The sequence below is a fragment of the Gossypium hirsutum genome, chromosome D08 (assembly GCF_007990345.1).
Source record: "Gossypium hirsutum isolate 1008001.06 chromosome D08, Gossypium_hirsutum_v2.1, whole genome shotgun sequence".
Taxonomy (NCBI): Eukaryota; Viridiplantae; Streptophyta; class Magnoliopsida; order Malvales; family Malvaceae; genus Gossypium; species Gossypium hirsutum.
Genome location: NC_053444.1, coordinates 66,444,043 through 66,504,990, shown reverse-complemented (window position 1 = coordinate 66,504,990; position 60,948 = coordinate 66,444,043). Strand labels below are relative to the sequence as shown.

General features: G+C 34.3%; 3 protein-coding genes across 9 annotated transcripts; 1 reads left to right on the top strand and 2 right to left on the bottom strand.

Annotated features, from left to right (window-relative positions):
- Positions 1 to 1,114: 1,114 nt before the first annotated feature.
- LOC107909065 (ADP-ribosylation factor) lies at positions 1,115 to 4,962 on the bottom strand. Its single transcript, XM_016836443.2, has 7 exons — positions 4,685 to 4,962; positions 3,222 to 3,312; positions 2,907 to 3,022; positions 2,740 to 2,799; positions 2,588 to 2,653; positions 1,470 to 1,675; positions 1,115 to 1,354 (listed from the first exon to the last, which is right to left on the bottom strand). The coding sequence occupies exons 1-6, from the start codon at positions 4,739 to 4,741 to the stop codon at positions 1,484 to 1,486; spliced, it is 582 nt and encodes a 193-aa protein (XP_016691932.1). The 5' UTR covers positions 4,742 to 4,962; the 3' UTR covers positions 1,115 to 1,354; positions 1,470 to 1,483.
- A 1,590-nt stretch (positions 4,963 to 6,552) lies between these two features.
- Positions 6,553 to 19,305, bottom strand: LOC121219979 (protein EXPORTIN 1A). Of its 4 annotated transcripts, XM_041098910.1 has the most exons (32): positions 18,815 to 19,303; positions 17,079 to 17,195; positions 16,751 to 16,843; positions 16,560 to 16,631; positions 16,145 to 16,252; positions 15,983 to 16,065; positions 15,432 to 15,570; positions 15,234 to 15,302; positions 15,063 to 15,140; positions 14,821 to 14,883; positions 14,690 to 14,734; positions 14,278 to 14,385; positions 14,061 to 14,159; positions 13,449 to 13,652; positions 12,874 to 12,933; positions 12,095 to 12,205; positions 11,863 to 11,960; positions 11,494 to 11,602; positions 10,991 to 11,056; positions 10,781 to 10,879; positions 10,594 to 10,674; positions 10,375 to 10,464; positions 9,896 to 9,981; positions 9,713 to 9,793; positions 9,446 to 9,628; positions 8,828 to 8,894; positions 8,096 to 8,206; positions 7,830 to 7,937; positions 7,604 to 7,741; positions 7,393 to 7,530; positions 7,220 to 7,324; positions 6,553 to 7,082 (listed from the first exon to the last, which is right to left on the bottom strand). In XM_041098910.1, the coding sequence occupies exons 1-32, from the start codon at positions 18,911 to 18,913 to the stop codon at positions 6,960 to 6,962; spliced, it is 3,231 nt and encodes a 1,076-aa protein (XP_040954844.1). In that variant the 5' UTR covers positions 18,914 to 19,303; the 3' UTR covers positions 6,553 to 6,959. The 4 variants fall into 4 exon arrangements, with proteins under 4 accessions (XP_040954844.1, XP_040954845.1, XP_040954847.1 ...); XM_041098911.1 differs by lacking the exon at positions 18,815 to 19,303 and having other exon boundaries at positions 16,145 to 16,226; positions 17,079 to 17,197; XM_041098913.1 differs by lacking the exons at positions 6,553 to 7,082; positions 7,220 to 7,324; positions 7,393 to 7,530; positions 7,604 to 7,741; positions 7,830 to 7,937 and adding an exon at positions 8,411 to 8,418 and having other exon boundaries at positions 8,095 to 8,206; positions 18,815 to 19,305.
- Positions 19,306 to 22,550: 3,245 nt separating this feature from the next.
- LOC107909063 (protein EXPORTIN 1A) lies at positions 22,551 to 35,421 on the top strand. Of its 4 annotated transcripts, XM_016836441.2 has the most exons (32): positions 22,551 to 23,049; positions 24,343 to 24,459; positions 24,692 to 24,784; positions 24,895 to 24,966; positions 25,807 to 25,914; positions 25,993 to 26,075; positions 26,763 to 26,901; positions 27,033 to 27,101; positions 27,207 to 27,284; positions 27,508 to 27,570; positions 27,664 to 27,708; positions 27,938 to 28,045; positions 28,165 to 28,263; positions 28,796 to 28,999; positions 29,410 to 29,469; positions 30,103 to 30,213; positions 30,353 to 30,450; positions 30,683 to 30,791; positions 31,081 to 31,146; positions 31,266 to 31,364; positions 31,465 to 31,545; positions 31,677 to 31,766; positions 32,171 to 32,256; positions 32,363 to 32,443; positions 32,526 to 32,708; positions 32,992 to 33,058; positions 33,668 to 33,778; positions 33,997 to 34,104; positions 34,192 to 34,329; positions 34,399 to 34,536; positions 34,616 to 34,720; positions 34,862 to 35,421. In XM_016836441.2, the coding sequence occupies exons 1-32, from the start codon at positions 22,951 to 22,953 to the stop codon at positions 34,982 to 34,984; spliced, it is 3,231 nt and encodes a 1,076-aa protein (XP_016691930.2). In that variant the 5' UTR covers positions 22,551 to 22,950; the 3' UTR covers positions 34,985 to 35,421. The 4 variants fall into 4 exon arrangements, 2 of the variants coding, with proteins under 2 accessions (XP_016691930.2, XP_040954843.1); XR_005917059.1 differs by lacking the exon at positions 34,862 to 35,421 and having other exon boundaries at positions 22,581 to 23,049; positions 34,268 to 34,329; positions 34,616 to 34,721; XM_041098909.1 differs by lacking the exon at positions 33,668 to 33,778 and having other exon boundaries at positions 22,581 to 23,049.
- The last annotated feature ends 25,527 nt before the right edge of the window (positions 35,422 to 60,948 follow it).

The window sequence follows — 60,948 nt, the reverse complement described above, 5'->3', positions numbered from 1 at the left end:
GGCAATTTGGATTTCGACAACCGATTCCCGTAGCACTTGAGGTGCTTGATGATGAGCACAAAATTGACTTACGACGACCGGATACACATTGGCCGCTCTTCCACTCGAAATATATTGAAATATGGGAAAATCGGTACGATAATATACCTACTCGTGTACTGATTATCGTTCCGGAGTCAGCGTGCGATCCGAATTACATGCCATGGTTTAGGATCCATGGCAAGCCATATTTGCTCTCGGAAGAGGAGAGGCGTCGGCAAATCTATGCCAAAAGGGAACGACGGGGCCCTTTAAATCCAAGGACAAGGGGTGGCGAGGCGGGCCTATCAACAGCGCCCACGCAATCATCGGCTCCAACGGAGCAAGCGACGATGCCTACACCACACCCCCTCCAGATTATGATAAGTGCGTATTCTAACCCTTATATGTATCATTTTTCCACTCCTATGCCAAATTGGAATGTATGGCCTGGTGCATCTCATTTCCCGATGACTCCGACTCAACCGACGATATATACGCCATCATTGCAGGAGGGACTGCACGAGGCACCGTTAGGGAGCTCAACTCATTTCCAATGCCCAGCACCATGGGTGATGCAAACACCTACGGGATCTTTATTCTATCAAGGTGGGTCATCTTCCCAACGCCCACAATCAAAAGCTGATCCTGAACAACCACAACTCTAGCCGAAAGCTGAACCAAGAAAGAATTAGTGTGTAACCGTCGACCACCCCCATGTGGCACTAACTTCGACCGATACATGCATTGATTTATTTTTGTACAAATTATTTTTATATTATTTCATTTAATAAATAGTTCTTTTGAATATTTTTATACAAATTACTTTTATATTATTTCATTTAATAAAATAGAAGTTCTTTTAAATTATCAGTAAAAAAAATCCAACTAGCAAGAATAAAAAATGAGAGTAACACAATTTGAATCCATGTTATACGAGTATCTGACTAGAACTTTAATCATCCCCATTCAAATCAATACTCACACTAACATTATTAATTTGCAGTCTGACAGTGACACAAAGCAACCACATAGCAAAATGGTGATTCAAAATTTTACTTGCACAAGTATAATTATATTGTAAAATAATTGTAAATATTCCTAGACAGAGTAACAATTTCCATTGAACATTGTAGAGTAACCAGCTTTGTTAATATACACAATGGAGGAATTCACTCTTGTCTAACTTTCATCAGCTTTACACTAACAAAACAAATATTACAACATCTGGGTTTTAATTTCCCATTGGTAACACATGGCTTTTACAAGCAAGTCATTTATGGCTTTTACAAACATCTGGCTTTCACTGCCCCTCATGATGATGATGATGTAGTACCTGAAGAGATTAAATCAAGTCATTTATGGCACCGATATTATTTTTCTCATTGACAAGCTCTGATTTAATGCCATGCCATACATATAAAGCAAGGGAAGGGGTTCCAAGTTCCAACCTGTGTGATAATGATTAGATCGATGATGCACCCAGCGACGAATATCCGGCAGCTCTCATCTCCTTGAGAGTTTCTGATAGCCAGTCTAGTCCTTCATACAGGCCATCTCCTCGAAGCGCGCAAGTACCTTGTATGTGCCATTTCCGATTCTTTATATCGAATAGACCTAGTCCCTCCGATACCTCCATTGGGGTCATGGCACCTTTCTGGAAGGAGGAACACAAGATCAGATAAGTGGAAAAGGCATACTTCATCGATAAAGCTTCGGTTTATGCACAATGAAGCTAAAAGGCAGTAATAGTTTATTCGTTTCAACCAGAAAGCTCAAAACATGAAACTTTTAACCAGAACCTGATAACTAAGTTACTCTGGTTCTTTTTCTTCTACTTTATATATAATATTAATTACATGAATTAGATGTATATTTGGACATAAGCATGGGATATAGCACCTCCTAAGGACCTACCAATAAAAGGAAAAAACTTAATAAACTTTTTTGGGATACGTATCCGTATTCAACACTCACACCAAAATCTGAGTAACAGTCTAACAGCAACATGCCAACATCTGTGTTATAAATTCATCCGCCAAAAGCAACATTTAGTAATGATTAGTTCAGGGAAGCAAAGCACCCATACTGCACCTTCATATGCTTTATCCATTATTATGCCTCGCATGATTGATTTAAGGGAATTACAGTTTTCATACAATGATGAAAATGAGGCCTTCTTCAAGAAGCAGAACAAGGCGAAACATGTCTATCTAAGGGCCTTGGAGCTAAGGATTACATTCTATTCAGACAAATTCTTAATGTTTGGCGCACTGCTAATGAGGCATCGCATTATGTTACTCGAAAACCAATAACACGAAACAAAACAATGAAATGAATGAAGTCATCGAAAATGCAGCTATAGACGACAGTTCTCACTGACCACAAGAAAATGGAGGATCTATGCAAACAACAGCAGAACCTATTTTTCGAAACTAAAATATCCTTGACATTGGTACTTCCAGCAACTAAAAAAATGCATGTGTTCTCAGTAGTTCAAGCAAATACTGCATGCATTTTGCTATATACAGAAAAAAAGACGGGTCTCAAACAGCTAACTGAATCATACCAAGTCCTGCTTGTTGGCGAACACCAAGATGATAGCATTGCTCATAAATGGATCATTGATTATGGCCTGGAAAAAAAATTATTAAGAACTGAAAAGAGACTATGTTAAAACCTAAATGGCTAACAAGTTTGTGCTTGTTCTAAATTTACAACCTGAAATTCCTGTTTAGCTTGGCGAATCCTCTCTCGGTCCAAGGAATCAACAACGTAGATCTGCAGAGACAAATATAGTAGAGAGAGAGAGGATTTTCATTACCGGTCCATCTGTGTCGTTAAAGGGAGAAAACTTATTTTTTTCCTTTGAGAGAGTTAATTATTACCAGTCCATCCGTGTTGTTGAAGTAGTGCCTCCAGAGTGGCCTTAGTTTCTCTTGTCCACCAACATCCCAAACCGTGAACATCACATTCTTATATTGAACTTTCTCGACATTGAAACCTGGACAAGACAACACACAAGAACTCAGTCGTTATATCAACTTGTCCATCCAACTCAACTGATATACACACTGAAATAGATTTCACACGACCACTTTGTTCGAATAGCAGCTCCTCCGTGGACAAATGAAACAGAAAACCATCAAAATATGGGAGCCTCAATCATGTAAATCAACCATATCTAAAACCAACTTGCCTACCGATAGTGGGAACAGTTGATAAAACTTCTCCAATGTGTAGCTTATATAATATAGTTGTTTTGCCAGCTGCGTCGAGGCCTAGCATCACAACCTATATCAGCTCAAGAGAAAGTACATGTAAGGACGGAGAATATAAAGCGGAAAAAAAAGAAAACAATTGCGATATAAAAAGACATGAGAAATAAGCTAATCCGTAAGTCAGATAGGAGAAAACACTATGCTAATTTAACAACAATTCTAGATTCATATGGAAAACGGACTGCTAATATAAAATGTTCTGCTTATGCATTATCTATCGTACATGCTTATTAGAAACAGAACCTGTATCAAAGTTGTACACAAAGGTACATATATTTTGAGCCTTGCCTAGGGAGAAGACAACAATGGAGTGTTACTTTTATCCGATGTTTTCGGAACCAGACCGATGGCCGAACCAGTTAAGCCACTGGTTCCCAGTCCGACCACTAGCCCAGTTTCAGTTAAATAAAGGTTAAAATATGTCATAAGTCCTTATACTCTTCACAATTTAGAAATTTAGTCCCTCTATTTTTCAGATTTCAAAATTCAGGTCCTACAGTAAAGCTGTTAAATTTTGCAATGAACCTGAATTTAATAAAATATTTTTAACATTGTTAACAACTAGACTTGAATTTTGTAATTTGAAAAGGGACTAAATTCCTAGAAATAAAACTACAAGGACTAAATTCCAATTTTCAAAGAGCTTCGGGACATATGGCATATTTTAACCTTAAATAAATTATTAAAAAAATCATTAAAAATTTCAAAAAATTTATAAAACCTGGTTCAACCGCTAGCTCAACCGATTTTTCCAGTCTAACTGGATTTTTTTTTCCAGTTTGAGTTATTTATTCGGATCATTTTTTGCAATGATCATGTTCGGGTTTGACTTTTTATGATCAAATCGAATCAGGTTTATCTGCAGGTTGATCAGGTCAGATTTTAGGGTTGGGAGTCAAAATTTCCAGGTCCATTCCAGCTAAAACAAGCTATAATAAATAGTTACAATACAATATATTTGGGATTATCTTCCTTTCTATCAACAACATTATAAATGTAAATACTTGCAGAATTCAACTAAAATTTATGATCTTCCTTTCTATCAGCAACACTATAAATGTAAATACTGGCAGAATTCAACTAAAATTTATGATCTTCCTTTCTATCAGCAACACTATAAATGTAAATACTGGCAGAATTCAACTAAAATTTATGATCTTCCTTTCTATCAAGATCATTATAAATGTAAATACTTGCAGAATTCAAATAAAATTTATGATCTTCCTTTCAAACTACAATTAACAGTAACAAATTTCTTCAGTTCTACATTAACTATAAACCGGAAAATTCTGATTTTTTTTAAACGAACAATTACCAAAAGAATCAGTTCAAAAAAAAACTAAAACAAAGAAAAAGAATTAAACAGATAAAAAAAGAAGAAGTACCCTCATCTGTGTGTTACCGAAAAAGGTATCGAAGAGCTTGCGAAAAGCTTGACCCATGCTTCTTTTAAGCTTCGATTTTTTTTTTCTACCTTCAAAAAACAATTTTTTTTTCTTTTACTTCTGTTTTTGATTTTTTGTTTCTCTCTGTGATGAGAAAACTTGGAAATTTAGATTGATCAAAGAGAGAAATTTATAGAAGGAAAAAAAAAATTTGGCTGCTGTCTTTTTTTTTTTTCCCGAAGATCAGATTTTTAAATACAGAAATATAAGGGAAGTTTCTTTTTTAAGAGAGAAAAGGTCGCGTTTATTTGCCGAATGGGTTCTATGGGCCGGGGTACCCCCGGAGCCGTTCGGGCCAAACCGGATTATGAAATCCTGGTTTTGGCAGTTGCACTACTCTAATATTGTTTAAAATGGTAAATTACATCAAAGTTCATTAAACTATTAGTAAGCTTATATTTTGGTCACTCAACTTTAAAAAGTTACAAAATGACCTCTGAATTTTTCGAAAGTTTTCATTTAAATTATTTGACTGTTAAAATCATTATTGTATAGCCTTCTCTTATCACACCATCCGTGCTAACCAATAGCTCTCATTCTCATTCTCCTCTTTTACAGTTAAGTTATTTTTATTAAAGAGGTTTGAACATCATGAATCTACAAAACAAATTTTAATTTTGTGGAGTTGAGTGATTGAAATGTAAACTTATTAATAGTTCAGTGACAATAAGTGTAGCTTACTCTTTAAAAATTTCAAACATAATAAGTGAAAAAAAAACTTAAATACTAAAACAAATTTGGTAAAATAATTAAAAATCAATCAAACTCTTAATTAGAAATGGTAATCAATTGAACATTCAAAAGTTAAATCACTGAAATATAATTTCTGTTGAAGCCTCTAAAAGTGTGATTGGATAAAGAAATTTAAAATGTTAATATTTTAGAATTCATTGATACAAAATGTTAGCATTTGCAATTATTTTGTTGGATGAATAATTATTTTAAGAATATTTATAAAAGAAAAAATAAATAGTATAAAAATATTCAATATAAATATTATTAGATTTGTATAAATTTATACATATTTTTAATAAATTAAAATTAAAGTATATATCATATTTACGAGGAATTTTGATAAACCACATCTTTCTTGGTGAAAATTGAAAAGAAATTTGAGTTACTTAAATCCCTTCTTGAAATTTTGAAATTTTTCATTATTTTTAATCAAGTAAATTCATTTTTAGATACACTCTAAGGACGTGACAGGTGACATGAATAATAATGTTTAATTGAAAGTTTAATTGATTTTTTTAATTATTTAAACTTTAAAATTATTAAAATATTATTAGCAACAGATTATGAGTTCAAGTACACTAAAACAGTATTTAAGGGTTGAGAGGAGATATTAATATTAAAACAATTCATTAACCCCTATTCAGTGTAATAAGGACTAGAAATCTCATTTTTTCACATCCTTCTTTTCCACCCTACACAGTGAACCAAGAAATCTCTTTCCCAAAATACAAAGTTGCTATGTTTTTTTTCTTCCTTTCAATATGATGCTCACTCTCTTACTTAGTTCGACTTGAAATTTCTTTAATTTTATAATTTTTTATTGCTTTGATGATGATTTATTGTGATTTTTGAAGAAAAAAACTGTCCGAATCAAGCTCATGCCTTTGGAAGCAAATCTTCTCTTCCTTTAACTCTACACCGAACTAGCTTTGCTCAATTTCTTAAATTTGGGTCTGCCAATTTATCTATAAAATTGAATCTGAAATTATTTCCCTGTTTTATAAAACATGTATAAGGTTTTTTTTAAAAGAACATACAAAGCCTTCTGTTAACTCAACACTGAAACCACGTAATGATGGAATTCAACTTAAATCAACTCAAAAAAGAAAAAAGATAATATTCTGCACAACTTTCAGAGGTTAGTGTTTCCCTTTTAACCTTGTATGAAACTAACATTACTTCAAAACCAGTCATCTAAACGGTACAAATATCAAGCTGTAGCTAAGGAACTTCTATAATACGACTCAGGATCGGATATAGAGAGATATATAGATCCCTACCTAAATGTTCTACACTTTTCTAGTTGACATACATGCAGCATCTCTAGCAACCGCACTTCGTGACTCACCATTTTTGATAAAGGAGAGATGAGTAACAATGGGCAACAAATGGTGCATTTGTTTATATTCCGGGATACGGGCACAACCTTAACTCCCATGTCAAAACTTAAGAACTTGGCTAAGGCAAAATTAGGCCACGTCTAAGAGTCCAACATCTCGTCTTGTATTTCGTTTGGGGCTATGAGACCTGGGATTGAAAGCATCCGTTGCCGCTCTTTTTCCCTCTGTACAGCAGCCTCTTCCGCATAGAGATCTTTATTGTCCTGCAGAAAATACAGCTAAAACAATCAGCTCGTTCATTGAAGCAAACCACAGAAAACTCCACCATTGATAGCATAGATCTGTCTACGAGCTTGTAAGCTAAGAAGGGTTGTTCATTTTCCTATTTCTAAGCTTTTACCTGAGCTGAAAATTCTTTTGATTGCACAAGAAAATCCCGTATGTGATTCTTAAATGTTGGCAAATCATTTCTCGAGTCAAATAGTCCATTCACTAATTGAGTGACCTGAAATCCACATAGATCAGATTATATCAACTCGATAGATAAAAGAATTATCTGAACCAATTATTTACCTCGGCTGCAGTCATGTTGGGGAATGATGTAGTAAGAAGTTTTATTGTGTATTCACGAACAAACATTTCATTATTTGGATACTGAAGTGGAACCGTAGCAGCATCCCACAAGGGCTCAGTCAATAAACCATTCTCAACCTGAGAACAATTTGTTAAGTAAGATAAAACTGATCCAAAGTTGGAGAAATCGAGGCAAAGTAAGATACTTAACCAGGCAGAACAGCTGCTGTAAAATCAAGACATGCAACTTGAAGCCAGGTTTGTGAAATGTGTCTGTCAAGACGGCAAATATTTCTTGCTCAATTGTCAAAAAGTATGTTCGATAGAACTGGTTACAAAATTCAGAAGCCTGCCAAGTTACCAAAACCGAAAACTCAACATCTGGCTCATAAATCAACACGGTAATCAAATATGCAAAAAGAGCAACATTGTCAAACCTGAAAGTTTCTCAGCATCTCCAATAGAAGATTTAAACCAGTTTCTGCAATATTCCTCTCTGTATGCCGAAATGCCCAAATGATTGAATCCATAACCAGCTTTAGTTGCTGATGCAAATGCATGAAAAACAAAAACCAGTAATTAACAATTAACATGAAACTCTTTCAAAAGCTTAGACCGAAAAAGAAATTTAAAGAATTATTTCAAGCTTTTAATTATAGGACAGCTATAATTTGATCACCAAAAAGAAGAAATCATTACTAACCTGACTTGACAACTGAATAAGTGCAGGGAAACAATGAGTAGCGATGGCACGAAGCAATGAAAAGAACTTGAGGCGATGTTCCGGGTAATCTTCAAAATTTTTGGTTATCATCTGCAGGCCATGGCAACAATAAATAATAGGCAAAGCAGCTTAAGAAAAACCTGTGTTATTCTGATTCTTCATTTTCCCAAAAGCATCCATTTCCCACACTATTCAGACATGGGAACGAGGATACAATCTTCCAAATGTAGAAGAGAACTTGAAAAGAAAATTAAGCATACCCATTTCGGACACATACGGGTATCCGACACTCACCCCGAGTCCTAGTAACACATGAACAAACTATAACATTTCAGCTTCAACGGATCATCAGCATCAGACTTTCAGCAAAAATATTATCAAATAATGCCTTTATGGCATGTTAAATGTCAGCGCCTAATTCACATGGTAAGAATCCAGAATTTATCATATCTCAAGGAAATGTGAAAACAATCAAGAAAAATTCCACCATTAGTTATAACAGACCATAACTTCTGTGGGACCTTCAGTTTGCTTAGTGGCATGCATGCAGCAATTCAGCACTCATTCTTGACATGCTTGCTCCAGTAATTTCTCATGACTTAATACACAGTATCAGAATTCCTTTTAGGGCGCTTTTCCATTTAGTACCACATCCTAAGCTCTTCCTCCTTTCAGTAACATGCATAAAATAAATATATAAATAAAACTCACCTCCAGCGTGCACTGGAAAACAGCTTCAAATATACGGGGAACATCATCTATCATTGCAGCTTTGTACCTTCATGCATAAATAACAGGACCAAAATTACAAGAAATGCAAAGATTTGATACTAAAAATGACAACCACCAACGATGCTAACAAGAAACGGAAATACTATATGCCAGTACCAGTGTGATAAACAGAAGGTCAATGTTGCTATGTTTTGCATAGATACAATGTTGCACTTAGCCTTAAAACAATTAAATATGCAATGGCTTGAAGAGTTGTAGACAAAGGTCAGAGCATATGGGAATGAAGCACCAATTTAAAACAAATAAATAAAATAAAACTATTTGGACTAACAAGGAAAAGATAGCTGCTTCAGAGGCAACAGTCTTAGCAAAATTAATGTGCAAAGATAAAAAGTGCTTCCCATACCTCTTTTCATCTGGGCCTTATAATTAAATAAGAAAAACAGACATAAATAAGCATTAATCAACAAATACCAAATACATCCTAACCTTTACATCTGAAGGATCAAGAAGTGCTCCATTTATTCAAGAAGTTTCTGATTAGTGTTAAAAATCACATTATTGAAAATGGAATACTGTATTAAATGGTTATCATACTTGTTTATTATTGTAGCAAAAAGTGATAAAACTTCAGACTCTCTAGCATCTGGCATATTCCTAGCATAATCACCAAGAACTGGATCCATCATTGGGGGCACAAATTGTTTCCCAATTTGCGGTTGATCTTCTGCCTTGTCTAAAAATGTCTCAATGAGCTTAAGAGTCTCCCTCTTAACAGATCTGCCTCATAAAGCATAATAAATAAATGAGAGACTATTGGATGAAACAAACAAAGAAAAGGATGTCTGTAAAAATTGATCTCACCGTAGAAGTTTCACATAGGATGTTTTTGAAGCAAAGGGTACACCTTCTGCAATACTGCTTGATATAAGCTCACTGTACATTCTGTCCAATTTATTGCAGAACCATAAACTACTCATGTTAGCAAAAAAGACAGTTTACAGAATTTCCATGCTCAATTTTGCAATTTGAACAAATGAAATTTACCTGTACACATTGAGCATGTCCAGGAATATTAAAGAAATCTGAGATAAGAAATATGTTCCAAGAGAACTGGCCACACTAGTATTTGTCTGCAAGGTGAAGACTCATTCTAAGCCTCACAAAATCCCAATAAGCATTGAATTATAACCACAGGATGCATACATCACAAATATCAAGTCTGCAAGGAAAGAATAGCTCTAATCCACCACCTAAGAATCCATCAACAGATGCATGGGCATAAATAATTAATTTATCATAGCAATTGAGAATCCTCCCCTCCACATAAATGATAAGTTTTTGAGCCAACTACCTTTTTAATTTCTATTTTTTATTTTGTCAATACACTAGAACCAGATTAAAGTAAACATGCTTATTTTTCGGCGTAAGGCAGATACCTGCCAACCATGTGAAAAAATAATATGTTCCATAAAAGTTCAACAAAAGAAATAAAAAATACACACTTTATATTGGAATAAGAATACCTGCAGTATGTTCAGCACAGTTCTTATCACATCCTGATCTTTAAGGAAGTCAACACTTTGACGTGCCTGCCCTATAATTTCACCCCATTTCTGCATAACAAGCAGCATCTTCAGAATCAAACTACCAGCACAACCTCACCACATTTGCATGCAATGACAGACACATGCACATATTCGAGCAAACAAGAAAAGGTAACCTTAAGTCTATCAATAACAAACCTGGTTGGGAAGTGCCATCAGTCTCTGCAAGTATTCATCCCTCTTATGGGGATCAGATTCTGCTTGAATCATATGACCAACCTAAAATTTAAAATTAAGAAAAACACAAAAAGGAAAATTGAGCTCATTCAGCAACAGATTAGACATGCAAAGATCTGGATAGTAGAGGCATTGGAAAGAGACATACAGATTCATAAAAGGAATGAATCTGATGAGGCTCTAGATCAGCAACTGTTGTTGCAAGAGCAGATAGAAGTTCAGAAACAAATGGTTCATTTTCTCCAACCTGAATTAACAAGATACAGTTCATCAATATAACAGGTTCCGACATGTGCGCATGCACGTGAACACATAAGATATTATAACCATAAGAGGCAAACGCCGAAGTAGATGATACCTGAACAATCACAAACTTTCGCTTGCATTTCTGAACAATTTTCAAGAATGTGTCACAGGCCATATCCTGACACAGCCAGCTTGTTATATTAGGACATTATAGTATGAATAACAGCCATAATATTGTCTCATCATCATCAGAAGCAAAGTCATAACGTAATGAGATGATCATTAACGAAATTAGATAAAAGGCAATTTTGAACTTGTTGGTATACTTTCAATTACACTTTGCAAAGCACCATAATAAACAAAAAAAAATATACTACAATGACAAGCACATCGGTGATGTTAAGCATACAAATGTTTTCACCATAGAACTATTCGATCAAAAATTTCAAAAGATGAAAGTTGTTCCGTTTTACAATTAGTTTACCTGTAATCCAGGATGTGTCTCATGCATGAACTCAAACAGCTTATTGACAACAGTTTTCAGGAACTTCTTTTCGCCATAGAATTATTTGATCAAACATTTCAGAAGATAAAAATAATTTGTTTTTAGTTTACCTGAACTCCAGGATGTGTTTCATGCATGAACTCAAACAGCTTATTCACAACAGTTTTCAGGAACTTCCAGTGAGCCCTTAAAAACCTTGGATACTGTCCAACAACATACCTGGAATAAAACCAATAACAAACATTAAATGAATACAAGCAATTTTAAAATATAACAAGAAGAAAACAAGCAGCAAATAAGTTCTTTCAGGATCCCCAATTCACCAATAAGCACATGGCAGACTGAAGATGACCAAAAATAGTCATGCCATCCATATAAAACCCAGGTTTTAAAAGAAAAGTAGATGCTTGAAAAGGTATAGATTCCAGAGAGAAATCAACAGGACAGTCTACAGATACCCTTGAAATTATATATCTTACATTATGTTACTAGCAATAACAGCTTTATTGTCTTTCCCTTTAGTGATTTCACACAAATTCAGCAAGTCACGAATGACCATCACCAAAAACCTATTTTCCTGCCATGAACACCAAAAATTTTACCATATATCAGAATTATGCATACAAGGAGGGAACAGCAACTGATTCAAGTAAATGCATGTCACTGATCACATTGTGTCTAATGGTCAACATTTCTTGGTGTAAAGGATACCTGCTCTTCCATCATGGAACCAGAAATAGATCCTATTGCCCAACATAATGTGTTCAAATTGTTCCAAGTCCAATCCTCACCACTCAATTGCTTGCTCAATTTCTTTAGCATCTGCATTACATAGACAACAAAACAAATCCAAATTTAATTGAATAATTTAACATCTGCCATGAACTTCAAAAAAGAATAAATAATAGAAAATAGCTAATAAATAAGATTCCTGGAGGGTAAACTAAGCTCCAAGACTAAACTACAGTGGAATCCTTCATTCTCCCTAGGTTCTCAAAATTGGAGAGATGGCTTCTTTTTTATCTGATGCACAACGGGGAAGACTGCAGTGCGAAAAAATTTTACATTCCTTGCTCAGGCTCAAATCAAGCCAACCCACTAACCCATTTCACTATTTTTAAAAAGTAAATATATTAAAAGATATTTTATATTAGTATTTACATATTTTTATAGGTATATTTAGATAAAATAATGTTTATTATTATTCATTTGCGCAGGGTCAGCATGAATTCATAAATACCTTATCAAAGGCCTCACCCATATGGGTCAGGCAGGTAGCCTGGACCTTTACAGGTCTATATTGTCTTTTGTTTTTGTTTTTTTTGTTTTTTATAGAATCCATATTGTTGTTTAGGGAAGAGAAAAAAAAGTTTCATTTAGATTCATGACCAAATACATTCCAAACTTCAGGAGAATTAGGTCGGAAAGCAGTACATAACATCATTTAACTTTATGAAAACAGAAAATTTAAATGTCTCAGAGTACTATACCTGCTTTTCAGTATCCTCGTGATCTAGGTGAGACAAATAGATCAAAGTCTCCCTCATGATCTGCAATATTTAACTTCATTAACAACAGAATACGGGAAGAGAAAAACTAAATTTTCACATATATAAGATAATAACAAACACACAAGCTAATACTGTAAAAGCTGTTGGCATAAAGCTTTGACGTATTTGCTCTACATATCAACTCCAACATATTGTTCTGAAGATAGAAGAGTTCCATTTACAGGCATCTTTATACAAGATAAAAGCACCTAGTAGATATCTTTACAGGTGAAGTATACAAATCATTGCAAGAAGAAAAAAAAAAACCTTTCTTAAGATACAAGATAAAAGCACCTAGTACATATCTTTACAGGTGAAGTATACAACTCATTGCAAGAAGAAAAAAAAACCTTTCTTAAGAAGAAAGCCACAAACTATCATTCAATCCAGTTGGCCACAATCAGCCAGTACCATTTTAGGGGAGTAAAAGATTAAGCACTTGTAAATGGGAATTAGATGTCATGAAAGTTAGTCATCTAGATTAAGCATCACAGGCTACATTTGAGATCTATCACCTTATATTGAACAAGAACATCATTATCTTTCATTGTCTCTCGAACAATGTTGCCATTTTCATCTTCAACTATCAGAACCTCCTCAGGCTTAGCCATACGACAGATCATAAGCATTCTTAACTTTGACATTATACCAGCATAAAGTCGGCGTCGTTGCAGAAGCTGGGCACAAAGGCCATCAACAATACCAGGAAGCAAAGGTACCTGTCAGACTCAATTCATTAACAAGAAATGACTGACCCTTCTGCAGTAATCAGATACTAGCAGAGTGCTGTCTAGAATTAACAATAACAATTTCATATCAATCTCCACAGAAGATAGAAAAGATTTACAGAGAGAGAGAGGCCTTATCTAACATGATTTTTTTCTTTCACTTCCTAATATATATCATTGCTGGATTTGACACCAATTATGTCTAGCTGGCATACTCTAAGACAGAAACCAGAGAAGAAAAGGAGAAAGATGCCACCAAAAAGGTGGCAAAAAGAAGAGTTACAAGGCGCAATGCACATGACTTGATAACACTTGCGCTATAATGAAGATTTGCAGTACTTTTTCTGAATTCCCAATACTTCATAATAAATGAAAAGGTAACAAAAATAATCTGGGTACCTGCAGTCCCATCATGTTTGCAGTTACAGCAGGATTGCCCATGTTATGATGTGAGTCAAATAGCTCCAAGATCAAGGAGTTCCAATAGTCCAAGCAAACCTATTTAACCAGAAGATCAGCAAAATAATACTTTAGAAACCAAGTTCCAAAAGGTTTAAAACGGAACAAGCAGATACAACAAAATTTACAAATAAAGGATATTGAATTGCCATGATACCTTAAAGACCTCTGTGTCATCCACATAAGATATGTTGATAAGATATTCCAGACCCATTAACAGCGCAGAAATATTTTCTTGTGAAGACTCTAGCACCCGAATGTGAAACTAAAAACATAGAATAATTTTAATAACACAATTTATCAAAAAATCAACTGGAACTAGTTCAAAACATTTTAAGCTTGATCAATCCAATATTTAACATATGATTAATCCCAAAAGAAAACAGCCAATCTTAAAAATCATCCAATTAGAATTACAATATTTGTATCATTCTTTGCATCAAAATGCATATAGGCACCCATAAACCAACTCAGGCACAGAAATTGGTGGGTGCTAAACTATTACCACTGATCAACCATATTTCGCCTTATGACAAAAAGGAGCCTCGTTCATTTCATAGGCAGCTTACCTTGTAGAATGAAGTGAAGAACAGTGCCAAATTCTGAATGAATGCCTGGTGTAAAAACATTAAAACAATAATTAGAGGGGAGGGGGGAAAGGAATTCATTAGACAAATTTCAGGTGTACCAAAATGTATACCTGTTCCTCACCGCTTCCATGTGCATAAGCCTCAGGGATGTTTGTAGTTGGTGGCAAAATAGTCTAAAAACACCCCAGAAAGTACCCACATATTAACCAGTGAACAAAGGGAAAAAGAGAAAAACAAGATGAAGAAAAGCAACATCAAATCTATATATCAACTTAACAAAAAAAATTTAAAATCTGGAATTTAAGCTCTACGTGCAAATCTCAATGAACTTATAAAGCACATGCTGACACACCTGCAGCTGGACCATGAATATATTGTACATCTTAACATACTGCACATTATAATAGTCCCCAAAGTTTAGGGATGCAACCTGCAATAAACCAAAATATAAAATAAAGCTCCACCCTCTTAGAGTGACAACAATATAACTTTATTCATTTAAGAAAATCTTATTAAACAATACCTCTGTTAAACATTGGAGTGTGAGATTCCGAGATGATGGCACAGGGAAAAACTTTAGGAGAGTTTCCAACTGTAAGATATGTAAATACAGCATGAGAGGAGAAACAAATGACAATAAAAAATAAGAACAACTTCATCAAAAGAGTAGCACGCGTGACATACTGACAGCTAAGTCATTTGAGAATCCAGAATTACTAACCAAAGTTGATTCAAAAATATAGCCCAGAGGAATCCAGGAAAGAAACGCGTGCAAGGTGGATAGTGTAGCCCGTATAAGCTCTATTCTCTGAGAAGCTGATAGCACGTATAAGCATAACTCATGAATGAGTTGAAACTCACTGTAGAAAACAAATACAACACTTAGAAAAATGGATTGCACAAAAAATAAACCATGCTTGGAAGAATAAAACTATCATCAGCGAGACCTTGAATTGCTTAATACAGACCAGCAAGGTGAATACAAGAATGGATAATAGAATCTTAAGGAGAGACCTTCAGGCTTCAACCTACTTTTTTTTTCTACCAACAATAATGACATTCACAAGAGTAGAGTTCATTTAACAATTTTTACATGTAGATTAGAAAATATATATCAGGATATACAGCATAGAGGGAGAAGACAAGCTTGATATTTAGAGGGCAGGGGGGTCATTTTGGCCCTGTTCATTTTCAAACCAGTTTTACACTTAAAATTGACATCCACGAAAGTAAATTCCTAATACTTCAAAAAAAAAAAAACAATTGTTTCACCTGTTCAGTGATTGTTTAAGCTCTTCGATTTTCTGTTGAGTCATTTCACCTCTTGAGAAATCAAAAACTTCTTCGCTTAGAAGCTAACCACAGAAAACCTCATATTACCATCCAGATTCTGCAACCAGTTTTACCAAGAAAAAATCCTAAAACAAAACTTACTTTCAGTATTGCCATACAATTTTCGCATATTGTTTCACTAGTTTTCGCAGCTGCAACAAGATCAGGAATGAAGCTTTGCCACCTAGCAGGCCAATCATGCTTTAAGATCTATACATCCAGTACGCATATATTGTTTTAGACAGCATTTAGACTAAAAGGTTAATATTTGTGAAGCCTTAAAATGAGAAATTCGTAGAAACACATCAGTAGGGTAACCATGAAGAATATGGAAAGAATACTTTGATGTCATAACTAGTAAACATTGTCATTGGTAAAAGAATTAAATAAAAGAATAAAAGGGCAGTCGGATAAAGCCTCGACAGAGGACCTCCTAATTTGTTACAAACTCAATGAAATCTAAAACAAGCTTGTCTTCTTTTAAGAAGTATATTTTTGTGAGGCAGATAAGTTATACCTGAACCAGTATGATATTAAGCTTGTTGACATACAGCCTTTCTGCTCGGAAGGAGGCCTCATTACTTGACAACTAGAGCAGGGCATTTCAGAATGATAACACAAAGAGAGAAGAATTAAAATGGGACGAAAGGTACAAATTTTTCAGATTCCTCAGTCCTAAAAAGAAATAGCAATTAAGAAATATTTTACCTGGACAATGACTTCAGAAATGTAATTTTTCATTCCATCTCGCTGCTCAACAGGCAACACATTCCACCTATACTTGATAACACCTTCAAGAACCTGTAGGCAAAGCACAAGAAAAGCTCCCCAAAATCATCACTAATTTGCAATACTCTAGTCATTTGTTAGAAAAAGTTCTTGCAAACTGTCAATCAACTAGCCAACTACAAGAGCAAGAGCAAACTATAGGTACAAGCACCACCAGACAACATATGGATGTCAACTAGAGCTCCCTTGGGCCAGTTTGATGTACTTGTTATTATAGATCATGGAGAAAATAGTCGTTTTGACTGACCTGCAAGGCAAAGAACTTGGTATTCAGGCTCTTTGTCTGCTGCAGGATGTGCACAACTTGAAGCCACATATCTGGATTATTTTGCAGATATCGTAAGATCTGATCTGCAGTTGCTCTCTGTGAAGTTATGCAGAATTAAGGAAAAAATTGTCAACAAATAATGGGAAGACCAAGCCAGAACATAACTATAGGTGAATGAAGCATGTCACATATGAAAAATACAACGGGACGTAAAATTCCAGAAATATGTTAGTAGAAACCATCTGACAAACCATTCACTTTTATCAATAGTGCAACCAAAAAGACTGATAATGTTTGAGCAACAAGGTGGAATAAGAAGTATACCGAAATGTAAATGAGATGCTAGACTTAGGATTCTTGGGCTAGACTTGGGACTTTTCTTTACCTCTGTTTTGAGAGGGTATCGAATAGACTTAAGGTTGTTAATTTGTTAGGAAACATTAATATTTAAAGGTCTTTTGCTCAAAAAACCAGGGTACCACATAAACAACTTTGATCGAAAAGCACATTTAACTACTAAGTTTAACTTCAAAAAGGTTGTCGAAAACATTTAACACACAACAGAAAATTTAACTGCAGAACAAAGTTTTGATATGACCACTTGCCAGTTTCTAGAAAAATGTTTATCACCACTATGAAATCTTAAGACTTAACAGAACTTGCTTATACCTAGAATTTATCATGGTCAGCAACCTACAGAATTAAGGTCATAGCCAGTCAGCTCTTTCTACAAAGCATGAACAAGTAGCAACCAAATTAAAAAATGCATCCAACTAGAAAGAACCCAAAGCAGAATTTCTTTTTGTAAAAAAAAAAAAGCAAAAAGATGAATAAATCATATCAACTTGGCTCATTTGATATATAGCATAAAAGAGGAAAGAAAATAAATGATAAGAGAAAATGAAATAAATTAAACGAAATTCAACTTTTCTTTTGTTGTATAGTCCTGAAAAATTAAATGAGTTATCTATAAATTTAAAGCTCCTATCCATCAATGAACTAACACTAAACAACCCAATATTTGGTTTCATTTTTCTCCAACTCTATTAATATTCAGAGAGATTCAAAAGATTGGTCAAGGGAAGAGAAACATAAGAGACAAGTCGTTTTCTTTTTCACTTCTATCATAGTTATATCAAACAGAAGGACTAAAACCCAAAATAAGGCCAAAAGCTTACCATGTCCTGAACTATAAATCATATCAGCTAAAAACCTTCAACCTTCATTTTTTCCAATAGTTGAACAAGAATTCTAACAAGTTTTCTTAGTTCTAATTTATATGTACATGTAAAATTCAAAATGGCCTAATTGAATGCCAATTTTTTACTTCTGCAATCATATGCCACTTCCCAAAAGCAAGGTTCATTCACTGAAAGCTCTCCCATCCCCACACTCTAGAGCACCACCGCATTTTCACACATAATCCGGAAAACCAGAAAGAAAATTAAAGTTCTCCCTATTAAACCCTAGAAATTCGAAAAAAAAATCCTCCACACTTCCCGGAACTTATCTCCAATTTGAAGTAAAATGCCCAGCTATATTAAACTCTATCAACCAAAATCTCCAACACTCTTCCTTTACTTTCTCGGAAACCAATCAGAAAACCAGTCTCAACTAAAAACACATTCAAACACTCATTTCCAGACAAAGAGTGAAGCAAAGGAAACAGAAAAAAGAAAGTAAATAGACAGAAAATATATTTTAAAAAAACGAACCTCTTCTTTAGATCCGGTGCCATAAAAAGCTGCAACGGTAGCATCAAGTAATGGTACATCAATCGGCTGACTCAAATCCTTAAGCCTCTCAGCCGCCATATTTTTTAAAAAATAGATAAATAGAATAAATGAACTCCCCTCTCTTTCTCTCGCACTTCACTTCCCCAAAAAAACAAATAAACCCCAACACTACGATCTCTTCCACCAGAAATGTCAACAAAAACCCTATAAACTGTACGTACCAAACCCTACAGCGATAAAAGTGACAACAAATAAAAACGAAAAAGAAAACGAGAGAATCTTCTAGAGAAAAAAAAAAAGAGGAGGGTTTTGGGTTTTGCTGAGAATGAAGGAAACAATTGAAGGAATGGTAAAAATTTATATGTGATTTTAGAGAGTGTGAATTGTTTGTTTTGTGAGAAAAAAGGAGGGGGGGGGGCAGCTTAAAATCGAAGCAGAAAGTAACGAGGGAGAGAACCAAGGGAGCGTTGAAGAATGTTTGAAACGTTATTTTTTCTTTATATTTTCGCTTTGGCCTTTTTTGCAGAAGGGTTAATATATCATTTAATGCTTAAATTTAACTTTAATGTTCAATTTAATACCTGAGTTTGTTTGCAATATTTTATTTAGTAAAAGATTATATGACGCTACGTCATATTGTATCCCTTGCTAATTATTTAATGTCATTTCAGTATCTTTTTTTATGTTATTGATACATCATTTTAATAATTTTTTTAATCTGAACCCTAATTCAGGGTTTAGGGTCAAAAGTCTAATGTTCTAGGATCCAAGGTTCAAGTTTAAAAAATTACTAAAATGATGTGTCAATGACATGGAAAAATATACTGAAATAGCATTAAATAATTTGTAAGGGATATAGGATGATGAGACACGGATTCCCTAAGACAAATCAACTATATAATGAATATTTGACACAAGTGCTCTATTAAAAAAACATAAGTACTTAATTGAAAAAATAATTAAAATATCAAATTAAACAATGAAATTAAATTTGAGCATTTAATTAGGATAAAATTTTGAAATATAAAATTGAAATATAAAATAATTAAAATATCAAATTAAACAATGAAATTAAATTTGAGCATTTTATTAGGATAAATTTTTGAAATATAAAATTGAAAAGGGCCAAAGTAAAGATTAAAGTTAAACTTAGGTATCAATTTGAATTAAAAATAATTTAAGTACCGAACTGAATATTAAAACCAAAACTAAGGGTGAAATAGTATATTAACCCTTTTTAAGAATGTGAAGAACGAGAGTGCAATACAATGGATCATTGGATTGTGGTTGGGTCCGGCTGAGAGTTGAAAAGTTTTTCTTTATTTTAATATTTTATTTCCATTCAATCTTGTTCTAGATTATTTGACAATCCCCTTCGCTTTGCTCACATGCTAATCAATAGTAGAGCCGTAGAGGTGTCCAAGTTTATCCCGTGGCGCGGTTTAAAAATATATATACATGTAGACTCGTTTTTGGGTCATTTAAATATGTTAAAATTTATTGAATTAATTCGATTAGTGGAAATATTATTATCAATATAAGAAGATATAAGTTCAAGTACATTGAAAGATATTATAGAAATATAATCAAAATCTATAATGAGATTGTAAAAAATTATTAAAAACTATTTTATAATTTAAAATTAAACAACATTAAAACTATATTTTTATTTAACATTTTATAATTTTAAAATATTTTTATTATTTAAATTTAATTCAAATCCGCATGTGAAAATCTACAAAGGTGATTGAATTCAAATTATATTAATACCATTGAGTATTTAAGTTTTGTAACTGGGCTTTCATATATATTTATTATAACATGAAATAATAACTGAATGGTATGTAGCAAATAGTTTTTATCCCCATTATTCTTAAGTCATATATCACATGGTTTTTCACATGTTATTTGTACATTCAGGTGACAACGTATAATTTTATAATTTGGTAAGAAATCCACCTTTGAAGTTGAATTTTTCGACATTGATGAAAATCGGGTCATTACAACTTATAAGATAATGATTAGTTGTATTGTGCACTATTAGAAATGTCGATGTTATGGTTTGTTGTTTGAAAATTTTAATGTGATGTAATTTAATGGTGTGTTTGGTTCATATTATGTAACATTCCATATTGTAATTCCACATTCAGGATTAAATTTAACCTTATTTGGATCCAAAACATTTCCACCTTCTCATAAGCTCGTATTCTCAAATAGTGTTGAGATGATGGAATATAGGGTGCAATCTAAGTACCACCCATCCTTTAGGTCACCTTATTATTATATTATGAGCGAAATATAAAATATTGAATCAAATTGCCATTTGTTTTTATTACTTTAATCAATGAATGAGTTTGAGTTTAAAAGATTAAACTCCAAACGAATTTGATAAGACAAAACACCTGATTGGTATGCAAATATGGAGTGGGTAAAAGTTGATGCGGGCACACAATCGTTGATGTATCCATCAATGACTTGTTAGTGTGTATCATTCCCTTATCCAAGGAAATTATCCTTCATCACATGGACATGATCAATCGTTCATCCTATTCTACTTGCAATATGTTGCCAATGTTGGTTTATATATCCCTAGCAACGTGATAAACACTGGTGGATACTCAACTATTTTGGAAAACCTTGAACCAACTTAAGCTATTGTACAGTTTGATTAGCTCAATGCCACATAGCAATAGGAAAATATATAAGTGCAATGAATACTTTTCATAGACAATTGTGCTCGTATCATTCTAAAAATGCTATGACATTAATCACTTATTCCGATACGACATCCACACGAATTATGAGCAATTATGCTAAATACAATTATATTTATTTTATAGAAAAATATATATTAATTAAAAAAAGGAGTGTATTGATAACTCACTGATTCAAAAGCATGTTGATCGATTTGTGATCGAAGTATCTTTATATATATGCAATCGAGATATATTTGCATATATATATAATATTAAAATTTTTTCAAAAAGTATCGATAAACTTGAAATAATGTATTAAAATATACCAATACAGATACATATCAATATAAAAAAAAACTCTAACATATCTATTTGTAGGGTATTTAAATTTTATAATTTTACGATTTTCTTAAATATTATAAAATTCTGTTTTATCTTTAAAATTGAATTAGTAATTATTATAAACATGTTTATCTGTTTTTATATGTCAATATAAAATTAATAAAAACTCGAGATTTAAATGCTGATACAATAAACATTTTTTAGAACAATAAAATTTAATTATACCATTTAATAAGAAATCATTTTATTTTTAATAAAATTTTAATAAACATTTAATTCTATCATTTTAATAAAAAATTCATTTAATTTTTATATAAACTTTTAATATGAAAAAGGTTAAATATTTCATTAGTCCTTGTACTATTTACAATTTTGAAATTTAGTCTTTATACTTTTGTTTCTAAAAATTTAGTCTTATATTTTTCAAATTTTAAAGTTCAGGTCTAATTATTAACATTATTATTATTTTTGTTAGTGTGACATTTTGAATGAGTAAAAATACTAAAAATAATGTTGTAATAAACCTAAATTTAATAGTGATAAATTTTGTCATGATCAATAACAGTTAAACTTTAATTTTAAAATATGAAAAATAGAAGGACTAAATTCTTAGAAATAAAAGTATTAAGGACTAAATTCCATGTTTATGAAGGGTTCAGAGACTTGGGACATATTTTACCCTGAAAAAAACCCTTCGAAAACGTTTTCGAACTCTCTTCAACGCTCTTCGATCTTCATTTTCGCTCCTTTCTGCTTCAACTTTAAGCCGTCTCTTTAAAAATAAAAATAAAAATCATTCTCTAAAGTTATATATAAATTAATTCGATCTCTGAAAATTAAAATTTCAATTTTCATTCTTCGAAAGCCAAAATCCCTCCATTCCCCTTATATTTTTTATAGAAGGAAATCCTTTTTTTTTTTCGTTTTCAGTCCCTTCTTCTTTATCACCTCTTAGGGTTTGGTCCGTACAGTCTCTAGGGTTTTTCTGGAGTAACATTTATAGTGGAAGAGATTTTAGTGCTGGGGGTTATTTATTTATTGTTTGAGCGAAGTGCGATAGGAGTTTTTTTTTTTAATATGGCGGCTGAGAAGCTTAAGGATTTGAGTCAGCCGATTGATGTTCCCTTACTGGACGCCACCGTCGCGGCCTTTTATGGCACCGGATCTAAAGAAGAGGTTGGGTCTTTTCTTTTTTAAAAATTCTTTCTATGTTCAGTTTTCTATTGTCATTACTTCACTCTTTTGAGTGGGAATGAGCGGGGAAGCGTGTTTTAGTTGAAAGTTGTTTTCTGTTTGGTTCCCGAGAAAGTAAGGAAGAGTGTGGGAGATTTTGGGTTTATAAGGTTTAATTTAACTTGGCATTTACTAAAAAGTGGAGAAGTGGGGGGACATGGGATTTTTTTTTTGTTTGAATTTCTAGGGTTTAACGGGGAGTAATGCTGTTTTTTTTTTTACTTTTATATTATGGCTTTAAGTTTTTTTTTCTGGTCTGCCGGATAATGTGGCTAAATGCAGTGGTGCCGCATGATTACAGGAGTAAAAATTGTCACTCAATTAGTTCATTGATGAATATGCACTCTAATTCGTAGACAACTTATATAATTTTATCAGGACTAAACAACAAGAGAAAGTTTGGCCAAAAGAGAAGAGAAAGTTGAATTTCATTTAGTTCATTTTATTCTCTCGTAATATAATTTGTGTTCTTTTGTCCATCTAATAAGCTGAGTCGATAAGGTGTATGCAATTTTTTTTTCTCAATTCTTAGAGTTCTGCTTCGGTTTCTCTTTAGTTAAACATGTTGTTCTGTTTGGTTGTTCACACTGGAGAATTGTAGAAAGAGCTGACTGTCTATGACTTTAGTACTGTAGGTTGCTGCCCTTGATAAATTCTAGGAATAAGCAAGTTCTGTAAAGTGTCAATTTTATAGTTTTGATAAACATTCTTCTAAAAACTGGCAAATCGTCACTTAAAATTTTGTTCTGGAGTTAAATTTTCTGTCGTGTGTTTATTATATTTTTGACAACCTTTTTGAAGTTAAACTCAGTAGTTAAATGCACTTTTCGGTTAAAGTTGTTCGCGTGGTACCCTTGTTTGTAGGAGCAAAAGACCTTTAAATATTTAATGTTTCCTTATTGATTAACAATCCGAAGTCTATTCTCTACCCTCTTTAACAAAAAAAATCCTGAGCCTAGCCTAAAAGAAAACCAGAAGTCTAACATCTCATTTACATGTCAGTAATACTCCGTCTCCACCTTGTTTTGGTCAAGCATTACCATTTTCTTTTGTTGCAACATTGTTAAAAGTGCTTGAATGATCAGATAGTCACTACAACTATCATATTTCCGGAATTTAACGAGTCTCCTTTCTATTTTTCATATATGGCATGCTTCATTGGCTTATAGTTATGTTTTGGCTTGGTCTTACCAATATTGCTTTTTGACAATTTTTGCCTTGTGCACAACATCACAGAGAGCACAAGCAGATCAGATCTTACGACATCTGCAAAACAATCCAGATATGTGGCTTCAAGTTGTGCACATTTTGCAGCAGACAAAGAGCCTGAACACCAAGTTCTTTGCCTTGCAGGTCAGTCAAAATGACTGTTCTCTTTGATCTATAATAACAAGTACATCAAACTGGCCCAAGGGGGCTCTAGTTGACTTTCGTATGTTGTCTGGTGGTCTTGTACCTATAGTTTGCTCTTGCTCTTGTAGTTAGCTAGTTGATTGATAGTTTGCTAGAACTTTTTCTAACAAATGACTAGAGTATTGCAAATTAGTGATGATTTTGGGGAGCTTTTCTTGTGCTTTGCCTACAGGTTCTTGAAGGTGTTATCAAGTATAGGTGGAACGCGTTGCCTGCTGAGCAGCGAGATGGAATGAAAAATTACATTTCTGAAGTCATTGTCCAGGTGAAATATATCTTAATTGCTGTTTTCTCTTTAGGACTGAGGAATCTGAAAAATTTGTACATTTCATCCTCTTTGCATTTAACTCTTGCATGTCCTTTTTCCTGTGCTAGTTGTCAAGCAATGAGGCCTCCTTTCGAGCAGAAAGGCTGTATGTCAACAAGCTTAATATCATATTGGTCCAGGTATAACTCTCTGCCTTGTTAAAAATGTATTTCTTAAAAGTTTACAGGATTGCTTTATAGTTAATTGAGTTTGAAACAACTTAGGAGGCTGCAATTGGGGCTTAATCTGTCTGCCCTTTTTATTTTTTATTGTTATTATTTATCTATGATAGGGGTGTAAATGAACCGGGCTCAAATGAACAAAGCTTTGTTTGTGTATGTTTGTTTATTTTTGAAGTTGTTCATGTTCAGTTGAACTTGGTTTATTTGTTATTTGGTATGTTTAGGCTTGGTTCATTTAATGTTTGTGAACATGTTCATTTATATGTTTGTGAACGTTAAGCGAACCTGTTCACAAACCGTAAGCCAAACAAACAAAAAATAAAAAAACAAACCAACTAAATTTAAATATAAAAATAGAGTTAAAATATTATTAAGTATTTTTCATAGGAAAATATCGTCTTTAAGTAAATGAGCTTGTTTGTGAACATAAACAAACTGAACACACATCTGTTCAAACTGGTACATTTAATAAATGAGCATAAATTATTTGTTCATGCTCGTTTATTTAGTTTAATAAACAAACATATACTACCATTATATGAACGGTTCAGAGGTAGTTTGTCGAACACTGTTCATTTACAGCCCTAATCAATGATGATGTTTACTAGTTATAACACCAAAAATATTATTTCAATATTTTTCATGGTTATCCAACTGGTGAGTTTCTATGAATTTCATGTTTGAAGGTGTCACACATATTACTTCCATAGTCTAAGATGAGAGGGTATTAAAGATTACAATAATTTCATTTATTTGGTAATTGTCGTCTACAACATTATATGCTTATTGGATATACAGATCTTAAAGCATGATTGGCCTGCTAGATGGCGAAGCTTCATTCCTGATCTTGTTGCAGCTGCAAAAACTAGTGAAACAATATGCGAAAATTGCATGGCAATACTGAAAGTAAGTTTTGTATTTGAATTCTCTCTTAGTAAAACTAGTTGCAGAATCTGATGGTAACATGAACTTTTCTGTGGTTAGCTTCTAAGTGAAGAAGTTTTTGATTTCTCAAGAGGTGAAATGACTCAACAAAAAATCAAAGAGCTTAAACAATCGCTGAACAGGTGAAACTATTTTTCCTATTTTGAGGTATTAGGGTTATTTTTAAACTTTTCTGTTTAATAATTTGTTTTTATTCTGCACTATTCTTGGATCTTCATTGGTAAGTTCTCTGTTTGTATTTTGTTCCTGTTGTGTAAAATTTTATGTTCTGGTTGAGTAGTGTCATATTTAAAATCAATATTTTCTGAAAGAGAATTCTGATTAAATTTCAAGCACATCTTTCTTCCCTTCGATATGCTCCACTTGAGTATCACATTAACAACTATGATTTGTTGACGTGGCATGTTTGGGCATATGAGCTCATGGCTTGGACCGTAAAAATTGGCAACATGATCTGAAATTAGTTCAAACTGTAAGTGAAAAACTGGTCTGAAAGGAACAGTCCCAAAGTGATTCCCTGCCCCCTAATTCCCAAATAGCAAGTTTATCTTCTCCCTCTAAGCTATGTAATGTCCAGATTTTTTTAATCTACATGTAAAAAACTATTAAATGAACTGTAATCTGATGAATGTAATTTTTGCCAGTATTAAAAAGAAAAAAAGAAGTTGGTTGAATGTCTCTCCTTTACATTCTATTATTAATTCGCGTATTCACCTTGCTGCTCTGCATTAAGCAATGTTTATTCTTTCAAGCATGGTTTATGTTTTTGTGCAATCCATCTCGCTAAATATTGTATTGGTTCTCTGCAGCGAGTTTCAACTCATTCATGAGCTATGCTTGTATGTACTATCAGCTTCTCAGAGAACCGAGCTTATACGGGCTACGTTGTCCACGTTGCATGCATTTCTTTCATGGATTCCTCTGGGCTATATTTTTGAATCAACATTGGTAAATAATTCTTGATCTTTCAAATGGATTAGCTGTCAAATATGTCATGCATGAAGCTTTTTTGGTGAAGTTGTTGTATATTATTGTTATCATTTGTTTCACATCTCATGCTGTATTTATATGTCTTACAGCTGGAAACGCTCCTAAAATTATTCCCTGTGCCATCATATCAGAATCTCACCCTCCAATGTCTAACAGAGGTGTTTTTTTTTTAATTTTTTAAAATAAGATATTCTTAAATGAGTGAAGTTATATTGTTGTCACTCTAAGATAGAGCTTTATTTTATATTTGTGGTTGATTGCAGGTTGCGGCCTTAAATTTTGGGGACTATTATAATGTGCAGTATGTTAAGATGTACAACATATTTATGGTCCAGCTACAGGTGTGTTGGCATGTGCTTCATAAGTTCAATTGAGATTTGCACTTCGAGCTTAGGTTTCCAGATTTTGTACATTTTTCTTTTTGGCTTACCATTTTTTATTTTATTGGGTTGATATATAGATTTGATGTTGCTTTTCTTCATTGTGTTCTTTTTTCCTTTTGTTTCCATTTGTTCTCTGGTTAATGTGTGGGTATGTTTTTGATCTGTTTTTGATCTGTTTTAGAGTATTCTCCCACCAACCACAAACATCCCTGAGGCTTATGCACAGGGAAGCAGTGAAGAACAGGTATAGTTTCTGTCAGACAGTTCTTGTCTGTTGTACATTTTAATATACTTCAAATTTGTCTAATAAACTCCTTTTTTTATGTTACCTCTCCAGGCATTCATTCAGAACTTGGCACTGTTCTTCACTTCATTTTACAAGGTAAATTGCCTATGAAATCAATGAAGCTCCTCTTTATCACAAGGTGAAAGATGATTGACGAGAGATATTAGTTTAGCACCCACCAAGTCCCAAGTCTAAGTTGGTTGATGATCTCGTATATGCATTTTTATGCAGAGAATGATCAAATTCAAATATACGATCTTTGTGATCTTCTTTTCTTGTTTTGGTTTTTATGATATGAGTTACTAAAATTGTTTTTTGTTTTCAGTTTCACATTCGGGTGCTAGAGACTGCACAAGACAATATTTCTATGTTGTTAATGGGTCTGGAGTACCTTATCAACATATCTTATGTGGATGATACAGAGGTCTTTAAGGTACCATGGCAATTCAATACCAGTTTTTGTAAATTATTTGTCATATCTGCGTGTTCCCCTTTTAACCTTTTTGAACTTGGTTTCTAAAGTATTATGTTGCTTGTCGTCTGGTCAAATAGGTTTGCCTGGACTATTGGAACTCCTTGGTCTTGGAGCTATTTGATGCACATCATAACATGGATAATCCTGCAGTAACCGCAAACATGATGGGACTGCAGGTATTGAGATTATTTATGATACTTTTAAGCATTTATTATGAAGTATATGGAATGCAGAAAAACTGCTTTGAATCTTCATTACAGCTCAAGTGTTATCAAGAACATTGTATAACTTTTCTCTTTGCCATTTTTATCAATATCTTCATTCTTCTCTGGGTTTACTGAGGTATGCCTACTGGATACAAATGGCATAGGGGCACACCTTTATGCCCTGAAATCCAACTATTGATATATATTAGGAAGTTTGAAAGAAAATCATGTTGAACTGCTTGTTTTTGCATGTTTAGATGGATGACTTGTTAGATAAGATCCCTCTCTCGCTCCTTTTCCCCCTCTAAAGTACTCTACTTCCTATATTGATCAATATGGAAATTGGTATTAATTCTGGATAGCACACAGTTAGTTTTTGATTATTGTTGTAAATAGATGTTGTTGGCTGTATTTTCAGTGAATATCGAACTACTACAATATTGCTAGCTCTAGATTACTGTAGAAGGGTCACTCATTTCTTGTTAATGGTTGAGTTGGACAGGTGCCGTTGCTTCCTGGTATGGTTGATGGCCTCGGTGCCCCGCTTCTGCAACGACGCCAACTTTATGCTACTACGATGTCAAAGTTGAGAATGCTCATGATCTGTCGTATGGCTAAGCCTGAGGAGGTTCTGATAGTCGAAGATGAAAATGGAAATATTGTTCGAGAGACAATGAAAGATAATGATGTTCTTGTTCAGTATAAGGTGATAAATATAGATGAATAACTTTCATGAAATTTAATTCCCGTTTCCAAAGACCTAATCTTTTACTCCCCAAAAAATATATTGACTAATTGTGGTCAATTGGATTAAAAGATGGGTTTTGGTTTCTTCTTAAGAAAGTTCTATTAGTTTTCTTCTTGATATTATTTGTATGCTTCACTTTGTAAGATATCTACTTGATGTGTTTAGCTTGTCTAAGGATGCTGTAAATAAAAATTTCTTTTATTTTGATAACATTACACAGCACTATGCAGTGCAAACACTTCAAAGCTTTATTGTACCAACAGCTGATGTTTTAGAAGTTTATGTTTTGTTATTATGATATATATACACATATTAAGAATCAGTTGTTTTTTCCTGGTTTCCGTTGTTCATGAAGTTTTATGTTGCAGATTATGAGGGAGACTTTGATCTATTTGTCTCACCTAGATCATGAGGATACTGAAAAGCAGGTATAGTATTAAGAGACATTTATATTTTTCTGCTCTCTTAAAGTTAAATGATGTCTTGGACTGCTTTCTGATTTAATTTTCCCGAGTCTGGGAGTGTATCGTGTTTGCTGATAAAAATGAAAAAGTTATCTTTCCTTTATCTTTTGTAAACAACATAGGCCTGTCAAGAGCTAGGTGGTGGGCCAAGCCTTTGATATGGTATTCATGTGGGCCCTGCCCGAGTTGATAATTAATAATAAAGTAATATTTTATTTAAGTTTAATTATAGAAATATATAAAAAATTGATATATATTATTTTTAAAATGGTGAAATGGGTTAGTGGATCAGCTTGGTTCAGTCCTGGACAAGGAAATTTAAATTTTTTCGGGCTGCAGCTCCATCCATCCAAGCCCCATGGGTGCATCAGAGGAAAAAAAGATCTCTCTAATTCTGAGAACCTAGGGAGAATGAAGTCGTCCACTATAGTTCAGTCTTGGATCTTTGTTTTTGTTTTGTTTTCCTCTTCTCTCCCCCCGTTTCTCCTCTGGGGTCTTATGTAGTAACTATTTTCTATTCATTTTTTTTCTAAACTGTCGCAGGTTTTTAAATTGTATGATTAAATTTGGATTTGTTTCATTATCTATGTGATCCAGATGCTAAAGAAATTGAGCAAGCAATTGAGTGGTGAGGATTGGACTTGGAACAATTTGAACACATTATGCTGGGCAATAGGATCTATTTCTGGTTCCATGATAGAAGATCAGGTATCATTTAGACCAAGAAATGTTGATTGTTATACGTGATGTGATTAGTCACTTATGCTTCTAGTTGCATGAGTTGCTTGCCCCTCCTACTTATATGCATTATGCTGATATATGTTAAAATGTTTGGTGCTCATGGCAGGAAAACAGGTTTTTGGTAATGGTCATTCGTGATTTGCTGAATTTGTGTGAAATCACTAAAGGGAAAGACAATAAAGCTGTTATTGCTAGTAACATTATGTAAGATATATAATTTCAAGCGTATTTGTAGACTGTTATGTTGATTTTCATGACTACAATTTCCATTTTAAGCATGCTACATTTCTTTACAAACTGTGCTTTTATTTTGATGGCATGACTATTTTGGTCACCTTTGTTGTGTCATGGGCTTATTGGTGACTCTGGGATCCCAAATGATCTTATTTACCAAGTTGCTTATATTAATTTAATGTTTGCCTTGGTTTTATTGCAGGTATGTCGTTGGACAGTATCCAAGGTTTTTAAGGGCTCACTGGAAATTTCTGAAAACTGTTGTAAATAAGCTGTTTGAGTTCATGCATGAAACACACCCAGGAGTTCAGGTAAACTAACTGTAACAACAGGAAATAAATCTTATCTTCTGAAATCTTTGAATTGATGGTGAATTTTGTATGGTGAAATGTCATACCCAATAACAAATATATATTACAATGACGAGCACATCAGCAAAATAAAATTGAAAGTATACCAATACGTACAAATTTGCCTTTTATATAATTGTGTTAACAATCATATAATTATGTTATGATTTTGCTACTGTTGATGATAATACGAGATTGTAGCTATTGTTTTGTACTATAATGTCCTAATATAACATGCCGTGCTCTTCAGGATATGGCCTGTGACACATTCTTGAAAATTGTTCAGAAATGCAAGCGAAAATTTGTGATTGTTCAGGTATCATCTACTTTGGCATTTAAACTCTACGGTTATTACTTCTTACATATTGCTTGTATGTTTTTGCACACCTGTGTTGAAGCCTGTTATATTGATGAACTCTATCTTGTTAATTTCAGGTTGGAGAAAATGAACCATTTGTATCTGAACTTCTATCCACTCTTGCAACAACAGTTGCTGATCTAGAGCCTCATCAGATCCATACCTTTTATGAATCTGTATGCCTCTTTTAAATGCCACTACTGTTCAGATCCTTGCATGACCATTCTGTCGCTGGATGAGCTAATTTTTCCTTTTTTGTTTTAATTTAAATTTCAGGTTGGGCATATGATTCAAGCTGAATCTGATCCCCACAAGAGAGATGAATATTTGCAGAGACTGATGGCACTCCCCAACCAGGTTTGTCATCGATAGAGGAACAGTTACCTTTCTTTATTTGCTCGTATATGTCCATTTGCCTGTGTCATTGCAGGCAAATGTGCTGAGGTTGTGCTTGTAGTCTGTTTCTTAAGGTATAGCTTGTTATGCAGAAATGGGGTGAAATTATTGGGCAGGCACGTCAGAGTGTTGATGTCCTTAAAGATCAGGATGTGATAAGAACTGTGCTAAACATACTGCAGGTATTTATATTTTATATGAAGTGTCTTCATTTCTGTTGGTTTTCTTATGGAGCATAATTTGCCTTGTTAATTTTTCATATTATTGGTAGGAATCTGCCTTTTGCTGAAAGATAAACCTATGCTTTTTTGTCTGGTTCTATTGCATTGTACAGAGTAAAAAATAGAAATCTATAAGGTAGTTCATTGTTGAAAGTTTTTCATGTATATGGATGGAGGGCAGGATTGTTAATTGTTGTGATAAGTTAATGGTTTATTTCCATGTATCTGTTGACTGAAGTCTTTGTTGGTGGATTTAGGGAGGTTCTTTCCTTGCAGACTTGTTATTTCTGATGTATACATGCTGTGGTTATAATTCAGTGCTTATTGGGATTTAGTGAGACTTAGACTGAGTCTTCACCTTGCAGACAAATACTAGTGTGGCCAGTTCTCTCGGAACATATTTCTTATCCCAGATTTCTTTAATATTCCTGGACATGCTCAATGTATACAGGTAATTCTGATTTAATTGTTCAAAATGCGACTTTGAATGTGGAAATGCACTATTTCTCTTTTCTTGCTAATATGGGTAATTTCTGGTGCTGTAATGAATTGGACAGAATGTACAGTGAGCTCATATCAAGTAGTATTGCAGAAGGTGGACCCTTTGCTTCAAAAACATCCTATGTCAAACTCCTACGGTGAGACCAAATTTTACAGGCATGCTTTTCTTTGTTTGTTGTCCAAAAATTTCTCGTTTATTTATTGTGCTTTATGAGGCAGATCTGTCAAGAGGGAGACTCTTAAGCTCATTGAGACATTTTTGGACAAGGCAGAAGATCAACCACAAATTGGGAAACAATTTGTGCCCCCAATGATGGATCCAGTTCTTGGTGACTATGCTAGGAATTTGCCAGATGCTAGAGAATCTGAAGTTTTGTCACTTTTTGCTACAATAATCAACAAGTATGGTAGCCGTTTTATATGATCTTCCATTTTTAATAATTTAGTATTTAACATTAATCAACAACTTGTCAAGTACATGAAGCACTTATTGGTCCTTCAGATAAGTTCTTATTATGGAATCACGTATGCTTGATTTTGATATTTCTTCTAAGGCCCTACGGAAAGTTATATTAGAAGCCCTTGTTGTCTTTGCACATTTCTCTTTAGTATTGTTTATTTTTGTTGTCAGTTTTAGTATGTCTTGCATTTCTTATTTTTTTGGTCCTGTTGCTTATGCATGAAGGTACAAAGCTGCAATGATAGATGATGTTCCCCGTATATTTGAAGCTGTTTTCCAGTGCACGCTGGAGGTGAGTCTTTTATTTATATATTTATTCCATGCATGAAGACGATGAGCTTAGGATGTTGTACTGAAGGCAAAATTTCTTGAATAGGAATTATAATATTATGTATTAAGTTGTGCAATTATCAGAACAAGCACGTCAAGATTGAGTATGAATTCCTGTAGACTCATCATTAATTAAAATGCAGGTTCCCCAAAGTTATATTCTGTTATTTTATTTTTAATGGTATAATATTTCTAGATCGTTTTCTCATTTCCTTAAGATTTGATAAAATCTGGAATCTTACTATGTGAAATAGAGGATATTTAACTTGTCATAAATGCGTTATTTGATAATATCCTTGCTGAAAGTCTGATGTTGCTGTCAGTTAAAGCTGAAATGTTATAGTTTGTTGCTATATTACTAGGACTTGGGGTAAGTGTTGGATACCTGTATGTTTGTGAAATGGGTATAGTTAATTTTTTTCTATAATTTCTACTTATATGAGGACTCTACTCCCATATCTGTCTGAATAGTGTGGGGTGCAACCATTTCGGGACAATGAAGAGTTGTACTAACATAGGTTTATTCTTAAGCTGCTTTGCTTATAATTTCTTTTGTTGCCATGTCCTGCAGATGATAACCAAAAACTTCGAAGATTACCCAGAGCATCGCCTAAAATTCTTTTCATTGCTTCGTGCCATTGCTACTCATTGTTTCCATGCACTTATTCAGTTGTCAAGTCAGGTTGTTGATAGAGTTTTTTTACTGATCTATTATTGCTGGCCTGTAATTAAAAATGATATGTTGCTTTAAATTTCTTTTTCAGTCTAAGCAATTTTTTCCTTTTTTCTCCCAGCTATTAATGGATTATCTAATTCCGATTTGGTTTTGTTGGATGTTTGAAAGAGTTTTGTGTCGATTGTTGTTTATTCTTAATTCTTTTTTTCACGCATCTTCATCAGCAACTAAAGCTTGTTATGGATTCAATCGTTTGGGCATTCCGACATACGGAGAGAAATATTGCCGAAACTGGTTTAAATCTTCTGCTGGAGATGCTGAAAAACTTTCAGGTCTGACAATGTTATGGTTTTGCATATTTGATATCTGTGTTGATTTATGAACCAGATGCTGAGTTCTCGGTTTTGGTAACTTGGCAGGCTTCTGAATTTTGTAACCAGTTCTACCGAACCTACTTTCTGACTATTGAGCAAGAAATTTTTGCTGTCTTGACAGACACATTTCACAAACCTGGCTTCAAGTTGCATGTCTTGATTCTACAGCAGCTGTTCTGCCTGGTAAGTACTTTGCCTTGATTGCTCCGATTTTGGATCTGTTTAATCTTAGTTAATGAATTATATTTTCAGGTTGAGAGCAGTTTATTGACTGAGCCCTTGTGGGATGCTGCTACAGTTCCATATCAGTATCCAAATAACGGAATGTTTGTTCGTGAATACACGATAAAACTTCTTAGTACATCATTTCCCAACATGACAGCAACTGAGGTATAATAAAAGGTTCACATCCAATCAATTTATTGTGTTATCTACAGTGTTGATATAATCTGATCTATTCGAATATCAGGTCACTCAATTAGTGAATGGACTATTTGAGTCAAGAAATGATTTGTCAACATTTAAGAATCACATACGGGACTTTCTTGTGCAATCAAAAGAATTTTCAGCTCAGGTAAAAACTAAATGCTCCATAAGGGGGAAAAGCAAACCTTCTTAGCTTACGAGTTTGTAGAGAGCTTGATGATATCCAAGGTGGAGTTTTATGTGGTTTGGTTCCATGAAAGATCTGATCTTTTAGCTGTATTTTCTGCAGGACAATAAAGATCTCTACGCAGAAGAAGCTGCTTTACAGAGGGAAAGAGAACGACAACGGATGCTTTCAATCCCAGGGCTCATTGCCCCAAATGAAATACAAGACGAGATGTTGGACTCGTAGATGTGGCCAATTTTTGCCTTGGAAGCCAATTTCTTGAATTTTGACATGGGAGTTTTAAGGTTGTGCTTTGGTTTAACGCCCATATCCCCGAATGTAAACAGATGCACCATTTTTTGCCCATTGTTACTCAGCTGCAGTTGCCGTTGCTTCACAAGTCCGGCTGCTGGAGATGCTCCCTGTATGTCAACCAGAAATGTGTAGAATATATTTAGGTAGGGATATATAAATATTTCTAAATACGATCCGAGTCATTATTAAGTCTCATCACACAGCTTGATATTTGTACAATTTAGATGACTCATTTCGAGGTATTCTTAGATTCATACCTAGGTTAAAAGGGCATACAGGGCTGTCTTTTTTTCTTTTCAACTTTATAGTTTCCAAAGTGAAGAAAATGTACTTTTTAACTTGGTTATATAGTGCGCTTTATTTATCTATTACTTGGTTCCAGTTATTCCTCGTAGGGTTTTCGGATGTGACATGAATGGCAAATTCCATGGTTTGGTTTGGCTGAGTGGAGTCCTGAGTCGGGATAACTATTCCGGCTATATTCCTCAAGATGGTTATCTTGGCTATTTTAATCTTTTTCTAAATGAGGAAAGATTGTATGAAACATATATGTTATTCCTTTTCAATAGTTTAATGTTACATTAGTAATTTTATCTTGGATTTTAGGATTTTTATTTGCATTTGATTTTTTTTCAGAATAAAAATATTGATGTAACATTAAACTATTAAAAAAGAGATACAGATGATATGGCATTGTTATCATATACAATCCTTTCCCCTTCAAATGGCCTTATTCTTCTTGAAAATGCACAAATAATAAAAATTAAATTAATACAGAAAAGTCGAGTTTGGGTGATTTAAGGTTTGGGCAAATGAGGCAGTGGCCAATGTAGATCTATGAAAGGCAAACCAAAAAATGTTTATGCGCCCTTCCACATCATCATAATATTAATATGGGTATATTGTGTTTCCTATTTTGTTTGTTATAATTTATTAAAATTTCTCTTCATTTTTAGTTTGATGTTTTTGTTTTTAGTGCTTTCTGGACATTAAAAAAAACTCAGACTTGAATATTTAATCAATCATCAATTATTAACAATAATGTCAAAAAAAGAACTTTCAAAAACAAAAAACATATAGGAGTTAAGTTTTTTTTTTTTTTAAAAAAAAAGTAGAAAAAACTATAAAAAGAACTATGCATTATCTTTTTCATTGATGGAGTGTGTTTCTTCACTTCTTTGTTTATCATCAACCCTTTCATACTTTCAGGCACTATTGAATCGTCACTGTCAGCTTTTCATCAACATGGTCGCTGTTATGGCTAAACATCTTCATCATCAAAAATGTACACTGTAGTGTGCCATTCTTCGATGCCCCCATAGATTTTGGAAGGCTCCATTGCAAAGAATTACTAGAAAAAAAAAAGAAAGAGCTGTCAAAAGAATGTGAAATTTATCTTAAATTTGAAAGCCCAAGATTTGTATATGTATAATTCTAATTTTGCAATCTTCTACAATTTCTAATAACTTCTTAAATTTTTTATAACTTTTTAAAAAGTTTTTTATATTTTTTATTTTAAAGATTTTTATTTTTTGAATGATGCCATACGTGTGATGTCATCTTACTACATGTGACAATTTATGATAGGATAAATATTTTAACCTAATTTTTAACATCTAAAGGACTAAATTAAAATTTTTGACAATGTCAAGGACTGAAGGACTATAAAGTGGGTTACAGAATGCGAATGGTTGACAATTGAGAAAAGTGACGAAAGAAAATATATAAAAAATCAGTTTCTATGCCATGTTTCAACTTTTTTTTTTACTCATTTTTCAAAAAGATGATATTTTTTTATTTTTCCATCTTTCTACTTTTATCCACTAATTAAGGCTTTATTTGGTAAAGTAAGAAAAAATTAGAGAGGGGAAAAAAGAGTTGAGATTTGAGAAAAGTAGAAAAAAATATAGACAAAATATATAATTTAGTATCCGAGTTTGATATTTTTTTAAAGTTACAAATTTAAGTACACGTATACTGTTTTTTTTATTGAATATTATTACCTACTGAATTTTGAGGATTAATGATAAATTAATAAGTATTAAAAAAATTACACAAGCTTATGTTGGTTCGAATTTTAATTTAACTTGTATCTATATTATTATATATTATTAAAAATTTTAAAGATTAATTATTATTATGATACATCATTTTTATATTTATATATATAAAGTTGGGTGAGCTTATAATATAAATAATATACCATTTTATTTAATTATTAGTGTTACAACATGATAAACCCTACTACATATATATATTGGTTACAAATCAAAATTCTTTGTACCTTCCCATTTCCCCATAATGTGCTTATGATAATTAAACATGCCATACTATTAGTAAATATATTATAATATATTATTGTTTTTTGGGTATAATCACACGTGTTTTCTTCCGTTTTATGATATGAAAATAGTTTTATTCGAGTCGGGATGATATTCAGGTGAAACCTCTCAACAATATCAACTTTAAATTATGTAATTAATTAATCGAGTTAATAAGTATTAAATTTGTTCATAGATAGGTGAGATGAGATATTAAAATGCTTTGTGATTGTCCAACTATGATTTAATGCAATCCGTAAAATTTAATTCAACTCTTAAAATAATTAATTTATTTTACAAAAAATCATACCAACTAAGGGTTAAGTTTAGAGGTGTTCATGAAGACGATTTGGTTTAAATTACACAAATATTTTTAATCAAAAGTTTTAACTTTTGAATAGATATAACAATCACGATTTGACAAAACTACTATGCAACCTATTTTTAAAATGAATTCATTTTTCGAACATGAAATTTTTTGTTTCCGAATAGTTTAAGCCAATACTAAATTATGATACAGAATAATTTCTTTTTTTTTTTGTGAAATACAAGAATAAGATAAAGCCCGAACAACAAACACGATTAATGTGATTCGAACTCAAGCTATACCTGAACAATTAGGCCATCTCATGGGGCTTAAGGGCCAGTTTAACATTGTTTCTCAAAAACACTTTTGAAATAAAAATATTAGTAAAAGAGATGATTTTGAGTTTTCAAAAATTCCAAAGCATTTTTTTGTCCTTGTTACAACTACTTGTTGGTCACAAGATTTTGTTGGTGGAATTCAACGTATATAAAATCCAAATGAAACTAATGAATCATGAATGATGATATTCCTTCTCCATCCTCTTATTTTGTCGGTTTTGATATTTCCATATTATATGGCTTCTGGTCTGTCACTATTACAAAAATCAGATTATTTTCACCAATCAAAACTCAGGTAAATGTCAAGTGAGGTATGCCATTGCATCATCACTGCAACAGCTTTTAAGAATGGAAGAGTGGGAATATAAAGACAAAATCTCTACTGCTACACTACAGTACCTCAACTCCCCATCTTCCATCATTTCCGTTCATTAAAGTTTTAGCCAAGAAAAGCTACCTCCAAGTGGTGTTTGTCGGGTTCCCAGGTGTTCTGGGTGGATGGAGTTGATCTGAACAACTGTTTGATCTCTCAATAATTGAAAGTATTGCCCTTCTATCGGATTTTGCCTCCCACTCTATCGAAAACCAGCATAATTCACAAGAGTGGAAAGCTTAAAATGGTAATTAGGGAGCTAATCACCACACTAAAACTTCTTTGGTGAAGAAAATAACCAAAGATAGGTGGAACCTCAAATATCACTAAGCCTTCTATTCTATCAAATACCATAGTTGTTATACAATCAACATCCTAGTAATATACTCTAAAAATCAATTATCAGTCTCTTTCAACTTTTGCTGTATTGCTTGATTAGTGTAGAATTTGAGGAAGACATGAAACAATCTGAATCGTCTTTGCTGCATGTGGAAGCATCATATTGGTCCATACTGCCACATTAGATTTTCATTACAGTTTGCAAATTGAGAGGAAAATAATTATAAACATCACATTAATGAATGATATATAGATTAGGTACCAAACTTTATATGAACCCTTTTTAATTTAAAGTTAAAACAGTAAATTAAGTTCCTTTTTAAATTGCACCATGTGCATTGTTATCGAGGTAGGAAGACGTGAGTTTAAGTGCGCTAAAGTGTATTATCCTCCTATTTATGAGTTGAGAGAAGTTATGGGTAGTATTAAGCATTATGTCAAAAAGAATAAATACGACTAAAACTTATAATAAGATTGTTAAAAAAAATTCTCCATTAATTATTGAAAAATTAATATTAAAGTAATGTTAATTTTTGAATAATTGACGTTTGACCGGTCATTATATAAATATGTAAAGACATAGTAAGTTAAATGGAAGGAGTGTTTTATTTCTTAAAATGCTTTAAAAGTTATTTTATTCGATCTAAACTAGATATCATCATGGTCGAGTTATTTATCTAGATCCAAAGGTTAACTAGAAAAGTAAGAGGATTTGGACAAAAATATAGACTTGAAAATAAGTTTGGACAAAAAAAGCCCATTTTCTGAATGAGTCAAGTCTCGATAAAATCTTTTTAGTTCGGGCTCGGACTAACCTAAATTTGCCTAATTTTTTCCACTATTGTTTACTGCCAATTTGGTGTTGTTTTGTTAGGATTTTAATATTATATTGCTACTATTTTGATGTATTATATTTTTTAAATTTATTTTTATATAAAAAATAATATAGTTTTTTTACATATTTTATAGAAAATATTTCATGAAGTGTTTTTAATTTTGCATTATCAAACATGCATTTCACTTGATTTAATTTTTCTGTACCGATTTACTTTAAGTAAATTATTTTAAAAAATGAAAAAACAGATTTTTTTTAAAAATGATTTTATTATTTAAAAATTACAAAAATAATTATATTTATCATAAAATAAAATTTAATAACTGTTTTTTTATTTCTTTGTAGAATTTACTGTTCCCAGCTCTAAATGATAATGGAAAATATAGTCAATTGCTTTTTTCATTTCACACATGAGAAAATCATGTAAGCTTAGTCAAATTAAATTGGAAATATGTGATTAACTAAATTATTTTATAATTTAAAAGAGGGTTTCCATTGACTGTGGATTTTCCATTTGTAAAAAATGTTTGTTAGTGGCGTGTTACTTGGTGATGACATGCTTGTTCATGGTTACCTTCCTAATAATATTAGCAGACGGATTGCACCTACTTGTTCTCCTTAAAAATGCTGGGTGTTTACTTTATGATCTACGATCGAGATTCATGACTGTCACTCCTAACTCGTATCCGTTACTACTGGTGGACAAGAGATAACAATTTCTCGAGTTTTGGGGTAGTTAGTCGATCAGAAATTGTTATCTATTGACTTGATTGAAATAGTTATATGTTTATATAATAAATTTATATGGAAAAATAGTTTTATATAATTTTATAATTATAATTTTAAGATTTAAAGGTAAATAAATTTATTGAAAATTTTAATTTTGTTTAATTTTTATCGATAAAAAATTAATTAATCAAGCTTTTTTATTATTATTAAAGTTGACATAATACGTTACTTTTTGCAAACGTGGCAAATGGTGACCCAAGAATGCTTGGAATAACTTAATTAATTATTTTTTTGTTGACAAGGACTCAACTGAATGAAAATTTTCAATAAACACTTGATTTTTTCAAAAAAAAAATTCTAACGAGAACTTTTTGACCCTTAAACCATATTATAATAATTTTATCGTCTTTTTATTTTTATTCGTATAGATAATTATCATGTTAAAATTTTAATCGGTTTAAAACATTTAACTATTTTCAGATGTAAAAAACTAATCATTAAATATATATTAATAATCACAATATTTTTAATCGATATGATATAAATATTAAATCGATTCAATAAGGCATAATATTCCTCATCCTACCATTGAATTATTAAAATATAAATTATAGAACAGAAAATTATAAGAAATTAACATAAATCGACAATATTCAAACATTACGCAAAGGTTTTGTTTATTAAAAAGATTAATATTAAAATATCGAATATTCTTTTGGCTTTATCAGTTTGGTTTGAATTAGAATATTAGTTGGTTTGAGATAAGGTTAAATATTTCATTTTTAAATAGGTTTAGATCCACCATCAATTACATTTTTTATTTAAAGTCAGGGTCAGGGGTGTAGTTGGGGGTTAGTAGTGTCCCGACACTTTTAAAATGAAAAATTTTCTATTTACATCTTTTAAAATTTTAAGTTAGTAAAAATAAAATTACACTTTATCCTCGTAAAAATGATAAAAATTTGATTTAATTATTTAAAAATTATAAAGATATATATTATTAAAATAGTGAAATTGCATTTTTACTATCATAAAAAATACACTAAAAAAATTTGATGTTAGATTATCATTTTTATCATTAAATAGTTTTTATCATTTTTTATTAGTAATTGATGAAGGAAAAAAAAAAGAAAGTAAAAGGGAAAAAATAATTTGAAAAATAACATTTAGGTTAAAATGCTTTAAAAATGCAATCATGACAAATTAGATTTGAAAAGAATAATTTTCGGTGGAGATGCTTTCATGTGGTGTTGCCCTGCAGGGCAGCTTCTGTTTTTTTGCTTTGCAGGGCACGTACGTTTAGATCTACTTTTTTTACGGGTTTTAATAACAAAATTTAGGATTAATATATAATTTGGTATTTAATTTTAGTATTAATAATTAATTAAGTATTTGAATTTTTTTTCTTAATTTGGGATCTAGCTTTAGTTTTAATGTTCATTTTGGTATTTTAGTTGACTATTTTATCAATAAAGGCCTATTTCCAACTTTATTTACGGAAATGGGCCGCTTTTTTCATTATTTACTGAAATAGGCCTAAAACTACAAAATGCATTCATGTAGGAGCATTTTAGGGGGGAATTTCAACAAATCGTGTCCCTGAAGGAGTGATTTTGCCATGTCAGCACAAAATGCGCTGATATGGACGCGCTTTGTTGACGTGGAAAATTTGCTCCCTCAAGGACGCGTTTTAGCCCGTGTTTTTTTTCCAACAGTTATTTAAAATTTTGACCGTTGGGGGGTCCAATGGCAAAAAAAACTATAAAACCCCCTCCTATTTTTTTCACACAACATTTCTTCCAAATTTCTCAAAAAAGCTCTCAAATTTCTCAGAACTTTCTTTAGTTAATTATTTCCTTTAATTTTTTTTTCTAAATTCGTATAAATATTTAGTCGTGTTAGCAATGGCCGGGAAATTAATTTATCTCGATCATAAACATATCTCCGTCAAACAAATGAAAATGGTAAGGGTTAATTTTAATTTTAGAATATTGTTTAATTTTTTTATTTATGTAATTTTAATTAATTTTAATTTTATAATTTTTTATAATAGTCTGTAGATCGGGTGTTATAATGTTATATTCGTAATATGTCTGGTCCTCCATCACCGTTGATAGAAAATTATTTGGGGGAAGCGGGTTTTTGGCAAGTGGCCAATATAGGCCAGGGTTGCAAGTTAGACTAAAAACTCATCAGCGCGTTAATAGAAAGGTGGAGACCCGAGACGCACACATACCATCTTCCATGCGGAGAGTGTACCATCACTTTGGAGGACGTGTAGTTACAATTGGGATTGCCTGTGGATGGGTTCGTACTCACCGGGTCCGTTCACTCTGTTGATTGGGGAGCCATATGCTACGATCTTTTGGGTGCGATTCCAGATAATATTTACGGATGTGAGATCAAGATGGGCTTGTTACGAGACATATTCTCGGAGCCGAAAAATGATTCGACTGAGGTAAAAAGAATACGATATGCTCGGGGATACATTTTTGAGATGATTGGAGGTTATCTGATGCTGGACTTGTCACAAAACCTCATACATCTGAGGTGGCTACTGAAACTCGTTGATTTTAGAGTAGTTGGCGAACTTAGTTAGGGGTCTGTCGTGTTGGCAACATTGTATCGGGAGATGTGCAGGGCGACGCCACCAAATAAAGCCAAAATCGACAATCATGGGTTTGGTTTCGCTTTCTATTTTTAAGTCCTCGAGTGAACCACCTATATATATTCTCACTCATAATGACGTAAAATTTATATTAGATTTTAAAATTATTACATAGATTTAAAATATAATTTTATGCTAAAAATTTATTTAATTAGGTGGAACCATTCGGTGAGTTATGTTGGAATACCTACCGCTCTTGAAAATATACGGTTTCTATTATACCAACGGTTGGAAGTGCATTGTAGAAGCCCAAATTGCCCGGGCCCGATTATATCAAAACCCAACCAAACCTCTAAACCCACTAAAACCCTTAACCCATGACCCATTTACATCTACTCAAACCCATTACAAAACCCAAATATTAAACCCAATTCAAAAGCCCATTAAGCCCTCCCCAAAAAAAAACCTAACCAAAAAAAAGAAAAAGAAAAAACCTAACCCAAAAAGAAAAAGAAAAACCTAACCCCCCCAAAAAAAAATCAAGAAACCCTAGCCACCTAACCACTTTCCCACTTGTCCCATTTTTCCTCCCATTTTTGATATCCATTGTCTACCACCACCACCTACAGAATAGAAAAAGAAATAATAGAAAATCATGTAAAAGATGGCTATAAAACGCCATTCAAAAATCATGTAAGGGGAGATTTTATAAAGATTGAAAAAAAAAACACAAAAATCCCTTCAAATTTTGAACACAAAAGAAACATCAATAAAAAGGTTGCATCTTTTTCTTTTTTCCTCTTCTTTCGAATCTTTTTTTTCTTTTTTTTTGTGTTGTTTTTTTTCTTTCTTTATATATACATATATTGTTAAAATTTTTTTACCTTTTTTGGCCACCGTAGGCGGTGGCCGGCGGAGGCCGACGACGGGCGGCGACCGATGATCGACCGGTGACCGGCTCCCCTTGGCCGGATTTCCTTTCCTCCCTCCCTTCTCTCTTCTTTCCCCCTTCTTTTTTTTAGGTATTTTATATATATTATGTATATATTTTTTAATGCCATTAGTTATATATTCCTTATGTATATATTCTTAAATACTATTATATACATATATATATTTTAAATACCATATTGTGTATATATTATTATTACAAATTATTACTATTGCTAGTATTATTATAACTATTATTATATTAGTGTATATTTATGTACATATGTATATATATATTTTTGCACATATCATTATTTTATATTATTGTTGTAAATTTTTTATGTATATATTTTTTATGTACGTTTCCTAATATTTTCTTTTATTGTAGATATTATTATTATTATTACATACTTTTATTATATGCATATATATATGTATTTTTATGTACATATTATTATTTTATATTATTATTACCAAATATATTATTTTTCCTATTTTATTATTAGCACATGATTTGTTTTTATTTTGTAAATATCATTATTATTGTTATTCTAATATTCTAGTATTCCATGTTAATATTTTTCATTAATGATATCATTTTTTTTGCGTCCTTTATCTATTTTTAATTTCTCACTTTAGGAATATTTTTTCTCATGTTTTAATTAATTTCAAAAATAAGGCAATGTACCGATTTAATATTAAGCCATCGATTTCATCGCTATGTTGGGTGAAATTCGTCGGCTTGTGTTAAAAAACGGGACACCCTTTCTAAAAAAATCGAAAACTAAAAATTCTCATTTTTCAATCGGATCACGATTAAATATTATATTGAACTCGTATTTTTGAAAATCAAGTTAACACATGTTTATGAGATACCAATTTTGGGCGTCGCGAGGGTGCTAATACCTTCCTCGCGCGTAACTGACTCCCGAACCCCAATTTTTCTCTGGACTTTCACGTAGACCTAAATTTGGCCTTCTTTTTGTTTTAAAATAATTTTATTAGGTGTCCGATCACACCTATAAAAAAGGATCGGTGGCGACTCCCTTTGTTAATAAAATCGAAAGTTGGTTTTCAAATATTTAATAAATCGCCACAATTAGCGACCAAGCGAAGCTAAGCTAAAATTTTTACGTCGCTACAGCTGGCGACTCCACTGGGGAGCTCCATTTTTGAGAGTCGAGTTGAATTAAACGCGTGTTGTCAAAATTTTCAAATTTCCGTGTTCAAATTAATATTTAATCATGATCCTTAAGTTTTGTTTTCGAAAAAATCATACATACGTATCTCCTAATTTGTTTTATCTTTCGTTTTAGTTTTGTAGTTTTAAAATAAGTGAAGGATTGCAAGTTTCTCCCACACACCGTGCACTTGCATTTTGCATAACATAAGCTCTCTACCCGGGCTCTGTCCGTTTAAGTGAAAGTAAACGCTATGCCTTCGTGAGTTAACTCGTCCCTCCGCACAGGCTAGTGAATACTTTCGGGTTACATATGACTTATGCTTTCGTGAGTTAACTTGTCCCTCCGCATAGGCATAAGTAAATGTAATCTCTCGAATTGAACTCGTGAGCCTGTGATGGGTTATGACCGAGGCTTCGTGCTAATCTTAGCAGATGATAGTACGAGCAATTCGAGTACCTGTCTAGAACCAAAACCGCATATAGTGAACCATACGAGCCACTCAACTAGAGCCATGCTGAACCTCCGCTCGTTTAGTAGTCACCGAAATAAGTACACGGGAAAAGCACATCTTACCTTCTATTTCTTTTACATTTGTGCTTTCTAAGCAAGGGAATCGAGTCCACTGGACCAAGTAGCTTAATTTGTTAGATTTTCCACAGTTTTTCTCTGTTTATATGTGTTGCGCTAACCAAGGTCGTTTGTCTGTATTTTTATTTTTCATCATGCATCGAAGGCATCTTGTTAGGAAGGTGTTGATTAGAGATTGGTTGCCAAAAACGGGTTTCCAATGGAGGAGTCAATTATACGAGTGACCGAAACGTTGTGTAATACTCCTTTGATTAAGGAAATGCCTAAATAGGGGCTATCTTGAAATTAACACCAAATTTTTGCATATTCATTCATGACTGACATTCATTTGACATTCATACATTCATTCATACATTGCATATCCCATACTCGGTCGCTGAAGATAAAATATATAATTCGCAGTTGTAATACCACAAGACTGGAACCACCATCCGTATAAAACGCGCCGACAAGCTAGAGTAATGGAGGCTGAATTCAATGAGAGAATTAAAAGGATGGAAATGGCTCAAAAGGAATTACAAGAGCAACTGGCCAAATCGCAACAAGAAACGAGAGACCTAATGGTGAGATCTCGAGAGGAATCACTCGAGCAAAAAGATCAGATGGCCAAAATGATAGAGATGATGAAAACTTTGGTCAAAGGAAAAGGACCCGTGCAGAACCCCGATGTTATGGAACCTCAGTTAAGAATTCACCACGATCAGGATCCACTCTATCCCCCGGGATTCACTCTACCACCCGCATATACAGCACAAAGAGGGTATACTCAAGGGGAACCCACAGTCTTGGAACAACGACCTATGCCACCTGCTCCACCCACTAATCTGGGGCAAGGAATATTCGTGTTGAACCCAGGGGCAAGCCCTGCTGATCCACTAGTTCCAGATCTGGACGACCCAGCAGAGGTAGCCAAGTTGAAATTGGATAATCATGATGCAAAATATAGAAGTCTAGAGGAAAGACTCAAAGCAATAGAAGCCACTGAAGTCTTCTCCGCACTAGGTGCCAAAGAACTCAGTTTGGTACCTGATCTAATCTTGCCTCCAAAATTCAAGGCGCCTGATTTTGAAAAGTATGATGGGACAAGGTGCCCAAAAGCACATCTCATCATGTTCTGTCAAAAATGACCGGTTATGTGAACGAGGATAAGCTACTTATACATTACTTTCAAGATAGTCTAACAGGGTCAGCTCTTCGGTGGTACAACCAACTCAGTAGAGAAAAGATTCGATCCTAGAAGGACTTGGCGTCAGCATTTTGCGAGCAGTACAAGCATGTGTCGGATATGGTGCCAGACCGGATGACCTTGCAAATGATGGAGAAAAAGCCATCAGAAACCTTCAGACAGTATGCGCAGAGATGGAGAGACGTCTCGGCCCAAGTGGAACCCCCACTAACAAAAACGGAGATAATCGTTCTCTTTATCAACACCTTAAAGGTGCCATTTTATGACAAATTAGTGGGAAGTGCCACGAAAGAGTTTGCGGATATTGTAATATCTGGTGAGCTCATAGAGAATGCCGTCAAAAGTGGTAGAATGGAAGGCTCAGAAGGTTCAAAAAGGGCAGCACCTATGAAGAAGAAAGAACCAGAAGCCCACATGGTGGGAATGGGAAGCCGTTATGCCTCTAATCCATATCCGAACCAACCTCGACCTCGAAATTATCCACATTCAAATTTCTATTATCCCCCTCAAAACCCTTACTACCAAGCACCACCTCCTTCCTATCCCGTTTACGCCACGAACAACCAAAGACCCATCACCTCATTCCCATAAATCACTATACACGTTCAAAGCCAACCCAGAAATGAACCAAGACCAGCAAGGCCCAATCCCGAGAGACAGCAATTCACCCCTATTCCTGTGTCGTACGGGGAACTGTACCCAAAACTTCTGGAGAAGCAATTAATATCTCCCCATTACATGGCACCCCTTAAACCTCCATACCCGAAATGGTACGATCCAAATGCTAGTTGTGCATACCATACCGGGAACCAGGGGTACTCTACGAAAAACTGCCTGGCCTTCAAAAGGAGAGTTCAAGGACTTATCGATGCGGGTATTCTGCGATTTGATGGCACTGACGGTACATCCAGGAACCCATTCCCAAACCACGCCGAAAGGAATGTGAGCGTAGTAGGAGAGGAGGACAAACGACAAAGTAGAAGACGGGTTTCTGAAATAAGAACACCTCTGCAGAAAATCTGGGAGGTGCTAGTTGAAAAGGGTTCGCTTTGTCATCTTAACAGAGTATTCGAGGGAAGGAATACAAAAGATCCAAGTTTTTGTGAATTCTATAGTATTGAGGGGCACGATATTCAATCCTGCGAAGAGTTCAGGAGATTACTGCAAAATATGATGGACAATAAGGAGATTTGGATTTTTTATAAAGGCGAAGAGGCCAATGAGAAAGAAGTATGTACCTCCGACAATCAATCGTCAGGTTGTCCGTATAGCGCCGACCGACCCTTAATAATTTATTATGACGCGAAGAAGGAACCAGTGAAACCAAAAGTGATAATCGAGGTACCATCTCCTTTCCCCTACAAGGACAATAAAGCAGTACCATGGAAATATGACGTTAATATCATCACACCTGAAGATGAAAAACCCAAAGCCATGACTGGAAGCGTTGGGGAAGTAGGTCATTTCACTCGTAGTGGAAGATGTTATTCAAAAGAGGTCGAATCAGTAAAGAACAGTAACTTGAAATAGAAAGGAAAAGCACTGATGCATGTGACTGAAGATGAGTATGAAACTGTGCCTGAACAAGAAGCTAAAAAGCCTGTGGACGAGGAAGAAGCACAGGAATTTTTAAAATTTATCAAGCACAGTGAGTACAACGTGGTAGAACAATTGAGTAAGCAGCCAGCACGAATCTCGGTATTATCTTTGCTGTTGAATTCAGAACCACACCGGAACGCTCTACTGAAAGTGTTAAATCAAGCTTATGTGGCAAATAATGTATCCGTTGAAAAACTGATAGGTGGGTGAACAACTTGAATGCGGATAATTTTATTTCTTTTAATGATGATGAAATACCGCCCCATGGTAGAGGCTCAGTGAAAGCATTGCATATCACAACCCGTTGTAAGGGCTATATAATGCCGAATGTGCTCATCGACAATGGATCGGCACTCAATGTCATGCCTTTACCCACACTTTCCAGGATTCCGATGGATTTGTCCTATCTAAGGCCTTGCCATTCTATAGTAAGGTATTCGATGGAACAAGACGTGAAGTCATGGGAAAGATCGAAATCCCTTTGGAAGTGGGCCCTTACATTTATGATGTCAAGTTCCAAGTCATGGACATTACACCCTCTTATAACTACCTTTTGGAAAGACCCTGGATCCATTCTGCTGGAGCAGTCCCATCATCCCTCCATCAAAGGGTGAAATTTATCATGGACGGTTGTTTGGTCACTGTCGAGGGAGAAGAAGACATTGTCGCATCTGTCTCTGCCGATGCACCGTACTTGGAAGTGAGTAAAGATGCTATGGAATGTTCCTTCCGATCTCTTGAATTTGTCAATGCCACATTTGTCGCTGAGGGAAACAGAATTCCCGAGCCAAAACTGTCGAGAAATACCAAGATGGGTGTCAAGTTGACTGCAGGAAAGGGAGCCCGAGCAAGGAAAGGTTTGGGAAGGTACCTGCAATGAATAGTCAGGGCCCTAAAGCCAGTGCACCACAAGGCCCGATACGGTTTGGGGTTCCAGCCAGACATGCATCAAAGAAGAAAACAGTGGAAGAAGGATCAGGAGAGAAGGATCGCGAGAACTTTGGGCCGAGAAATAGAATGGGAGCCCATAACGTACCCTCCTTTGTCAAAAACATTTACATCTGCAGGAATAATATACCCCAGACAAGATAATATACAAAGCACGCTGTTATTAATTGAAAGGGGTCTTCAGAATGTCAGTATAAATGTCATTGACAAAGAAGCTAACGCAAGTAAAGACGTCTCAAGGATACGTCTTTGTCCCCTGGGTTTCATGTTGAACAATTAGACTGCCGAGGATCTTCTTGTAGTTTATAAGTCTTCAGAGTAATGCTCAAACGTTAACATTCTGTTATGTCCTTAGATATAATAGAATTCTTTTGTAAGAGTTTGCATTCGCATTTTATCATTTAAATGAATATCAATAAAGATGCATTTTGTCACGATTTTTTTCGCATTATCGCTAATTTCATAATCATTTTCTCACTTCATAGCCTATACTCACATTTGCCTCATTGCCATGACATGACATTTCTTTGTTGATTCCAATACTTGGATGCCCCTCTATAGCTTCCTTTTCCATTCAACTTTCAGGTGCTCAAATATTGACGACATGAATAAGCCCGTTACGAATCTTGAAATTGATTTTGAGAAGGCTGTTTGCTTAGGAGAATTTGAAGCCGAAGAAAATGCTAAAGATTATGTCTCGTCTCCTAAATTTTTAAGAATGGTGGAACAAGAGAATAAACAGATTTTGCCTCATGAAGAATCTGTGGAAACAATAAATTTGGGCACTGAAGAGAGGAAACAAGAAGTGAAGATTGAGACTTCTATTTCAGAGAGTACCAGACATAGTTTGATCATTTTACTCCGCGTATACAAAGATGTTTTCGCATGGTCATACCAGGATATGCCAGGGCTAGATGAAGATTTAGTGGTCTATAAGCTCCCATTAAAGCCAGAATGCAAGCCCATCCAGCAAAAATTAAGACGGATGAGACCCGAAATGCTGTTGAAAATAAAAGAAGAAGTCAAGAAGCAATTTGATGTTGGCTTCCTACAAGCATCCAAATATCCAGAATGGGTGGCTAACATAGTCCCGGTACCAAAGAAAGATGGCAAAGTACGAATGTGCGTGGATTACCGTGACCTGAATCGAGCAAGCCCAAAAGATAATTTTCCCTTGCCACATATTGACACGTTGGTAGACAACACAGCAAAACATTCATTGTTTTCTTTCATGGATGGATTCTCAGGGTACAATCAGATCAAAATGGCCCCGGAAGATATGGAGAAAACTACCTTCATAACGATGTGGGGAACATTCTGCTACAAGGTGATGCCTTTTGGGTTAAAGAATGCAGGGGCAACATATCAGAGGGCTATGGTGACGTTATTCCATGATATGATGCATAAAGAAATAGAGGTCTATGTCGACGATATGATTGCTAAATCCCGAGGGGAAGAAAAGCATGTAGTGAACCTCAAGAAGTTGTTCGAAAGGCTGAGAAAGTTTCAGCTAAAGCTTAATCCAGCCAAATATACATTTGGGGCTACCTCGGGAAAGTTGCTAGGCTTCATTGTCAGTGAAAGAGGTATCGAAGTTGATCCAGATAAAATAAAAGCCATCCAAGAATTACCACCTCCGCGCACGCAAAAGGAAGTTAGAGGATTTTTAGGGAGATTAAACTACATCGCCCGATTTATCGCTCAACTTACCAACCAATGCGACCCAATCTTTCGACTTCTTCGAAAACATAACCCGAGAGAATAGAACGAGGAATGCCAGATGGCCTTTGATAAGATAAAACAATATTTGTCCAGTCCTCCAGTGCTAGTACCGCCAACTCCTAGAAGATCATTGATATTGTATTTGACTGTGTTCGAAAGTTCAATGGGTTACGTACTGGGGCAACACGACGAGTCAGGAAAGAAAGAAAAAGCGATCTACTACAACAGCAAAAAGTTCTCTGAATATGAGGCAAAATATTCGTCTATTGAGAAATATTGTTGCGCTCTGGTTTGGGTAGCTCGGAGACTCAGACAATATATGTTGTATCACACGACATGGCTAATTTCAAAGCTGGACCCAATAAAATACATGATGGAATCGTCGGCACTATCAGGAAGAATGGCACGATGGCAGATCCTCCTTTCGGAATATGATATTGCCTATGTAAGTCAGAAGTCGATAAAAGGGAGCGCAATAGCTGACTTCTTAGCAACTCGAACGACAGAGGAATATGAGCCTTTAAGATTCGATTTCCCAGACGAAGACTTAATGTGCATCACAGAAATAGAATCCGAGTCATCAAAAGAGAAGTCATGGAAGATGTGCTTTGATGGTGCGTCAAATGCTTTAGGGCAAGGAATTGGAGCAATCTTGGTATCACCAGACGGGAATCATTATCCGTTCACTGCAAGACTGAACTTCTTCTGTACCAATAATATCGTAGAATATGAGGCCTGTATCATGGGGCTTCGTGCAGCTATCGAACGAAACATCAAGATCTTGGAGGTGTACGGGGACTCAGCCCTAGTGATTTACCAAATCCGTGGAGAGTGGGAAGAGAGAGACTCAAAATTGATTAAGTACAGCGATTTAATGGCTGGATTGATCAAGGAATTCAAAGAAATAACTTTTCATTACTTCCCACGAGAAGAGAACCAACTGGCTGATGCCCTGGCCACTTTGGCTTCAATGTTCAAAGTAAGTAGAGAAGCAGAAATAATGCCCCTCAAAATGAGCATATACGAGGTCCCTGCACACTGTTGTAGCATTGAGAAAGAAGTAGACGGACGGCCTTGGTTCCATGATATCCTAGAATATATCAAGAATCAAAGGTATCCCGAACAAGCGAATGAGAATGATAAAATAACAATTAGAAGAATGGCAGCGGGATTTGTTCTTGATGGGGATATCCTGTATAAAAGAGGAAAGGATCAGATGCTTTTGAGATGTGTGGATGATGTTGAAGCCAGAAAAATACTTGAAGAGGTCCATGAGGGAATTTGCGAAACGCATGCCAATGGTTTCAATATGGCCAGAAAGATCATGAGACTCGGTTATTATTGGCTGACAATGGAAAATGACTGCATCAATTTTGCCAGAAAATGCCACAAATGTCAAATCTACGGCGATAAAATTTATGTAGCCTCTTCACCCCTTCATGTCATGACTTCTCCGTGGCCTTTTTCTATGTGGGGCATGGATGTCATAGGGCCAATTTCTCCAAAAGCTTCAAATGGACATCGATTCATTTTTGTGGTTATCGATTACTTCACAAAATGGATTGAAGCCGCTTCGTTTGCCAATGTGACGAAGACTGCAGTGTGTAAGTTTTTGAAAAAGGAAATCATTTGCCGATATGGTTTGCCTGAAAGAATCATTTCAGATAATGCCATGAATCTGAACAATAAGATGATGGAAGAAGTGTGCGAGCAATTCCAAATAAAGCATCATAACTCCTCGCCCTATCGCCCAAAGATGAACGAGGCTGTGGAAGCAGCCAACAAAAATATTAAGAAGATCATTAGGAAAATGACTGAGACATATAAAGATTGGCACGAGAAACTACCATTTGCTTTGTATGCATATCGCACATTTGTGCGAACATCTACAGGAGCAACTCCTTTCTCTCTGGTTTATGGAATGGAAGCGTGCTACCTATTGAGGTTGAGATCCCCTCTCTGCGAGTCTTAATGGAATCAAAGTTAGAAGAAGCAGAATGGGTACAAGCTCGATATGATCAGCTGAATCTCATTGAAGAAAAGCGTCTCAGGGCAATTTGTCATAGACAAATGTACCAGAAAATAATGATCACAGCCCATGACAAGAAGGTACGGCCAAGAGAATTCCATGAAGGAGAACTCGTGCTGAGGAAAATTCTCTCAATACAAAAAGACCTGCGAAGAAAATGGGCACCAAATTGGGAAGGACCATATGTCGTAAAGAAGGCATTCTCAGGAGGAGCTTTGATCCTTACCGAGATGGATGGGAAAGAAGTGTTGAATCCAGTGAACTCAGATGCTGTGAAGAAATATTATGCTTAAGATGAAAACCCGAAAAGGGCATCTTAAAAAAAAAGGGATCAAGGCGAAAACCCGAAAAGGGCGTCTTGATTAGTACAAAAAGATTAGGATGAAAACCCGAGAGGGTGTCCTAATAAAACAAACCTGGCGGTCGAACGATAGGTCAAGCAGTGAGGCTACAGTATTTGAAGCATTTCTGAAAGCTCGAAATCTTCTACGCAAGAAGCCGCGCTCGAAAAGATTTTTGATTGAGGAACGAGGAAGAGTTCATGTGTTGAATATCTAGAGCATTTGTATCCGTTGAATACGATTCTTTCTTTCTTTTTGACATTTTTTACTCTCATTGGTTAACTTGCTTTGTTTGCCATATTTGAAATAGATGAATATGAAATATCATTTTTGTCCTTTTCTGACATTTTTCATGCATCTCATTATATGTTTATTTACATGATAAATGGTGAAATGACATACTCTAAACAAAAGAAATGTTAAGCATTACCTGGATGAAAATTTGATAAGCACAAGAGTCTCAAAGTAAGAACAAAGTTCAATCGGGGGCAGAAGAGTGATATCTGAGAAACGTCGATTACTCGTGAAGCTTGAAGACAGGTATAAGGCCTGAAGAGAAAGTCGAGAATCAAAGCAATGAACATAGATCCTCAACAATCGTGGCTAAATGGACATCCGACAAACATGCTTAAGGAGCACTGCATAATCATGTAGGCATAAAAGCATTTAAGACAAACATGTGCATATCATGATAACATCATACATGGCATATACAGGTACTCCAGCAGAGCAAGAAATCTTGAATGAGAGTCACACTGAATCAAAGGAAAAGACACCCGAGTTCTACCAAAGGACAGGTTTTGGTATTTTGATGTTTTTAATTCATGCTTTTCAAGGGAAATCAACTCATATTGCGAGAGATGAGTTGAGCCTCAAGACACGTTGAGGTATTTTTAATTTTTGTTTTCAAAATCAACTCATATTGCGAGAAGTGAGTTGAGCCTCGGGGCACGCTGAGGTATTTTTAGTTTATGTTTTAAATTGACTCATATTGCGAGAGGTGAGTTAAGCCTTTTAATTTTTGTTTTTCAAAATCAACTCATATTGCTAGAGGTGAGTTGAGCCTCAGGGCACGCTGAGGTATTTTCAATTTTTGTGTTTTAATTTCAACTCATATTGCGAGAGGTGAGTTGAGCCTCAGGTCATGCTGAGGTATTTTCAATTTCTGTTTTCAATTTACGTTGTTCAAGAATCAACTCATATTGCGAGAGGTGGGTTGAACCTTTTAATTTCTACTTTTTCAAAATCAGCTCATATTACGAGAGATGAGTTGAGCCTCAGGTCACGCTGAGGTACTTTCAATTTCTGTTTTCAATTTACATTGTTCAAGAATCAACTCATATTGCGAGAGGTGGGTTGAACCTTTTAATTTCTACTTTTTCAAAATCAGCTCATATTGCGAGAGGTGAGTTGAGCCTCAGGTCACGCCGAGGTATTTTCAATTTTTGTTTTCATTATTATATTTTTGAAAGAATCAACTCGTATTGCGAGAGGCGAGTTGAGCCTCAAGTCACACGCCGAGGTATTTTCAATTTCTGTTTTTCAATTTCTGTCTTTCAAAAAAAAATCAACTCATATTGCGAGAGGTGAGTTGAGCCTCAGGACACGCTGAGGTAATTTCAATTTCTGTTGTCAAAAAAATCAACTCGTATTGCGAGTGGCAAGTTGAGCCTCAGGTCACACGCCGAGGTATTTTCAATTTCCGTTTTTCAATTTCTGCCTTTAAAAAAAATCAACTGATATTGCGATAGATGAGTTGAGCCTCAAGACACGTTGAGGTATTTTTAATTGTTGTTTTCAAAATCAACTCATATTGCAAGAAGTGAGTTGAGCCTCGGGGCACGCTGAGGTATTTTTAGTTTGACTCATATTGCGAGAGGTGAGTTAAGCCTTTTAATTTTTATTTTTCAAAATCAACTCATATTGTTAGAGGTGAGTTGAGCCTCGGGGCACGCTGAGGTATTTTCAATTTTTGTGTTTTAATTTCAACTCATATTGCGAGAGGTGAGTTGAGCCTTAGGACACGATGAGGTAATCTCAATTTCTGTTTGTCAAGAATCAACTCATATTGCGAGAGGTGGGTTGAACCTTTTAATTTCTACTTTTTCAAAATCAGCTCATATTGCGAGAGGTGAGTTGAGCCTCAGGTCACGCCGAGGTATTTTCAATTTCTGTCTTCATTATTATGTTTTTGAAAGAATCAACTCATATTGCGAGAGGTGAGTTGAGCCTCAGGTCACGCCGAGGTATTTTCAATTTCTGTTTTCATTATTATGTTTTTGAAAGAATCAACTCGTATTGCGAGAGGTGAGTTGAGCCTCAAGTCACACGTCAAGGTATTTTCAATTTCCATTTTTCAATTTCTGTCTTTCAAAAAAAATCAACTCATATTGCGAGAGGTGAGTTGAGCCTCAGGACACGCTGAGGTAATTTCAATTTCTGTTGTCAAAAAAATCAACTCGTATTGCGAGTGGCGAGTTGAGCCTCAGGTCACACGCCGAGGTATTTCAATTTCCGTTTTTCAATTTCTGCCTTTCAAAAAAATTGACTCATATTGCGAGAGGTGAGTTGAGCCTCAGGACATACTGAGGTAATTTCAATTTCTGTTGTCAAAAAAATCAACTCGTATTGCGAGCGGCGAGTTGAGCCTTAGGTCACACGCCGAGGTATTTTCAATTTCTGTTTTTCAAAAAAAAATCAACTCATATTGTGAGAAATGAGTTGAGCCTCAAAACATGCTGAGGTATTTTCAATTTCTGTTTTTCAAAAAAATCAACTCATATTGCGAGAGGTGAGTTGAGCCTTAGGACACGCTGAGGTAATTTCAATTTCTGTTGTCAAAAAAATCAACTCGTATTGTGAGAGGCGAGTTGAGCCTCAGGTCACACGCCAAGGTATTTTCAATTTCTGTTTTTCAATTTCTGCCTTTCAAAAAAAAATCAACTCATATTGCGAGAGGTGAGTTGAGCCTTGGCTCACGCGCTGAGCTATTTTCAATTTCTGTCTTTCAAAAAAATCAACTCATATTGCGAGATGTGAGTTGAGCTTTAGATCACACATTGAGGTATTTTTTCAATTTATATTTTTCAAAAAATTAACTTACATTGCGAGATGTGAGTTGAGCCTCGGGTCACATGTCGAGGTATTTTCAAAATCTGTTTTTCAGATTCTGTTTTCAAAAATTAACTCATATTGCGAGAAGTGAGTTGAGCCTTAGCTCACGTGCTGAGCTATTTTCAATTTCTTTTTTTTTTCAAAAAAATTCAACTCATATTGCGAGAGGTGAGTTGAGCTTTTTAATTTCTGCGAGAGTTGAGTTGAGTCTTTTAATTTCTATTTTTCAAAAATCAACTCATATTGCGAGAGGTGAGTTGAACCTCCAGTCACATATCGAGGTATTTTCAAAATCTGCTTTTCAAGTTAAGTTTCAAAAATCAACTCATATTGCGAGAGGTGAGTTGAGCCTTGGCTCACGCGCTGAGCTGTTTTCAATTTCTATTTTTAATGTCTGTTTTTAGAGAGTCAATTCATATTGCGAAAAATGAGTTGAGCTCAGGATCACATGCAGAGTAGAGAATAAAGATTGAAGCTGATTGAAGACGTCAGATTCTGTCTCCTTAAAGTTGCAGTGGAGTTGATCGAGGGCATCAGATCTTGCCTTTCTGGAGTCACAGAAGAGAAGACCAAAACCTTATCTCACTGAAGCGATAGAAGAGCATATTGAAGTTGTAGATCTTATCTTTCTGAAGTTACAGTGAAGCGGATTGAAGCCACAAATCTCATATCCTTGAAGATACATTGGAACAGATTGAAGCTACAAGGCATATCTCCGAATTTGCAGTGGATTGAACCAAAGCTACAAGATGCGGTGGACTGAAAAGGGACTAACTAAACAAGAAGAGTTCCAAAGCAAGTCAAGACCTAGCAAGACCGGGCAAGTTTGGTCTTCCTTGAAAGTCTTTGCTCTATTATCGTTGCACGACAATAAGCAAAGAGGGGCAGCTGTAGAAGCCCAAATTGCCCGGGCCCGATTATATCAAAACCCAACCAAACCTCTAAACCCACTAAAACCCTTAACCCATGACCCATTTACATCTACCCAAACCCATTACAAAACCCAAATATTAAACCCAATTCAAAAGCCCATTAAGCCCTCCCCCCAAAAAAAAACCTAACCAAAAAAAAGAAAAGAAAAAACCTAACCCAAAAAGAAAAAGAAAAACCTAACCCCCCCCAAAAAAACCAAGAAACCCTAGCCACCTAACCACTTTCCCACTTGCCCCATTTTTCCTCCCATTTTTGATATCCATTGTCTACCACCACCACCTACAAAATAGAAAAAGAAATAATAGAAAATCATGTAAAAGATGGCTATAAAAAGCCATTCAAAAATCATGTAAGGGGAGATTTTATAAAGATTGAAAAAAAAACACAAAAATCCCTTCAAATTTTGAACACAAAAGAAACATCAATAAAAAGGTTGCATCTTTTTCTTTTTTCCTCTTCTTTCAAATCTTTTTTTTCTTTTTTTTGTGTTGTTTTTTTTCTTTCTTTATATATACATATATTGTTAAAAAAATTTTACCTTTTTCCGGCCACCGTAGGCGATGGCCGACGACGGGCGGCGACCGATGATCGACCGGTGACCGGCCCCCCTTGGCCGGATTTCCTTTCCCCCCTCCCTTCTCTCTTCTTTCCCCCTTCTTTTTTTTAGGTATTTTATATATATTATGTATATATTTTTTAATGCCATTAGTTATATATTTCTTATGTATATATTCTTAAATACTATTATATACATATATATATTTTAAATACCATATTGTGTATATATTATTATTACAAATTATTACTATTGCTAGTATTATTATAACTATTGTTATATTAGTGTATATTTTATGTACATATGTATATATATATTTTTGCACATATCATTATTTTATATTATTGTTGTAAACTTTTTATGTATATATTTTTTATGTACGTTTCCTAATATTTTCTTTTATTGTAGATATTATTATTATTACATACTTTTATTATATGCATATATATATGTATTTTTATGTACATATTATTATTTTATATTATTAGTACCAAATATATTATTTTTCCTATTTTATTATTAGTACATGATTTATTTTTATTTTGTAAATATCATTATTATTGTTATTCTAATATTCTAGTATTCCATGTTAATATTTTTCATTAATGATATCATTTTTTTGCGTCCTTTATCTATTTTTAATTTCTCACTTTAGGAATATTTTTTCTCATGTTTTAATTAATTTCAAAAATAAGGCAATGTACCGATTTAATATTAAGCCATCGATTTCATCGCTATGTTGGGTGAAATTCATCGGCTTGTGTTAAAAAACGGGACACCCTTTCTAAAAAAATCGAAAACTAAAAATTCTCATTTTTCAATCGGATCACGATTAAATATTATATTGAACTTGTATTTTTGAAAATCAAGTTAACACATGTTTATGAGATACCAATTTTGGGCGTCGCGAGGGTGCTAATACCTTCCTCGCGCGTAACTGACTCCCGAACCCCAATTTTTCTCTGGACTTTCACGTAGACCTAAATTTGGCCTTCTTTTTGTTTTAAAATAATTTTATTAGGTGTCCGATCACACCTATAAAAAAGGATCGGTGGCGACTCCCTTTGTTAATAAAATCGAAAGTTGGTTTTCAAATGTTTAATAAATCGCCACAATTAGCGACCAAGCGAAGCTAAGCTAAAATTTTTACGTCGCTATATGCATGTAAGTATTAAATAATATATATACATAACATAGTCGTTTTCATAGTTACTATTTAGTATTATGTATATAACTAATATTTTTTATCACGTTTATATAGTTTCAATGGATATTATACGAGGATCCGGTAATTCGGGTAGTAATTTTGGATGAATTCTTTCAAAATTCGAGCATTTGGCATGTTAAGGTCCCATTGGTCAACTATGCTATTGTCGAGATGCACCAGACAGATAGAGTATTGCGGCAATTTAGATTCCGACAATCTATTCCTGTGACACTTGAGGTGCTCGATGATGAGCACAAAATCGACATACGGCAATCGAATACAAATTGGCCGGTATTCTTCTTAAAATATATCAAAATTTGGGAAAATTGGTATGATCATATACTTACTCTCGAACCGATCATCGTTCTAGAGTTAGTGTGCACACCAGATTGCATGCCATGGTTTAGGATCTATGATAAGCTATAGTTTTTGTTGGAAGAGATGAGGCGTTGGTAAATCTATGTAAAAAGCGAACGACGGGAGCGATGACACCCACACCACAACCCCGTTAGATTATGCCAGGTGCGTATCCTAGCCCTTATATGTATCCTAACCCTTATATGTTTCCTTTTCCCAGTCCTATGCCAGGTTAGAATGCATGGCCCGGTGCATTTCCTTTCCCAATGACTCTGACTCAACTGACGATATATAGGCCATCGTCGCAGGAGGGATCGCACGAGGCACTGTCGAGGAGCTCATCTCATTACCAATCCACATCGCCTTATGGGATTTAAACACCTCCACCGTGGGTGATGCAAACACCTTTGCATTCTTTATTCTATCAAGGTGGGTCATCCTCCCAACACCCACAACCCCCCCGGAGCAACCATAACCCCCGCTGGAGCAACCATAACCCCTGCCGAAAGCTGAACCAAGAAGGAATCCAGCGCGTAACAGTCGACCACCTCCATGTGGCACTGATTCCGACCAACACATACATTGATTTTTTTAATATATTTGTAAAAATTATTTTTATAATATTTTATTTAATAAAATAAAAGTTGTTTTAAGTATTTTAATAGTAAATTATTTTTATATTTTATCTTATTTAATAAAATAAAAATTCTTTTGAATAAGACAATAGAAATATTACAACATCGTTCCATTTAAGCAATTATCAACTATTTCGATTTGGACATGTTCGAATTGTATGACTTGAGTTCCTACACCATCCACACAACTTTTATTAGTTAATTCTTTCTCGGATATGATGTAGATATCAGGTTGGGGGCAGACATGCCTCCTTAGCCTAAAAAAATAAATCTCAGTCATCACTTGACTCCCCCGGTGTTACTACAAATGCAATTGGAAGGATTCTCCCACTGTTATCCTGTGCCACAGCTAACAATAGCCGATGGGTATATCTATTATACATAAAGGTACCGTCAATTTGTACCAATCGCTTGCAGTACAAAAATACGTCCCAACATTGCTTAAAGCTCTAGAACAGATGCTTGAACACTTGGTATCCACAGAGTAATCGGTCGTTGTAGTGCACAGGGTCCGTTTCAAGGTCTATTATGCAACCTGAGACGTACCTCTCTAGCACCTGACACCACTACCATACCTCATTATATGAAACATCCCACTCACTATGCATATTTTCCAACGCCTTTTGCTTAGCTATCCAAGCCTTACGGTAAGAAGGTGTGTACCTTAATTGGCTACAAATATTGACAATTAATACCGACACAGAAGTCTTGGGATT

Excerpts from the sequence above, each read along its gene's own strand:
- LOC107909065 (XM_016836443.2), bottom strand. The coding sequence starts at position 4,741 with ATGGGTCAAGCTTTTCGCAAGCTCTTCGATACCTTTTTCGGTAACACA. Across the intron at positions 3,313-4,684 it reads TCGGTAACACACAGATGAGG|GTTGTGATGCTAGGCCTCGA; the intron begins GTACTTCTTCTT and ends GAGCTGATATAG. Across the intron at positions 3,023-3,221 it reads ATCAACTGTTCCCACTATCG|GTTTCAATGTCGAGAAAGTT; the intron begins GTAGGCAAGTTG and ends TGTCTTGTCCAG.
- LOC121219979 (XM_041098910.1), bottom strand. The coding sequence starts at position 18,913 with ATGGCGGCTGAGAGGCTTAAGGATTTGAGTCAGCCGATTGATGTACCA. Across the intron at positions 14,735-14,820 it reads ATGGAAGCGGTGAGGAACAG|GCATTCATTCAGAATTTGGC; the intron begins GTATACATTTTG and ends TTTTTACACCAG. Across the intron at positions 7,325-7,392 it reads CCAACATGACTGCAGCCGAG|GTCACTCAATTAGTGAATGG; the intron begins GTAAATAATTGG and ends TGTGGATTTCAG.
- LOC107909063 (XM_016836441.2), top strand. The coding sequence starts at position 22,951 with ATGGCGGCTGAGAAGCTTAAGGATTTGAGTCAGCCGATTGATGTTCCC. Across the intron at positions 29,000-29,409 it reads ATGTTCTTGTTCAGTATAAG|ATTATGAGGGAGACTTTGAT; the intron begins GTGATAAATATA and ends TTTATGTTGCAG. Across the intron at positions 33,059-33,667 it reads TTTTCCAGTGCACGCTGGAG|ATGATAACCAAAAACTTCGA; the intron begins GTGAGTCTTTTA and ends CATGTCCTGCAG.